This window comes from Oryctolagus cuniculus, chromosome 1, assembly GCF_964237555.1.
Source record: "Oryctolagus cuniculus chromosome 1, mOryCun1.1, whole genome shotgun sequence".
Taxonomy (NCBI): Eukaryota; Metazoa; Chordata; class Mammalia; order Lagomorpha; family Leporidae; genus Oryctolagus; species Oryctolagus cuniculus.
The window spans coordinates 58,580,518-58,652,606 of record NC_091432.1 but is presented as its reverse complement, the minus strand read 5'-3'; the positions used below and the strand labels follow the sequence as shown (position 1 = coordinate 58,652,606).

Genomic DNA, 72,089 nt, shown 5'->3' with positions numbered 1-72,089 from the left:
AATCACCACCATGTAGAACACAGACACTACTTTGTTCTGGTCAGTTGAGTAGCTGGACTTGGGCATCACATAAATGAATGTAGTGGTCCCATAGAACAGAGTGACTGCTGTGAGATGGGAGGTACAAGTGGAGAAGGCCTTGTGGCGCCCCTCAGTGGAGTGCATCTTCATGATGGAGGTGAGGATATAGATGTAGGAGACAGCTATGACAAACACTGTGACCACAATGATGGAGCCAGCAGTAAACGATGGAACAACTGCAGGGACACTGACATCAGAACATGAGAGTTCAAGTAAAGGAGCAAAGTCACAGAAAAAATGGTTGACTCTGTTTGGTCCACAGAAGAGTAAAGAAAAGAAAATAAACGTAAAAGTAGAAGCATTAAGAAAACCACCTACATAAGCCACTATAAGTAACTGGACACAGACTTGTGTGGACATTTTGGTTGAATAAAGCAGTGGGTGACAAATTGCCACAAAACGATCATATGCCATGACAGCCAGAAGGCAGGCTTCAGCTGTCCCAAAGAAAGCAGCTGATCCAAGCTGGAAGTCACATCCAAAGTAGGAAATTGTGTTTTTCTCCCTTAAGAAGTTTACAAGCATGTTGGGTGTAACAGAAGATGACATACCCATGTCAGCAAAAGCCAGTTGGCTCAGAAAAAGGTACATGGGATGATGGAGCTGCGAAGAGATTCTGATAAGAACGATTGTGCTGAGATTGCCAGATATGGTCACCAGGTAGATGCATAGGAAGAGCAGGAAGAGCATGACTTGCAGCGTTGGGTCATCTGTTAAACCCAATAAAATGAACATTGAAACAGCAGTGTGGTTCCCATCCATCAAGGAATCCATGAGACAATATAGCTGCTGACAAAATCAACCTGTGATAATAAGAGTACATCAAAGAATGCACAAATATGAAGGGTCCCTTTTCATTAGTATGTGCATGGAGCTTATTACAAGCTAATCATTTATGTAAAGTTTGGACTAGGATTTTTTTTTTATTCTGGAGTCCCAGAATTTATATACTCATATTAATGTGTATTGAATCTTCCTGTATTTTAAAAATTGTTTTTACAGGAAATCCCAGAAAATTGCATAAAATAATGTATGCATTTCTACTTAACAGAGAGAGAGAGAGACATTTTCCATGAAATTATTCTCTCCCCAGTTGCCCACAACAGCTGGAGCTGGGCCAGGCTGAAACCAGTAGTCAGAATTCAATCCAGATTTCCCACATGGGTGGAAAGAACCCAGGTCTTTGAGCCATCCTCTGCTGTCTCCCAGGGGTGCGCATTAATGGAAAGCTGAAATTGGAATAATAGCCAGGACTCATAGTCACTGTGATGTGGGATGCAGGTACCCCAGGCAGCATCTTAAATACTGGACCAAATGCCTGCCTCTGCATTTCAATTTATAAAATATACCCAAGTATCTTTTAATCTAAAGCTTTAAAACTTTAGACTTGGGAAAACAACAGAAAGGAATCATAAGTCTAACAATGCTTTAAAGTATATAAATGTGGGTTTATGTAATGGAGACTTGAATCATTTATTGAATGATTTCTGAGTTCAAAATTACATATATAGATCTTTTTTAATTTCCATGAAATAATGTTTAATTATTCCTATTTTATAGATGAAGAATTTGCATTTTAAACTGTTAAGTAAAAAAAGTTAAATGACTTACCGAAAGTTGCATAAGAAATAGTAGAACCCGTATGAACTGCAGATATATTGCAGTCAGCCCTTTCCTTTAATAACTGTGCTGTAATGAAATTAAATACTAATTACACTGAAGTTTAGTACAGTTTTAATTTGGGGGATAACAGCTGGGTCTTTGAGTTTTGTGACAGCTAATACATAAAAGAGGTGCCTGGTTAGCCTCATAGTTCAAAATTTCTATCAGTTAAACAAGATTATTTATTTATTTTGCTAGTTATTTGTATTGAGAGGCTGGCAGGGAGGGAGGGTGGGAGGGAGGGAGACAGAGAGGCAGAGAGAGAGAGTGAGTGTGTGCTCCTATCCACTGGCTCACTCCCAAATACATATAATGGCCTGGGCTGAAGCTAGGAGCAGAAACTTAATTTAGGTCATCCACATGGCTGACAGGAACATAAATGCTTGAGCTGTTACCACTGGCTCCTAGAGTCTACATTAGAAGGGAACTGGAGGCAGGGAATTCAACCCAGACACTCTGGTGAGGGATACAGCATTTTAAATGTTAAGCTACATGCCCAACCCAAGACCAATTTTTAAAGGGGAAATACAGTGTTCTTGAAGGGATAAGGATGAAATGGAAAGAATTAGAAATTAAAGTTAGGAATGAGGTTACCTATTGTACAGTTATTAAATATTTTTAATATTTCCTATGAAAATATTTTGAAAGTACTTTCAAATAACATAATAATCATTTGTAAATAATGATTAGTAAGTACAGCATAATTGAATAAGTATTTATTCAAATACACTAAATCATTCAAATCAATCTTTTTCTAATTGGAGTATTATAGAATGAAATAATATCATCAACATAGTTTACTCAGGGATCAGCATTGTGGCATAACAAGTTAAGCCACTGTCTGCCATGGCAGTAAGCCATATGGGTGCTGATTCATGTCCCAGATGTTCCACTTCTAATCCGGTTTTCTACTAAAGTTCCTGGGAAAGCAGTACTTGGGCCCCTGCACCCATGTGCTAAGCCTGGATGAAGCTCCTGGTTCCTGGTTTCAGTCTCCCCCTCTCCCCGGCTGTTGCTGCCATTTTGGGGAATAGACCAGTGGATGGAAGATCTCTCTCTGTCTCTTCCTCTCTCTCTGTAACTCTTCCAAATAAATACATTTTTTAATATAAAAAGGCATAGCTTACTCAGACAGCTGAATATTGTTTGAGCCCAAAATATTAAAAAGTGTACAAGGTTTTACCCAGCTAGTGGCCAGGTTGATATTCATTCCCCAAGTTTTATGGTTTTATATCCTTGTCATTGTCCAAAGGGTTTGGTGAATGTGACATTAAATAATTCAGACCAGTATATAAAGAGGATATTTCCAAAAGATATATACTAACACTGTGTAACAAAAAAATATTTCACATCTCGTGAATATATTATCTTTATAGCTGAGTGCTGAGTTTTGTTAGTGTTAGAGACCATGTGAGGTTCCCTTACAGGAGGATAAATGAGAAATTTTGGTCAAGTGAATTGCATCTGTCCATGACAGTAATTTTAATATGGAAATTTAAGTTAATTCAGGCAAAGTCACTTGCTAGCCAATTGCCTGATTAAATCTTCCCTATTTCTCAACTACAGTTTGTGAATACAGATGCAACTTTAGAAAATGTATTCTCAAATCATAAACAGAAATCAGTAAACTCAGAACTGCCAAAATCTTACCTCTTGAACTAAGAACTTATTCATCTTAATAGTAATTAATTCAAAATCATGTATTATATAGCAGCCATGCTCTTTCATTGTTTTCCCTTGAAGACAAGTCTCTGAAGATTCTACAAGTTCAAATGTGTATTCTATAGCACCAGGGATCATTATCATATTCTCTAGTGCATATTGAGTATTTCAGTTCATAGAAACACAACTAATCTTCAGGGGTCCAGTCAATCCTCAGGTGATCATTTTTTTTCTTTTTATGTTGTTTATAGATTTTAATTTGATTATTGAGACTAAAATATAATAAATTATCTCATAACTAAATATCGGTTATTAGTTTACTTTGGTATTTCAGGCTAAAGAATTCTAAATTGCAAACATAAAGTGGCAACTTTATTCTACCTTGTATTCATTTTTTTGTCATAATGATAAGTGTAGTACATTCTATTAGATATATTAGGGAATTTAGGGTGCAATGCCATTTGAATACTTGAATATTTTAAATAACTTATTTAATATATGTATATAACTTAATATTGAAAGAAACTAAATATTTTAAAAATTGGTTATATAGAAACCTTTGAAGTAAAAACAGATTTGGATGACTTCCAGCTAAGGCTTGATTTCTTTTACTATGTGCCTCAAAGGGATGACTACCATTACTAGCCTATATGACAAGATGGCTGCTGGTAGAAATAGTGAGCTTCTACTTGAAGACTCAGAATTATTCTCTTGTTAATCCTAATTTTACAAAATCCTTTCTCACCCTTCTAATGCTCCCTTGGTGTGTTTTGTCACTGGTAGTACTAACTGACTTTCATTCGGAACTTATGTTTTACAAAGCACTGTGATTTACACACATTTTCTTATTTAATCCTTACAAGTGTTTGGTTACCCAAGATTTCCTGTTATCTTGTTTTATGGATGAATGAGTGTAGGCTTAGTTCAATTTACTTGTACAAATGCACTTAAGCTACTATTGTCACCAAGGCTTAAGTGTGCCAGTGATCACAGATTCCTTGCTTTGTGGATTTCTCTCCCCACCCTCAACTCCATGCCTATTTGGCTAACTCTGGCTAGACCTATAATCTGGTCCTGAGCACCAAACAAATGGTCAGAATCCTCATTTCCTCTCATGTGCCCATCAGAGAGAGTACCACGGATCTTTCATCCTAAATTCCTATAATTTTTCCATTTCCCATCATCCTACACTGCAGTAATTGTCCTAATTGATTTTCCTGCATGTACAGTGCCCTTCATCATACAGCTAAGATAATTTATTAAATAATTCCATTTTATTTTCTATTTTTTTAACTTTATTTAATGAATATAAATTTCCAAAGTACAGCTTATGGATTACAATGGCTTCCCCCCCCTCCATAACTTCCCTCCAACCCGCAACCCTCCCCTTTCCTTCTCCCTCCCCACTTCCATTCTCATCAAGATTCATTTTCAATTCTCTTTATATATAGATCAGTTTAGCATATATTAAGTAAAGATTTCAACAGTTTGCACCCACATAGAAACACAAAGTGAAAAATACTGTTTGAGTACTAGTTATAGCATTAAATCTCAATGTACAGCACACTAAGGACAGAGATCCTACATGAGGAGTAAGTGCACAGTGACTCCTGTTGTTGACTTAACAAATTGACACTCTTGTTTATGGCATCAGTAATCACCCTAGGCTCTTGTCATGAGTTTCCAAGGCTATGGAAGCTTGATCTGATCATATTCCGACAGGGTCATGGTCAAAGTGGAAGTTCTCTCCTCCCTTCGGAGAAAGATACCTCCTTCTTTGATGACCTGTTCTTTTCACTGGGATCTCACTCGCGGAGATCTTTCATTTAGGGTTTTTGTTTTGTTTTGTTTTGTTTTCCACCAGAATGTTTTGGCTTTCCATGCCTGTAATACTCTCATGGGCCTTACGGGCTGATTCTGAGGCCAGAGTACTGTTGAGAACATCTGCCATTCTATGGGTCTGCTGTGTATCTCGCTTAATGCTGTCACATAATTACATGCAGTTTACTTAAAATGGCTCATATTATAAAACAATGGTCCATTGCTCCATCATTACAAGTTCGAAATGTACTTCCCACAGGTGAGCACTTTTGACTCTGATTTCATGATTGAAATCCCTGAGTATCTGAAAATAATATGTTTTTCAAGTAAAAAAATTAGAATGCCTATCTGTGTTCCTTCAGTTTTCTCTTTTTAATTTGGATATAAATGAATCTTTGGGAAATCTGTTGTTTTTCCTTATGTGAAGGAATCTATACTACTAAACTACTACTCAAATAGTACTCTATACTTTGTGTGTCTGTGTGGGTGCAGTCTGTTGAAATCTTTACTTAGTATATACTACGTTGATCATCTGTTGAAATCTTTACTTAGTGTATACTAAGTTGATCGTCTGTTGAAAATGAATCTTGATGAAGGGATGGGATAGGGAGTGGGAGATGGGATGGTTGCAGGTGGGAGGGAGGTTATGGGGGGAAAAGCCACTATAATTCAAAAGTTGTACTTTGGAAATTTATATTTATTAAATAAAAGTTGAAAAAAGATTTATTTATTTGAGAGGCCCAGTTACAGACAGAGAGAGGGAGAGACAGAGAGGTCTTCCATCTACTGGTTCACTTCCCAAATGGCTACAGTGGTTGGAGCTGGGCTGATGCGATGCCAGACGCTTCTCCCGTGTGGTTGCAGGAGCCATTCTCCACTGTTTTCCCAAGCCATTAGCAGAGAGCTGGAGCAGAAAAGGAATAAAATAAAATAAAAGGACACAAAATGGTGCCATATGGGATGCTGGCGTCACAAGTGGAGACTTAACCTACTATGCCGTAATGCCAGCCCCAAAACCAGTGGAATTTTTCTACTTAGGATGCATGGCAATTGTCAGGTTGGAGTGTAAATAGAAACAATGTTTCTGTAAAAGCCGAATGTCCCGAAATTTTCCAAAATTCAGCTTTTGCTGAAGCATTGTTTCTACCTGGACTAGCATGGCCTCTGATATGACCATGATGTTCTTGATGACATTGCTTTTGCTAAATTCAATAAAAACTTCAGAAAAAAACCCCATATTGAACATTAGGATTTCCTCTGAGTGTGGTGTCCTGGAATAGAATTCCTGAAAGTTGGGGATGTGTTTTCAAGTTTCTGTGTTGATATTTGATTACTGTTTGGCTGACGTGACTTTTCTGGAAGAGGTGATGTACCTTCTACTTAACTGTTCTTTTCCTTTCTCTCACCCAAAATGATCTTATAAAATGGGTGTCACCCATAAGCCAGTGTAGCTAATTTGATAGTTGCATCATTTATCACCAGTATATTATATTCTGAGTGAATCTACTGTTTGCCCTGTGGATGCTTGCCTGATTTTTTTGGCTTCTTATTTCTAAATAGATAGAAAGCAATAAAAATACTATAAAATACAAGAACTTGTTAGAGGTTATGTATTACCATGCTCCCATGGGCTTTTCGGCCAGACCAGGAGGCCTTATGATCTGATTCTGAGGTCAGAGTGTTACTTAATGTGATTGTCATTATATGAGTCTACTGTGTAGGCTGCTTCCCATGTTGGAACATTCTCTTCCTTTTAATTCTATTATTATTACCAGATGCTTGATCTTATTTATATGATCACTTTAACACTTAATACTATCTATATGTTCACTTTAACACTTAATATGATCACTTTAAAAATTAAGATGGTATTTTTACCACCGAGCTTAATAGGATTTAGAGTCCCATGACAAGTTTTTAAACTGTACCCTTAGAAGTAAGTCTGTAGGAATGTATGCAGAACTATACAGCTTTACAGTTACAAGCTTCCTCCTTCCTCTCTTATTCCCACCCTTATTTTTTATTGAGATCTATTTTTAATTGACTTTACGCACATATGATTAACTCTGTTAAGTAAGGAGTTCAATGAGTAGTATAAAAACACAAAAACACAAAGAAAAATGAAACTGCTCCTCGACACTCAAGACAAGAGCAGCTCAAGCCATCCCTTCTCAAAGTGTCAGTTTCACCTGTACATATTTTGTTTTAGGTGCTCTATTAATTCTCACAGATCAGGGAGAACATATGGTATATATCCCTCTGGGACTGGCTTATTTCACTAAGTATGGTGTTTTCCAGATTCATCCATTTTGTTGCAAATAACTGGATTTCATTTTTTTAACCACTGTGTAGTATTCCATAGTGTACATATTCCATAATTTCTTTAACTAGTCTTCACTTGATGGGCATTTAGGTTGATTCCATGACTAAGCTATTATGCACTGAGCTGCAAAAAACATGGAAGTACAGGTAACTCTTTTGTTTACTGATTTCATCTTCCTTGGGAAAATTCCCAGGAATCAAATGGCTAGGTCATATGGTAGGTCTATATTCAGATTTTTGAGGGATCTCCATACCGTTATCCATAGTGGTTTTACCAGTTTGCATTCTCACCAGCAGTGGATTAGGGTACATTTTTTCATGTCTGTTGGCCATTTGGATTTATTCTTTTGAGAAATGTCAGTTTAAGTCCTTTGCAAATCTCTTAACTGGATTGTTTGTTTTGTTGTTGTGGAGTTCTTGATATCTTTGTCGATTCTGGTTATTCTTTATTGGTTACATAATTTGCAAATAATTTCTGCCATTCTATCGGTTGCCTCTTCACTTCCCTGAGTGTTTCTTTTGACATACAGAAACTTCTCAGTTTGATGTAATCCCATTTGTTAATTTTGGCTTTGACTGCCTGTGCCTCTGGGGTCTTTTCCAAGAACTCTTTGCCTGTGCCAATGTCTTCAGGGTTTCCCCAATGTTCTCTAATAATGTGATGATGTAGAGTCATAGATTTAGATCTTTAATCCACGTTGACTGGATTCTTCTGTATGGTGTAAGGTAGGGGTGTTGTTTCATACTTCTGTATGTGGAAATCCAGTTTCTCAGCACCATTTGTTGAAGAGACTGTCCTTGCTCTAGGGATTGCTTTTAGCTCCTTGGTCAAATATAAGCTGGTTGTAGATGTTTGTATTGATTTCTGGTGTTTCCATTCTGTTCCATTGGTCTATCCATCTGTTTTTGTATGAGTACCAGGCTGTTTTGATTATCACTGTTCTGTAATATGTCTTGAAATGTGGTATTGTGATGCATCTGGATTTGTATTTGTTGTATAAGATTTCTTTAGCTATTTGAGTTCTCCTGTGTTTCCATATGAATTTCAGAATAATTTTTTTCTAGATCTGAGAAGAATATCTTTGATATTTTGATTGGTATCACACTGAACCTGTAAATTGCTTTCAGAAGAATGGAAATTTTGATGATATTGATCTTCCAATCCATGAACATGGAAGATTTTTCCATTTCTTTGTATCTTCTATTTCTTTATTTTATGTTTTGTAATTCTCACCCTAGAGATCTTTGACATTCTTGGTTAAATTTATTCCAAGGTATTGATATTTTTTGTAGCTACTGTGAATGAGATTGATCTTACGAGTTCTTTCTCAGCTTTGGCATTGTCTGTGTATTTTATAGCTGTGGGTTTTTGTGTATTGATTTTATATCCTGCTACTTCACCAAACTCTTCTATGAATTCCAATAGTCTAAGTGGAGTCTTTTGGATCCCCTATATAAATGTACGTCATGTCATCTACAAATAGGGATAGTTTGACTTCCTCCTTCCCAATTTGTATCCCTTTGATTTCTTTTTTTGCCTAATGGCTCTGGCTAAAACTTCCAGGAATAGATTGAATAGCAATGGTGATAGTGGACAACCCTGTCTTGTACCAGATTTCAGTGGGAATGCTTCCAACTTTTCTCCATTCAATATGATGCTGGCCATGGATTTTTCATAAATTGCCATGATTATGTTGAGGAATGTTCCTTCTATACCCAGTTTGCTTAGAGTTTTCATCATGAAATGGTGATATTTTATGAATGACATGAAATATTTTATCATTAAATGGTTGTTTTTTATCAAATGCTTTCTCTGTATCTATTGAGATAATCATATGGTTTTTGTTTTGCAATTTGTTAATGTGATGTATCACATTGATTGATTTTTGAATGTTGAACCATCCCTGCACACTGGGAATAAATCCCTCTTGGTCTGGGTGGATGATCTTTCTGATGTGTTGTTGGATTCGATTGGCTAGAATTATGAGTTTTGCATCTGTGTTCATCAGGGAAATTGGTCTGTAATTCTCTTTCTCAGTTGGATCTCTTTTGGGTTTAGGAATTAGGATGATGCTGGCTTCATAGAAAGAATTAAGGAGGATTCCTTCCATTTCAATTGTTTTGAATAACTTGAGAAGAATCGGAGTTAGTTTTCTTTAAATGTCTGGTAGAAATCAGCAGTGAAGCCATCTGGTCCTAGGCTTTTCTTTGTAGTGATGGCCTTTATTACTGCTTCAATTTCTTCCTTGGTTATGAGTCTGTTTAGGTTTTCTGTGTCTTCATGGCTCAGTTTAGGTAGGTTGTATGTATCCAGAATCTATACATTTCTTCTAGGTTTCCCAGTTTTTTGGCATACAGCCTTTTGTAGTAATTTCTGATGATTCTTTTTATTTCTGTGGTGTCTGTTATATTTCCTTTTTCATCTCCCATGTGGTGCAGGGCCCCAAGGACTTGGGCCATCTTCTACTGCTTTCCCAGGCCATGGCAGAGAGCTGGATGGGAAGTGGAGCAGCCAGGTCTTGAACCAGCACCCATATGGGATGCCAGCGCTTCAGACCAAGGCTTTAACCCGCTGTGCCACAGAGCCGGCTCCAAAGTTTTGTATTCCTTGAGGGGTGTCATGTGTGTTCCTTATTCTTGTTTCTTGAATTGGTGCATTTGTAGTTTGGCTTTTGTGAAGATACTTATTGATTCAGTCTTTGTTTCTGGTCCCCCCCCCCCCCCCCCCCGCTGTGGTAGCTTTTATCTTTGTACTATGCCTCTGTAGATAAGTGGAGTGTCTGCTTTCATTGAGTATCTAGAGGCTTGTAGTGAGTGTGGCCAAGGAGCTCTGTTCAATTCTCCAGGGTTAAGGGTGTGTCTAAGGTGACACACCCAAGTTTGGTGTGATAAATCTCCTCTCTCTCTCTCTTTTTTTTAATCAGAAGAGAAGTTTATGCTGTTCAGATGAGCTCCTCTCCTCAAAGGAGACTGGTGCCTGAGCGCTAGCCCTAGTGGGTATAATATTCATCCACTCTACCCCAAAAAACACATTAGGATCTGTGCAGTCCTCAGTATAAGTTCAGATTCCTCAGCAATGTTTCTCACCAGGTAACCAGGAAGCCCTGAGTGTATGGAGTCTCCCACATTGACTGCCCAAGTCCCAGCCACACCATAATCTTCCAATACAACTCAGTTTTTTCACAGTCCTGGCATAGAAGCCTCCCACAGTCACCAGCTTACAGTCCACTGTTAGTTCTCCCTACCAGAGTCAGGAGTCTATACTTGGCTGGTTGCTGGGCACAGACATGAGCTGGCGCAGCTGTTATATATGTCCAAAATGGTGTCTGCTCTACTGGCTTGTCACATGATGCCGTTGTAAAGTTATTGGGGAGAGAGAAATGTGTCCCTCCTTTTTTTTCTCTCCTCTAGTTTGGCAGGTACATTATCCCCTATGAGATTCCAAGCTTAGTTCCCTCTAGGCTCTTCCTGCAGCTTTAGCACCAATGGCTTGGGCTGCTGTGGTCTGTTTTCGCCTCGTTTTCCAACGCTGGTGCACAGGCTCTTGGTTGCTGGAGTCCTGAGTTTTGGGCTTCCACCTCCTCCATGTAGGTCCACTGTGTTCCTCTAATTTGTGTAGAGTTTTCTCTGCAATTTTCTCCCTTACTCTTCCCTGAGACTGTACTCTCTACTTTATAAAAACTACTCGTGAACTAGAGCAGTAAACTCCCTCCCCACTCTGCCATCTTGAAATCTACCCAGGAGAATCCAGATACATTTTCTATTTTGCCTTTAATTTTTTTTTGTGATCCAGTTTTAAGTATATTCTCCTTTTTGCCATTGGATTATTGACATGAATGAAATACTTGGTTGCTTTTCTTATCAAAAGACAACACTACAGATTTCACATTGGGGATTTGTTTATCTCCCATATAGATTGACAAACGTTACTATGAAGATAGCTTTCCTCCATGGACTTCATATTGCATCTAAAATTAGTGGAGCTTTTGTATCTTGTGCAGACACTGAGGGTAGTCCATCAAAATAGAAGCTGTGTTACATTTATTTTTATTTTTAAACTTTTTTTTAGGAAAGAATATTTCAGATGAACATGTGGACCTCATCATCACTGAAGGAAAATTTCAGCATAGATCTGTAAGATTTCTAGATGACCATGGCCATTGTTTTCATGCTGTGGTAAGTAGCACATCCATAATTTTGGTAACCGAACTGGTGCTTTAGAAATATTGTTGTTTTTTTTTTTTAAGAGATGTGGCAGAATAATGCTTCTATTGCAACAGAATCAATTTTGGCTAACTGATGCTATGAACAATGGTAGGGCTGTCAACATTCAAAGCAGCAGAGGGAACATATCTCTATTTGGATATGATGTTTAGGTGAGGTGAAAAAAAGAAACCTTTTCATGCCTTTAGATATGAGTTTACAGTAGGTAATGATTGATTATGTGTCCTTTTTTAAAATTTAATTAAAGTTACACAAGTTTCATGTATTTCATATATACAGACTTCAGAACATAGTGACACTTCCCACCCAACCCTCCCTTGGTGTCCTTTTTTGATGGCTATAATAAGAATTTCAGCCACTGTAGCCTAAGACCTGATCTAAAAGATACCTAGACTAGCCATGTAATGTAATGTGGTGATTCTAAATATGTATCTATGTGACAGACATTTTCAAATATGTGAACTGTTGATCTGTGGGAGCTACTTTAAGATTGTAGGTAGAAGTGTTATACTTGGTCGAACTATGCTGAAGAGGGAAAGGGGGTGATTAGTTGAGCCCTTGCTGGGCTTTTAATTCCACTTGTTAATTCTACATGTATTGCTGTGGTTTTATTCACATACATCTGTTTGAAATTTTCTGTTACTGTTTTTTAAATGTGCAATACACATCAGCCTCACTGGGGTACTAAAGAGAAATGAATGTTTCAAACCAAAAAAGAAATACAATGTAATTAAAAATGGAAAGTAGATTTATGGCAGGTGAAATGGCAGTGGAGAAAATATTACATTAGTTATTTGTCTCACGTGGAAGAAGAATTTCCAAGTGGATAAGGCAGAGAGAAAGCATTTAAAAGTATTTAAAAGCAAGATTTATTAGAGTCAGAGACTTCCAGCCAGAGTGGCTTGGAGGGGCACTCCAAAAATGGCAAAAGCCAAAGAAACTGGTGTTATTGGGGTTTTCAAGCACAGTTTTGGAGGAAAAAAACTTGAAAATCAGATTGACATTTAGTTACAAGGCAAGGACAAAAATCCATCAAAAGACCTGATTTGCAATATTTTTACCCTGTCTGGCTTGCTCATGATAAAACAAAAGAACCATCAGAAGGGTGGGACACCTACTTTATTTTACAGTAAACTGTGAGCTCAGAAGCACGGAGTCACCATTCCCTTGCTATTCTCATGATAAGATTAGAGATTCCTGAGGAAGTAGGACAGGCACTTTTGATCTGGCTAAAGATAATGTTTGGGGGGAAAAAAACGCATTTTGACCCTTAATTTCCATTGGGACCATCCTGACTGCCTGTTAACCCATCTGACTCCTCACTCCTCACAGATGGAAGCAGACTTTTCTCAAAGCAATTCATGTAAATGACCAACAGGTATATGACAACATGTCCAGTATCACTAATCATCAAGGAAATGCAAGTTAAAACCACAATGACACATTAGCTCACTCAAGTGAGATTGACTGTTATTAAAAAGACAAAAGCTAACAAGTATTACCTAAGATGTGGAGAAAAGGGACCCCAGCACAATGTTTTTGGGAATATAAATTAGTACAGCTATTGTGGAAAACAGTCTGGAGGTTTCTCAAAAACTTAAAAATAGAATTATCAATTGATTCAGCAGTCTCACTACTGGGATTATAGCCAAAGGAAATGAACTGACTATCAAAAGACGTGGCTCTCTTATGTTTATTGCAACATTGTTCACAAAAGCCAGGAAATGGTAGCAACCTAAGTATCTTTCATTTGATGGATAAAGAAAATATGGTACATATATGCAATAGAATACTATTCAACTGTAAAAAGAGATGAAATTATGTCATTTCTGACAACAGGGATGGAAATGGAGGCCCTTATCTTAATGGAAATTGGCCAAGCCCAGAAAGACAAAAACCACATGTTGTCACATGTGTGGAACCTTAAAAAACTGATCTCATAGAATTTGAGAATATAATAGTGATTATCAAAGACTGGTGAGAGTGGTGCAGGTGAGAGGCATGGGTACAGGTATTTTGAAAGGGTAGTATTTAACAGTTAGATAGGAATAAGAAGTTCTGGGGTTTTATTGCACAGCAGGGTAACTATGGATAATGATAATATATTGTGTATTTCTCTAATGGTGATATAGCCAGAGGGAGAGCCTACTGGTCTACACTGTTTAAGTCTGACCTGGAGCCCTGAGAGGAACAGGGTGCCTGCTCTCCCAGAGGATAAGAAAAGGGGAACATCTCTCTCTCCCCACCTTCCCATCCCCCTCCCTCAATAGCACCCAGCTGAGAGAAGGCAGGCACCATTTTGGACATACATAGATAGCATCCGCTGCAGGTTTTGTGTGCGCACCCAGAAACTGGCAGGGACAGTTGCCATATTGTCAACAGAGGAAACTGCAGCAGCTCAGTTGCCTGTACCTGGCAAAGGGTGGGGAGAAGGAACCATTCAGCTGCAGAGACTCTTGTATGCAACTAGCATGATTGTGAAATGAGTAGAACAGTGACCAGTGGGTATTGTGCATGCATATGATCAAGGGATTTTACCAAAGGGAAAAATCTGTGTCCCCACTTACTCTGAGTCTGGCTGGGAGGATGGACGGGGGAAAGTCACCCACATAAGACTGTGAGTTGCCCCCAGCTTCTCACCATATCACAGGTTTTGGGTCTTAAACCACCTCTGGGAATACCTCAGGCTCATTGAGGATGGGACAGGCTAACAGAGCAGAGTGGATCATCTGCACCATATGAGGTTGGGAGCCATGTGTACTGAGACTCTGGGAACTCTGTGCATGAGAGGGTACAGAGTGTAGGTGGTCTCTGAGCAATCACTGTGTGTGACTCCACATGCTCAGAGCTCCCTGATAGCCTGGGGTAGGTTATTGCAATAGAATCTGTGCTCATACTGAGGACTGCATAGATCTTTGTTCAGTTCATATGGCTGTACAGATGAGCATTGCACTTACTGAGGACTAACACCTGGGCATTGATCACCTTGGAACAGAGGAGGTGAGGGTATGATTATACCAACAGAGGTGGACATATCCCCCCGCCCAGGTCTGTTAACAAGAGATCTACCACACTCAATGTGGGTATCACCCTGGATATTCTCCCCACCCTGGAGCACTGACCTGAGCCCCCGGCCACATCCAGCACATACCTCCAAGTATTCACTGAATGAGCAGACATTCCACTAAGCCACAGAGGCATAGTTCAAATAAAAAGCCATCAGAGGAAAAACAAGTATTTCCTCAAATTCCTAAAAATTAACACAGAATTCAAGAAACAAGAATAAGGAAGACAACATGGGTCCCCTCAAAGGAACATGATAACACTTCAGTATTAGAATATGAAGATGAAAAGGTTGATGAAGTGCCTGAAATGGAGTTCAAATGATTAATCATAGGATTACTCAGAAGCAATGAGAAGCAAATCCACAAATTTAAGAAATTCATACCTAACATGAATGAAAAATTTTCACACAAGGTTAAAATTTTGAAGAGAAATAAAAATGAAATATTAGAAATGAATAATGCAATATGTCAAATAAAAATATGATGGAAAGCCTTAAAAACAGTGAGGCAAAAGAAAGAATATCTGAGCTAGAAGACAAATCTCTGGAGATTTTTCAGTCAGGCCGGAAAAAAGAAGAAATTAGAAAAAAAATAATGTTGGAGATTTATGGTATATGATCAAATGACTCAACATATGAGTCTTAGGAGTTCCAGAAATCACTGAAAGAATGGATGAGAAGGCCTGTTCAGTGAAATAATTACAGAAAACTTCCCCAATTTGAAGAAAGGAACATCCAAGTTCCTTAATATATATGACAGAAAAGATTTTCCCCACAACACACTGTATTCAAACATTCTACAGTAAAACATAAAGAAAAGATTCTAACATATATGTGAGAGAAATGCCAGATTACTTTCAGCGAATCTCCAATTAGGGTCACAGCTTACTTCCCATCAGAAATCCTAGAGGCTAGAAGAGAATGATGAGACATAGACCAAGTCTTAAGAGAAAAAAAAGTGTCAGCCCAGAATACTGTACCCTGCAAAGCTCTCATTTATGAATTATGGTGAAATAAAGATAATCCATAACAAACAGAAATTGAAAGAATTTGTCACAACTCATCCAGCCTTACAGAAGATGCTTAAGGATGTGCTATACACAGCAGTGCAGAAAGATAGTCATCATTATGAAAGAATGTGAAGGCAGAAAATCTCCCAGTAAAAGTACAAAGGGAATCCAAAGCAAACAGTAAGAATATTTATGAAAAAATGGAAGGGCCAAGTCGCTACTTATCAGTAGTAACCTTGAATGTAAGTGGCCTAACTCTCCAAATAAAAAATACAGACTGGCTGAATAAATTAAAAAACATGACCCATCTATTTGCTGCCTGCAAGAAACACACATCACCGCAAAGACAGACTGAAAGTGAAAGTGTGGAAAAAGATATTCCATGCTAATGGAAACTAAAAAAGAGCAAATGTAGCCATCATAATATCAGACAAAATATACTTTAACACAAAAACTGCTAAAAAAAGACAAAGAAGGGCATTATGTAATGACTAAGGGATAAGTTCAACAAGAAGATGTGACTATAGTAATATGGATATGCACCCAATGTCAGGGTGCCTGACTATATAAATGAAATATTAATGGATCTAAATGGAGACATAGACTGGATTGCAATAATAATGGGGGACTTCAACACCCAACTTTCATGAATGGACAGATCAACTAGAAAGAAAATCAACATGAAACAACAAGTTAACCTATACTATGGACCAAATGGACGTACATGATATTTACAGAATCTTTCAACTCACAGATGCAGAATACACATCTTCTCATCAGTGCATGGAACTTTCTCTAGGAAAGACCATATGCTAGGCCATAAACCAAGTCTCAGCAAATTAAAAAAAAAGCTAAATCATACCATGTATCTTTTCTGATCACAGTGGAATGAAGCTGGAAATTAACAAAGCAAGAATCTTGAGAACATATGCAAACTCATAGAAACTGAACAGCATGCTCCTGAATGAACAGTGGATCATAGAGAATGAAAAAATTTCTGGAAACAAATGAAGACTATAGTACAACATATCAAAACTTACGGGAGGGCCAGTGGTGTGGCACAGTGGGTAAAGCCACTGCCTGCAGTTTTGGCAGCCATATGAGCACTGGGTCAAGTCCTGGCTGCTCCACTGCTGACCCAGCTCTCTGCTATGGCCTGGGAAAGCAGTAAAAGATGGCCCAAGTCCTTGAGCCCCTGAACCCATGTAGGAGACCCAGAAGAAGCTCTTGGATCCTGGCTTAGGATCAGTGTAGCACCAGCCATTGCAACCATTTGGGGAGTGAACCAGTGGATGGAAGACCTCTCTATCTCTCTTTCTCTCTCTCTCTATGCATCTGCCTCTCTGTAACTCTGCCTTTCAAATAAATAGATACATCCTTTAAAAAAAAACTTAGGGGATACAGCAAAAGCAATGTTAAGAGGATAGTTTATAGCAGTTGGTGCCTACATAAGGAAATTGGAAAGGTGTCAAATAAATGAGCTAGCAGTGCATTTCAGGATTTAGAAAACAATAAATAACCCAAAATTAGTAGGAGGAAAGAAATAATCAAAATTAGAGAAGACATATACAGAAGTGAAATAAAAAAACAATATAAAAGATCAGTGAAAGGAAGAGCTGTTTTTTTTTTTTTTTTTGACAGGCAGAGTGGATAGTGAGAGAGAGAGACAGAGAGAAAGGTCTTCCTTTGCCGTTGGTTCACCCTCCAATGGCCGCCGCGGCCGGCGCGCTGCGGCCGGCGCACCACGCTGATCCAATGGCAGGAGCCAGGAGCCAGGAGCCAGGTGCTTTTCCTGGTCTCCCATGGGGTGCAGGGCCCAAGCACCTGGGCCATCCTCCACTGCACTCCCTGGCCACAGCAGAGGGCTGGCCTGGAAGAGGGGCAACCGGGACAGAATCCGGCGCCCCAACCGGGACTAGAACCCGGTGTGCTGGCGCCGCTAGGCGGAGGATTAGCCTAGTGAGCCACGGCGCCGGCCGAAGAGCTGTTTTTTAAAAAAAATATGCAAAATTGATACACTACTGGCCCAACTACCAAAGGGGAAAAAAAAACAAAGACCCAAATCAATAAAATCAGAGATGACAAAGGAGATGTGACAACAGACCACAGAAAATAAAAAGAATCATCAGGAATTACTACAAAGAGTCTATGTGCCAGCAATCAGAAAATCTAAAAGAAATGGATAGATTCCTGGATACATACAATCTATTACAATTGAGCCATGAAGGTAGAGAAAACTTAAATAGATCAATAACCGAAACAGAGATTGAATCAGTAATAAAGATCTTCACAACAAAGAAAAGCCCAGAACTGGACAGCTTCAATGCTGAATTCTACCAGACATTTAAAGTAGAACTAACTTCAATTCTTCTTAATCTATTCAAAGCAATTGAAAGAGAGGGAATCTTCTCAAACTCCTTCTATGAAATTAGCATCACCCTAACACCTAAATGAGAAAAACAAGAAACAACAGAGAAAGAGAACTGTAAACCAATATCCCTGAGGAAAACAGATAGTCATTAACAAAATACTAGCTAATTGAATCCAGCAAAACGCACAAAGATCATTCACCTGGACCAAATGGGATTTATCTCTGGTGTGCAGGGATAGTGCAACATTCACAAATCAATAAATATGATATATCACATTAACAAGCTGAAAAATAAAAACCATATGATTATTTCAATAGATACAGAGAAAGCATTTGATAAAATACAACATCCTTTCACGATGAAAACCTTAAGCAATTTGGGTTTAGAAGGAATATTCCTCAACACAATCAAGGCAATCTGACAGACCCACAGCCAGTATTTGATTAAATGGGGGAAAAGTTCTAAGCATTCCTACTAAGATCCAGAACCAGATAAGGATACCTCACACTTTCACCATTGGTATCCTGGAATTTTTAGTCAGAGCCATTAGGCAAGAAAAAGAAATCAAAATGATGTAATTGGAAAGGATGAAGAATTTTCTAAAAAAATTGGAAAGGATGAAGTCAAAATATCCCTGCTTGCAGATGACATGATTCTATATGTTGGGATCCAAAAGGTTCCACTGAGAGACTATTGGAACTCATAAAAGTGTTTGGTAAAGTGGCCAGATATAAAATTAACACGCAAAAATCAATAGCCTTTGTATACACAGACTATGTCATGGCTGATGAAGAACTTCTAAGATCAGTCCCATTCACAATAGCTACAAAAGAATTAAACACCTTGAAATAAATTTAACCAAGGAATTAAAATATCTATGATGAAAATTATCAATGATTAATGAAAGAAATAGTAGAAACCTCCCCCCCAATAGAAAAGTCTTCCATATTTGTGGATTAGAAGAATTAATATCATCAAAATGTCCATACTACCATTAGCAATTTATAGATTCAGTGCAATCCCAATCAAATACTTATGACATTCTTCTTGAATGTAGGAAAAACTATGCTGAAATTCATTTGGAAACACAGGAGACACCAAATAACTAAAGCAATCTTTACAACAGAAACAAAACTGGAGGTATCACAATACCAGATTTCAGGACATACTACTGGGGAATTGTAATCAAAACAGCTTGGTACTGGCACATAAGTAGACTAAATAGACTTGTAGACCACTGGAACAGAGTAGAAAATCCAGAAATCAATCCATGCATCTACATCCTACTAATCTTTCACAAAGTAGCTAAAATCAATCCTTGGAGAAATATACTCTCTTCAACAAGTGGTGCTAGGAAAACAGGATCTTCATGTGTAGAAATATGAAAACAAGACCCCTACCTTACACCTTACACAAAAATCAACTCAAAATGCATCAAGAACCTAAATCTATGATCCAATACCATCAAATTAAAAAAGGAGAGCACTGGGGAAACTGCATGATATTGGCATAGGCAAAGACGTCTTGGAAAAGACCATAGAAGCAGAGACAGTCAAAGCCCAAATTGACAAATGGGATAAAATCAAGTTGAGAAACTCCTGCACTGTCAAAGAAGCAGCAAAGTGAAGAGGCAACCAACAGAATGGGAGTAATTATTTGCAAACTCTGCAACTTATAAAGGATTAATAACAAGAATATATAAAGATATCAAAAAACTCAACAACAACAAAACAAACAATTCAAGCCAGCGCCGCGGCTCACTAGGCTAATCCTCTGCCTGCGGCACCAACACCCTGGGTTCTAGTTCCAGTTGGGGTGCTGGATTCTGTCCCAGTTGCTCCTCTTCCAGTCCAGCTCTCTGCTGTGGCCCAGGAAGGCAGTGGAGGATGGCCCAAACCCTTGGGCCCTGCACCCACATGGGAATCCAGGAAGAAGCACCTGGCTCTTGGCTTCAGATTGGCGCAGTGCACTGGCTGTAGTGGCCATTTTGGGGGGGTGAACCAATAGAGGGAAGACCTTTCTCTCTGTCTCTCTCTCTCTGTCTAACTCTGCCTGTCAAACAACAACAACAACAACAATTCCGTTAAGAAATGGGCAAAGGACTTGAACAAACATTTTCCAAAAGAGGAAATTCAAATTGTCAACAGACACATGAAAAAACACTTAGGAGCATGACCCATCAGGGAAACACAAAAACCACAGTGAGGTTTCATGTCACCCCAGTTAGAATGGCTCTCATACAGATATCAACAACCAAAAATGCTGGCGAGGAAGTGGAGAAAAAAGTACCCTAATCCGCTGTTGGTGGCATTGTAAACTGGTACAGCCACTGTGGAAAACTGTATGTAGATAATTCAGAAATCTGAATGGAGATACTTCAGAAATCTGAATGTAGACCTACCATATGACCCAGGAACCCCACTCCTGGGAATTTACCGAAATGAAATGAAATCAGCAAATGAAAAAGTTATCTGTACTCCCATGTTTATTGTAGCTCAATTCACAATAGCTAAGAGATGGAGTCAATACATGATCATTAACTTAAGACTGTGTAAAGAAATTATTGTGTATGTATACCATGGAACTGCACAATAGCAAGAAAAAAAAGAAACCCTGCTGTTTGCAACAAAATGGATGCAACTGGAAACCATTATACTTAGTGAAATAATCCAGTACCGAAAAGACAAATGCCATATGTTTTTCCTGATCTGTTGTAACTTCTAGAGTAACTAAATGGTAATTTATAGAAGTGAAATTGTCACTTTGAAATGTGATGATTTTGAACAAACCTTGTCTTTACTATTGATGAATAGTTTTTATTTTCATACTATTTTTTTGAACTCTTTTCTTAGCATGGTGTTAATCTTATGAGTATAAAGTAACCTGAACATAGATATTTGTAAAATAAGAGTGAGAATAGGAGAGGGAAAACAAAGAATTGTTGAAGCATTGGCAGGAGGGAGGGTAGAGTAGACTGTATCACTATATTCCTAAATCTGTACATATTAAATACATGAAATGTGTATATCAAATAAACTTCAAGAAAAGATTATTCAATAAAAAGCAGCATTCAACATATCAGTGGTTAGGATTCAAAGACAACAGAATCAGTGGTTTAAGCAACTGAAAAAGTTTCATTAAGTCATTCAATAATATACTATTTTTTCATTCATGTATTTCACATATACATGTATGTTCACTTTGTTACAGGAACTGTGTAAAAATCAGTCTCCTGGAAAAGGGAAATTACTGTAGTAATGTGTGGGAGCAGTTAGCATCGTAGCAAAAATGTAAAGTAATTATATTTACATTTACAAAATTACATTTACAAAATTACAATATTACATTTACAAAAATGTAATTAAAAATGTAAAGTAATTATAACTGTAATGAGTGTTTTAAAAAAATATACAGTAGTCTGCAATAATGGTATTCTTATTTTGTTCTGGAGCTTCTGAAAGGGTTCCTAGAGAATGGTTGACAGTGTTTAGGTTTATACCTGTAGCATAAATAACTGTTACTAAGGTTAAGAAAAATGTGTTTTTCAGGTAGAAACTCTGTGTAAGAGATGTTCTTTTTTTAAGCTTTTATTTAATGAATACAATTTTCATAGATCCAACTTTAGGAATATAGTCATTTTCCCCCATATCTACCCTCCCACCCCTACTCCCATCCCACCTCCTACTCCCTCTCTCATCCCATTCTTCTTTAAGATTCATTTTTAATTAACTTTATATACTAAAGACTAACTCTATACTAAGTAAAGATTTCAGCAGTTTGCACACACACAATATAAAAAGTACTGTTTGAAAATAAGTTTTGCAGTTACTCCTCATAGTACAACTCATTAAGGACAGAGGTCCTACATGGGGAGCAAGTACACAGTGACCCCTGTTGTTGATTTAATAATTGAAACTCTTATGTATGACATCATGACATCAGTGATCACCTGAGGCTCTTGTCATGAGCTGCCAAGTCTATGGAAGCCTTTTTAGTCCACAAACTCTGTCAGTATTTAGACAGGGCCATAAGCAAAGTGGAAGTTCTTTCCTCCCTTCAGAGAAAGGTACCTCCTTCTTTGATGGCCCCTTCTTTCCACTGGGATCTCACTCACAGAGATCCTTCATGTAGGATATTTTTGCCACAGTGTCTTGGCTTTTCATGCCTGAATGCTCTCATGGGCTTTTCAGCCACATCTGAATGCCTTAACATTTGATTCCGAGGTCAGAGTGCACTTAAAGCGATTGTCATTTTCTGAGTCTGCTATGCGGACCACTTCCCATGTTGGACATTAACTCTTTTTTAATTATGTCTACTATTAATACCAGGTACTTGGTGCTATTTGTATGGTTTCTTTAAGACTTAATCCTATCTATATGTTCACTTTAGCACTTAATATGATCACTTTAACAATTAAGATGGCATTTTACAGCTTTACAATTACCAACTTCCTTCTCCCTCTCTTATTCCCCATTTTATTTTTTACTGAGATCTATTTTCAATTGACTTTGTATATATATATTACACTATATATAAATAATATATATTATATAATATATAATATTATAATATATATATGATCAACTCTATTTTAAGTAAAGAGTTCAACATTTAATATGAAAAGCGAAAAGAAAAAAAATATGTTCCTTGACAGTGAAGGCGAGGGGTGTTCAAGTAAGAGTTAGTCTTGAGGCAGGAGATAATATAGCTAGGTTTAAGGATTTGGAAGAAGACCAAATTATTGGTTCTTAGAATTGTGTGCTTACAAACCAAGAAGAAAAAATGTTCAGAGATTGAAAGGAAATATGTGTTATGTTCAGAAATTCATAGCACATGTTAAGTATTGTTGCTTTGATTCTAAGATATTTGGATTATAGACGTGGTTGGTGTATGCAAAATAAACTGGGTTAAGAGACAAAAGAAGAAAGCTGATTAGTTAGAGTTTGTACTTGGCTTCTTCAGAAAAAAATAGAAGCAAAGAAATCTCTAGATCTGTGTATTTGAATGGATTTAAAACAATTTATGGAAAATGTATATTATAAAAAAACTGCATGGATTTCAGATTGTTTTTGCACAAAATAAATTATATTTTAATTTCATTTCCATGAAGCTTCTAAAGTTTCCTTGTTTTTCAACCACAGAAAGCTTTCTTCTACTGAATATTCATGGGATACCGTTAAATCAAATTTCACCAAAATAACAAGTGTTCACTGAGAAAACAGTTTCCTTCTAAGCTCTCTCTTCAGAGCCCCTTTAATCTCATTATTCCTGAGACTGTAGATGAGGGGGTTCAACATGGGGATCACCACCATGTAGAACACAGACACTATCTTGTTCTGGTCAGTTGAGTAGCTGGACTTGGGCATCACATAAATGAATGTAATGGTCCCATAGAACAGAGTGACTGCTGTGAGGTGGGAGGTACAAGTTGAGAAGGCCTTGTGGCGCCCCTCAGTGGAGTGCATCTTCATGATGGTGATGAGGATGTAGATGTAGGAGACAGCTATGACAAACACTGTGACCACAATGATGGAGCCAGCAGTAAACGACGGAACAACTGCAGGGACACTGACATCAGAACATGAGAGTTCAACTAAAGGAGCAAAGTCACAGAAAAAATGGTTGACTCTGTTTGGTCCACAGAAGAGTAAAGAATAGAAGCATATGGTAAAAGAGCACGTGTTGAGGAACCCACCTATGTAAGCAAGTATGAGTAACTGGACACAGACTTGTGTGGACATTTTGTTTGTATAAAGCAGTGGGTTGCAGATTGCCACAAAGCGATCATATGCCATGGCAGCAAGAAGGAAGCACTCACTTGACCCAAAGAAAGCAGCTGATCCAAGCTGGAAGTCACATCCAAAGTAGGAAATTGTGTTTTTCTCCCTTAAGAAGTTTACAAGCATGTTGGGTGTAACAGAAGATGACATACCCATGTCAGCAAAAGCCAGTTGGCTCAGAAAAAGGTACATGGGATGATGGAGCTGCGAAGAGATTCTGATAAGAACGATTGTGCTGAGATTGCCAGATATGGTCACCAGGTAGATGCATAGGATGATCACGAAGAGGACGACTCGTAGCCCTGGATCATCTGTTAATCCCAGGAGAATGAACTCTGACACTGCAGTGTGGTTTCCACCCACCAGGGAATCCATAGGACAATGGAGATGCTGACAAAGTGAACCTATGATGAAAACAGTATATTAAAAATTTATGAACATTATATTGCCATTAATGTACACATGAAGATTATTAATAAATATGTCATTCAAGCAAAATTGGGACTAAGAATTGCTTTTTTATTCTACAATCCCAGAATCCATATTCTCATATTTATGTGTAATATATCTTTCTATATTTAAAAAGTAGCTTACAGCAGAAATAACAGAAATATATTGTTATTTAAGTATTTTAAAGTGTATCTTTAACTATAGATTCATACATTTGAGATTTATGAAAATAAAAACAAAGAATAGTAACTCTAACAAAAAGGATTAAAATGTTTAAGTATAGGTGTGTATAATAGAGACTAGCATTTTTGAATGATTACTAAATTAGGGGCCCAAGATTGAATTGAAAAGTATATAGATACAATTTTTTTGGCTTCATCGTTAAACTGATGATAAGGACTTGTGTCCCTCATTAGAATGCTTGGATTTAAGTCCCAGCTCCACCCCCAACTACAGGTTCCTGCTAGTGCAGACCCTGAGGGGCAGCAGTAGTGGCTCAAGCTATTGGGTTCTTGTCACCATGCGGGAGACCTGGATTCAGTTCCCAGCTCCCAGCTTTGGCCTGACTCCATATCAGTCCTGTTCATTACAGCCATTTGGCAAGTGAACCAGCAGGTTGCAGATGGGAACTCCCTATCTCTGTCTCTGTCTGCCTGTCTGTGTCTTAAATGGGAAAAAATTTATTTAGATAGGATGTTTCATTTTACTTTTCCTAAAATAATGTTATGTGCTTGTATTTTTTTATAGACAAGGAAACAGATTTTGAAAATCTTGAGTAAGCTACCTAAGGTTACATGAGAAGTGATAGTATCAGAACAGGACCACAGGCAGGCTCAACTCAGTCCATTTCTTCAGTAACTGTGCTAAACATGAAATTAAGTAATAGCTACAGTGAAGCTGAATACCCTTGTAAAGAGGGAATAACAGATTTAGCCTTTCATTTTTCTGATAGGTGATACATAATAAGGTTCATATTTGGTTATGTAGTTTACATTGTATCAGTTAAACAAGTCCATTAACTTTAAAAAGAAAAATTCAGTTTTCTTAATACAACAAGGAAGATATAGAAAGGAAGTTAAATTTATAAATGTAGCTACCTGTTGTGAATTTGTTAAATAGTTTTAATATTTCATATGAAAATGTTTAAGTAGAAATATCAGTGTAATCACAAGTAAAATGATCAGTATTTAGATCATAATTGAAGAATGTTTATTCAACTATGTCAAATGTTACAATGTTTTCTGAGTACAGTATTATAGAATGAAATCATATTATTTTAAAATAGTATATTCATAAAACTGAATAAAGCTTTATCCTAAAACATTAAGAAGTTTTCCCATATTCACCCAGCTAGTGGCCAGGTTGATGTTCATACTCAAAGTTTTACTGCATTATTTGTTCGTCTTTGTTCAAAAGATGTATGACGGTGATGCTAGAGCATTCAGGCCTGTACACAAATCAGGTCTTCCACAACCTATTTGCTAATAGTGTATAACAAAATTATTTCACATCTCATGAATATATTAGGATTACAGCTGAATGCTAACATAGATAGTGTTAAAGACCATAGTTCTAGTCTTATGGATAAACAAATTGGAAATCTTGGTTAACTGAATTCTATCTGTCTATTTACAATAATTTTGATGGTAGAAAATTCAGTTAATTCAGGTAAAGTCTTTTACTAGCCAGCTACCTGCTTATAAGTGCTGATTCTCAACTATGGCTTGTGAATACAGATACAACTTTAAAGGAAAAGATATATTCAAAAGGTAAATGAAATTGACTTACAAAAGCCCAAATATTACCTCTTGATAGAAGAGTTTGCTGTCATCTTACAGAAATAAGTTCTAAGTCATTGTTATAAAGCAGCTGTACTATCTTTCGTTATTGTTTTCACTTGGGGACAAATCTCTGAAGATTATACAAACTCAAATGTGAATTCCAAAGCACTAGGGATCATTATCACATTCTCAGGTGTGTATTGAGCAGTTTGTTTCACAAAAACACCATCCTCAAGGGTCACATCAGTTCTCAAATGATGTTTTTATTTTATGTCATTGACATACTTTCATTTCATAATCATTAAGAATGTATTATAATAGATTATCCCATAGCTAAATATTAGTCTTAAGTTTAATTTGATATTTTAGACTAAAGAATGCTAAACTATAAAGTAGAAACCTTAGCTTTAGTCATTCAGTATGTGTTCATTTTATAAGTATGTTGTAATGATAAATCTAAGATATTTCCTTAGATATCTTGGGGAATTTGGGGTGAGATGACATGTTAAATTGAATTTGAAATTAACAGTTATTTAAGATATGTTCATATTTTTACAGCAAAAGGTAAAATGCTTTCAAATTTGCATAGACAGAGACTTGTTGTAGGAATGTGCTTTGCAATATTTATTCCAGGCATTTGTCACTCTGTGATATAAGAATTCAAAGCATAGGTATAAATAAAGTGCAATAATAAGAGCAGGATTTGCTCAAAAAAATGAGTATACATATAGGCATAAGTGTGGGCAACTTCACAATGATAAAAACTCCCCAGGGGAGGGCCAGAGAGCTGCCCACAAGGAAAGAGCATGAGAAAAGGCAAAAAGAGAAGGGCACTCCTTTATGGGGTAGGGATGGTTCCCTAATTGAATATACAAATTGGGTGGGGTTTGGGTGGAGTTCATTGGGCATGATGTTTTCTGGGAGAGTTTCGTGGCATCTCCACATGGAGCTCATTGTACACATGCTTGTTGTATCCTCTCCGTCCTGGCCCTGGAGTAAACTCTGGAGCCTCATGGGAAAATGAGTATGCTGGATTGGCCTGCAAGGGTGCAGGGCTGCAGGAAATCTTCCAGCTTGGTTTTCTCTTCGTAACTCCCTGACTATTCTGGGTTGCATTTCACTGTGAAGTAAAAATAGGTTTGGTGTGATATTAATATCTCGGTTTTCAAGAGAAAATGATACTTAGGTATGTATATAATTTCTGCATATGAAGTGAGTGTCACAAAATGTTAAAACTATTAAATTATTTATTTATTATTTTATTTTCCCCCCAAAGAAAGCTTTTATTTAAGGAATACAGATTTCATGTATTTCATATGTACAACTTTAGGAATATAGTGATTCTTCCCACCATACCCACTCTCCCACTCATTCTCCTCCTCCCTCTCCCATTCCCAGTCCCATTCTTCACTAAGATCCATTTTCAATTAACTTTATACAGAGAAGACCAACTCTGCTAAGTAAAGAGTTCAACAATTTGCATTGTAAAAACAAAACAAAACAAAACAAGAGAGCTACTTGTTCAAGAATAGGTCCTTTTAAAACTTTGCCCAAGGGCGGGCAGGGAAGCAGGAGCAGTGAATCCCATTAGGATGGGTTTGGAGCTTGACAACACAGGTTGGGCCATATGGCCACCTGGCTTCCAGCAGTGGTGGCGGGGGCTGGAGCTTGGGATGTAAATCAGGGTGTAGATTGTGCCTACAATGTTTCCTAACATTCCCCCCTTTTGTTTTTTATAAAGCAGGCATTGTATGGCATTATATTGGCCCAAAAGTCCAGGAGGGGTAGAGGGACGATAATCTGTCTTTAGAGCTACTTCCTGCTGACATGGGGCGATGAGGTATTCTTTGCTGGCATGGGGCGATGTCTCAATCCGCCATCTCCTGGGTGGGGAGCTGAGTATATCTTTTGGGACATTTTTAACTATTAGATCTCAAATACTTTGATCCTACTGTTGATATTATATCCTTGGCTTTTCTGTACCTTCAATTATATATATTTTGAACCATTTGCTATTGGTTTGCAGGATTCCTGCCTTGTCCTTTTTTGAAAATCTGCTATTTTTCCATACATCATACTATATGATTTTTATTTTATGTTATTTTAATTGAAATAAAAGTGTATAACAGACCTTAAAAAAGTTAATGGAAAATTAGTGTTATGAAAAAAACTATTGATTTCAATGTTTTTGCATTAAAATTTTGTACTACTTGTTATAACATATTTAAACAGGAACTATCTGGAGGCACTAAAATGATATTAGTTCAAAAAGTACTATCAGAGTAAAATGAATTCTGTTAATATTGAAGTAAGAGAAAACATCAAATTTATGATAAAGCTTGAATTGAAGAATGGTGAAATCCTCAATACTTTATGAAAAGTTAATAGTAATAATGTGTCAAATAAGAAATTTATCAATGAATAATGTATTATAAAAGGGTAAAGATGATATTGAAGATGAAACCCCCAGCAACAGACAATCCACATTATTTGTGAGGATATATTTAGGCTTATTCATGCTTTAATTGAAGAGGACCAATGTTTATCAACAAACATGATAGTCCATAGCATGCCTATCATTTTATTCAGCTTATTTAATTTTTTTTCTTTTTTAATTTTTTTTATTTAGTAAATATAAATTTTCAAGTACAGTTTATGGATTACAATGGCTTCCCCCCCCATAATTTCCCGCCCATTCACACCCCTCCCATCTCCCGCTTCCTCTCCCGTTCCATTCACATCAAGATTCATTTTCAATTATCTTTATATACAGAAGATCGATCTAGTATATATTAAGTAAAGATTTCATCAGTTTGCACCCACACAGAAACACAAAGTGTAAAAATACTGTTTCAGTACTAGTTATAGCATTACTTCAAATTGGACAACACACTAAAGACAGATCCCACATGAGAAGTAAGTACATAGTGACTCCTGTACTTAACAATTTGACACTCTTGTTTTTGGCGTCAGTAATCTCCCTAGGCTCTAGTCATGAGTTGCCAAGGTTATGGAAGCTTTTTGAGTTCACTGACTTTGATCTTATTCCGACAGGGTCATAGTCAAAGTGGAAGTTCTCTCCTCCCTTCAGAGAAAGGTACCTCTTTCTTTGATGGCCCCATTCTTTCCACTGGGATCTCACTCGCAGAGATCTTCCATTTAGGTCTTCCTTTTTTTTTTTTTTTTTCCAGGGTGTCTTGGCTTTCCATGCCTAAAATACTCTCATGGGCTCTTCAGCCAGATCCGAATGCCTTAAGGACTGATTCTGAGGCTAGAGTGCTGTTTAGGACATCTGACATTCTATAAGTCTGCTGTGTATCCTGCTTCCCATGATGGATTGTTCTCTCCCTTTTTGATTCTATCAGCTAGTATTAGCAGACACTAGACTTGTTTGTGTGATCCCTTTGACTCTTAGACCTATCAGTGTGATCAATTGTGAACTGAAATTGATCACTTGGACTAGTGAGATGGCATTGGTACACGCCACCTTGATGGGATTGTATTGGGATCCCCTGGCATGATTCTAACTCCACAATTTGGGGCAAGTCCGATTGAGCATGTCCCAAATTGTACATCTCTTCCCTCTCTTATTCCCACTCTTATATTTAATAGGGATCATTTTTCAGTTAAATTTAAACACCTAAGAATAATTGTGTGTTAATTACAGAGTTCAACTAATAGTACTAGAACAAAACAAAGAGAAAATATTAAAATGGATAAAGTATTACATTGTACATCAACAGTCAGGACAAGAGCTGATCAGGTCACTGTTTCTCATAGTGTCCATTTCACTTCAACAGGTTTCCCCTTTGGTGCTCAGTTAGTTGTCACCGATCAGGGAGAACATATGATATTTGTCCCTTTGGGACTGGCTTAATTCACTCAGCATGATGTTTTCCAGATTCCTCCATCTTGTTGAAATGACCGGATTTCGTTGTTTTTGACTGCTGTATAGTATTCGATAGAGTACATGTCCCATAATTTCTTTATCCAGTCTACTGTTGATGGGCATTTGGGTTGATTCCAGGTCTTAGCTATTGTGAATTGATCTGCAATAAATATTAATGTGCAGACAGCATTTTGTTTGCCAATTTCATTCCTTTGGGTAAATCCCAAGGAGTGGGATGGCTGGGTCGAACGGTAGGGTTATATTCAGGTTTCTGAGGAATCTCCAGACTGATTTCCATAGTGGCTTGACCAGTTTGCATTCCCACCAACAGTGCGTTAGTGTCCCTTTTCACCACATCCTCACCAGCATCTGTTGTTGGTAGATTTCTGTATGTGAGCCATTCTAACCGGGGTGAGGTGAAACCTCATTGTGGTTTTGATTTGCATTTCCCTGATTGCTAGTGATCTTGAAAATTTTTTCATGTGTCTGTTGGCCATTTGGATTTCCTCTTTTGAAAAATGTCTATTGAGGTCCTTGGCCCATCTCTTAAGTGGGTTGTTTGTTTTGTTTTTGTGGAGTTTCTTGATTTCTTTGTAGATTCTGGTTATTAACCCTTTATCTGTTGCTTAGTTTGTAAATATTTTTTCCCATTCTGTCAGTTGCCTCTTTACTTTCCTGACTGTTTCTTTTGAAGTACAGAAACTTCTCAATTTGATGCAATCCCAAATGTTAATTTTGGCTTTGACTGCCTGTGCTTCTGGGGTGTTTTCCAAGAAGTCTTTGCCAGTACCTGTAACTTGCAGAGTTTCTCCAATGCTCTCTAAGAATTTGATGGTGTCGGGTCATAGATTCAGGTCTTTAATCCATGTTGAGTGAATTTTTGTGTAAGGTGAAAAGTAAGGGTCTTGCTTCATGCTTCTGCACGTGGAAATCCAATTTTCTCAGAACCATTTATTGAATAGACTGTCCTTACTCCAGGGATTGGTTTTGGATCCTTGATCAAATATAAGTTGGTTGTAGATGTTTGGGTTGATTTCTGGTGTTTCTCTTCTGTTCCATTGGTCTATCCATCTGTTTCTGTACCAGTACTATGCTGTTTTGATAACAACTGCCCTGTAGTATGTCCTGAAATCTGGTATTGTGATGCCTCCGGCTTTGTTTTTGTTGTACAAGATTGCTTTAGCTATTCGAGGTCTCCTGTGCCTCCATATGAATTTCAGCATCATTTTTTCCAGGTCTGAGAAGAATGTGTTCGGTATCTTGATTGGTATTGCATTGAATCTGTAAATTGCTTTTGGGAGAATGGACATTTTGATGATATTGATTCTTCCAATCCCTGAGCATGGAAGATTTTTCCATTTTTTGTATCTTCTTCTATTTCTTTCTTTAAGGTTTTGTAATTCTCATCATAGAGATCCTTAATGTCCTTGGTTAAGTTTATTCCAAGGTATTTGATTGTTTTTGTAGCTGTTGTGAATGGGATTGATCTTAGCAGCTCTTCCTCAGCCATGGCATTGCCTGTGTATACAAAGGCTTTGATTGTTGAGCATTGATTTTATATCATGCTACTTTGCCAAACTCTTCTATGAGTTCCAAGAGTCTCTTAGTAGAGTTCTTTGGATCCCCTAAATAAAGAATCATATCTGAAGTGAAATGGACACTATGAGAAATGGTGACTTGATCAGCATAGCCCTGACTGCTAATGGACAACTTAATACATTATCCCTCATAATATTTTTTTTTGTCTGTTCTACTTAATATGACTGGTTTAATTCTGTAATTATCACACAGTTATTCTTAAGTGTTGAAAATTAACTGAAATGTGATCCCTGTTAAACATAAGAGTGGGAATAAGAGAGGGAAGAGATGTACAATTTGGGACATGGTCAAGCTGACTTGCCCCAATTGGTAGAGTTGGAAACATACCAGGGTATTCCAGTTCAATCCCATCAAGGTGGCATGTGCCAATGCCATCTCACTATTCCAAGTGATCAATTTCAGTTCACAATTGATCATAATGAAAGGACTAAGAGTCAAAGGGAGCACATAAACAAGTCTAGTATCTGCTAACACTAACCGATAGAATAAATAAAGGGGAGAGTGATCCAACATGGGAAGTGAGATACTCAGCAGACTCATAGAATGGCGGATGTCCTAAATAGCACTCTGGCCTCAGAATCAGCCCTAAAGGCACTCGGATCTGGCTGAAAAGCCCATGAGAGTATTTCAGGCATGGAAAGCCAAGACACTCTGGCAAAAAGATCTCTGTGAGTGAGATCCCAGTGGAAAGAACAGGTCTTCAAAGAGGGAGGTGCCTTTCTCTGAAGGGAGGAGAGAACCTCCACTTTGACTATGACCGTGTCTAAACAAGATAAGAGTCGGAGAACTCAAGGGGCTTCCATAGCCTTGGAAACTCATGACTGGTGCATAGGGAGATTACTGATGCCATAAACAGGAGTGTCAAATTGTTAAGTCAACAACAGGAGTCACTGTGCACTTACTCCTCATGTAGGATCTCTGTCCTTAATGTGCTGTACACTGAGACTTAATGCTATAACGAGTACTCAAACAGTATATTTCACTTTGTGTTTCTATGGGGGTGCAAACGATTGAAATCTTTACTTAATGTACACTAAACTGATCTTCTGTAAAAAAAAAAGAAATTATCAATTCCCAACTTGACTCTCACTGGGATTAAACATGACAATAGGTCTGATCTGATTTCATCATCATTTAAAAAAAATCATCTATTATTTTTCACTTTATGTTTCTGTGTGGGAGCAAACTGTTGAAATCCTTACTTAAGGTATACTAAGCTGATCTTCTGTATATTAAGATAATCGAAAATGAATCTTGATGTGAATGGAACGGGAGAGGGAGTGGGAAAGGGGAGGGTTGTGGGTGGGAGGGACGGTATGGGGGGGGAAGCCATTGTAACCCATGCGTCGTACTTTGGAAATTTATATTCATTAAATAAAAGATAAAAAAAAAAAAAGAAAATATGCTAGCCAGCGCTGCCGCTCGATGGGCCAATCCTCCGCCTGCAGCGCCAGCACATGGGGTTCTAGTCCCAGTCGGGGTGCCAGATTCTGTCCCAGTTGCTCCTCTTCCTTTCCAGCTCTCTGCTGTGGCCTGGGAGTGCAGTGGAGGATGGCCCAAGTGCTTGGGCCCTGCACCCCATGGGAGGCCAGGATAGGTTCCTGGCTCCTGCCTTTGGATCAACGCGCTGCGCTGGCCGCAGCGCACCAGCGGCAGCGGCCTTTGGGGGGTGAACCAATGGAAAAGGAAGACCTTTCTCTCTCTGTCTCTCTCTCTCACTGTCCACTCTGCCTGTCAAAAAAAAAAAAAAAAAGAAAGAAAGAAAATATGATACACAAAAACCTACTGGACAACCAGCAGCACAGGGGCTGCCTGTGATTTGCAAAACTATTCTGCAATTTAGAAAAAATGATTCCTAAGTTGTCAGGAATTCGAGAGTCTTTCAAATGAGTGGACAACCAAAATTTTTACTGATAAACAACTTTCTCTTTAGGCCAATACTATAGAAATGGCCATACATACAATAAAATCATGGAACATGGCTCCTTTTAAATGGCAGCCATTAAAAACTTCTTGTGAAAGCCCTTTAAACATTTTGTACTGCACATCTATTTATCTTTATATCATTAATTTTGTTCTTTAGGGTACTTGCCCAAGATACCTGTTGCCTGTTCAAGATGTTCTCATGGGTAAGCCTTCCCACACAGTGCAGTGGTTCTGAGTCAAGTGTCTCTACTATTTACATTTTTAGCTACTTTACACAATTCTTAATCTCATTTGCATATACTCTATAACTCGAGGGTTATCACCTCCCAAACATGTTTACTTTCTCTCACCTTCTCAATGATGACTTTGAGTTGGTCACAAGTGTTATGTATAATGAGAATAAAAAGGGTCTGTAATTTATCAAACTCTTTTTTTTGTTTGACAGGTAGAGTTATAGACAGTGAGAGAGAAAGAGAGGGGGGTCTTCCTTCCATTGATTCACCCACCAAATGGCCACCACAGCCGGAGCTGCACCGATCCGAGGCCAGGAGCCAGGTGCTTCCTCCTGGTCTCCCTTGTGGATGCAGGGACCCAAGCGCTTGGGCCGTCCTCCGCTGCCCTCCTGGGCCACAGCGGAGAGCTGCACTGGAAGAGGAGCAACCGGGAATAGAACCAGCACCCATATGGGATTCCGGCGCCACAGGCGGAAAATTGACCAAGTGAGCCACGGCGCCGGCCCTCAAACTCCTTCTAAAGTTTAGGTAGGCAACAAACTCACTAATAGTCAAACTTGCCAGTGTCAGAAATATAGCTTAGAAAGTCAACACAGGGATATTAAAGGAAGTAATAATAGCACTCATTTTACCCCAAAAATGTTTGCTAAACAGTTTCTACCTAGCAATTAATTGGTACACAAGATTTTGAAAAGAGAAATAAAGCTTTAGAAAACCAGTGTCAAAAGAGGAAGGGGCTGGCATTGTGGCACAGCAGATAAAGCCACCACCTTTGACACCAGCTGATTCCAGCTTCCTATAATTGTGCTTCCTTGGAGGTAGCAGATGATGGGTCAGTAATTGGGTTCCTGCCACCCACATGGCAGACTTCAAGGAGTTCCTAGCTCCTGGGTTCAGCCAGGCTCACCTTTGGCCATTGTAAACTTCTAGGGCAGGAACCAGAAGGGAGTTCTATCTGTCTGTCTGTATCTCTTTGTCTCTTAAATAAAATAAAATTATTAAAAATTAAAAAAAAAAGAATCATATCATCTGCAAAGAGGGGTAGTTTGACTTCTTCCTTCCCAGTTTGCATCCCTTTAATTTATTTTTCTTGCCTAATAGCTCTAAAACTTCCAGAACTATATTGAATAGCACTGGTGAGAGTGGGCATCTCTGTCTGGTACCAGATCTCAGTGGAAATGCTTCCAACTTTTCCCCATTCAATAGGATGCTGGCTGTGGGCTTTTCATAAATTGCTTTGATTGTATTGAGGAATGTTCCTTCTATACCCAGTTTGCTTAGAGTTTTCATCATGAAAGGGTGTTGTATTTTATCAAATGCTTTCTCTGCATCTATTGAGATAATCATATGGTTTTTCTTCTGCAGTCTGTTAATGTGGTGTATCACATTGATTGTTTTGTGCACATTGAATCATCCCTGCATACCAGGGATCAATCCCACTTGGTCTGGGTGGATGATCTTTCAGATGTGTTGTTGCATTCTATTGGCGAGAATTTTATTGAGGATTTTTGCATCTATGTTCATCAGGGAAATTGGTCTGTAATTCTTTCTCTATTGCATCTTTTTCTGGCTTAGGAATTAAGGTGATGCTGGCTTCATAGAAAGAATTTGGGAGGATTCCCTCTTCTTCGATTGTTCTGAATAGTTTGAGAAGAATTGGAGTTAGTTCTTCTTTAAACGTCTGGTAGAATTCAGCAGTGAATCCATCTGGTCCTGGGCTTTTCTTTGTTGGGAGGGCCTTTATTACTGTTTCAATTTCTGTCTCAGTTATGGGTCTGTTTAGGTTTTCGATGTCTTCCTGGTTCAATTTAGGTAGGTTGCATGTGTCCAGGAATCTATCCATTTCTGATAGATTTTCCTGTTTGCTGGCATACAAGTCCTTGTAGTAATTTCTGATGATTCTTTTTATTTCTGTGGTGTCTGTTGTTGCATTTCCTTTTTCATCTCTGATTTCATTGATTTGGGTCTTCTCTATTCTGTTTTTAGTTAGTTGGGCTAATGGGGTGTCAATTTTGTTTATTTTTTCAAAAAACCAGCTCCTCGTTTGGCTGATTTTTTGTACTTTTTTTGGATTCAATCCTGTTGATTTCTTCTCTGATTTTAATTATTTCTCTTCTCCTACTAGATTTGGGTCTGGTTTGCTGCAGATTTTCTAGATCCTTCAGATGCATTGAAAGCTCATCTATTTGGTGCCTTTCCAATTTCTTGATGTAGGCACCTATTGCTATAAACTTTCCCCTTAACACTGCTTTTGCTGCGTCCCATAAGTTTTGGTATGTTGTGCTGTTATCCTCATTTACTTCCAGAAAATTTTTGATTTCTCTTTTAATGTCTTCTATGACCCATTGTTCATTCAGGAGCATGTTGTTCAATCTCCATGTGTTTGCGTATGCTCTAGGGATTCCTGAGTTTCTAATTTCCTGCTTCATTCCTTTATGGTCTGAGAAACTGCATGGTATGATTCTAATTCTTTTGAATTTGCTGAGACTTGCTTTATGGCCTAGTATGTGGTCAATCCTAGAGAAGGTTCCATGTACTGCTGAGAAGAATGTAAATTCTTTAAGTGTAGGATGAAAAGTTCTGTAGATATCTGTTAGATCCACTTGGGCTATAGTGTCATTTAAATCTACTGTATCCTTGTTGATCTTCTGTCCTGTTGATCTGTCTATTTCTGAGAGTTGAGCATTGAAGTCCCTCAGTACTACTGTGTAGGAGTCTATGTCTTCCTTTAAGTCCCTTAACAAATCTTTTAAATAAACCAGTGTCCTGTAATTAGGTGCATATACATTGATAATTGTTATATCTTCCTGTTGAATTGATCCCTTAATCATTATATAGTGTCCCTCTTTGTCTCTCTTAACAGTTTTTGTGGTAAAGTTTATGTTGTCCAATATTAAGATGGCTATGCCCACTCTTTTTTCATTTCTGTTGGCATGGTATATCTTTTTCCAGCCTTTCACTTTCAGTCTGTAGGGATCTTTGTTGGAAAGATGTGTTTCTTGTAAGCAGCAAATAGATGGGTTTTGTTCCTTAAGCCAATCAGCCAATCGGTGTCTTTTAACTGGACAGTTCAGGCCATTAACCTTCAATGTGACTATTGATAAGTGGTAACTTTGCCCTGCCATTTGCCAAAGATAAGTTTTAATATATGCTTTGAATTCCCTGTGATCTTTTGCTGTGAGGTTTCCTTCCTTTACCTTCTTTCATATTGATGACCGTGTGTCTGTGTTTCTTGTTTAACCCATCTTTAAGCATTTTTTGCAGGGCTGGATGAGTGGCGACAAATTCTTTCAATTTCTGTTTGCTATGAAAGGTCTTTATTTCACCTTCATTCACAAATGAGAGCTTTGCAAGATATAATATTCTGGGCTGGCAGTTGTTCTCTCTTAGTACCTGGGCTATTTCTCGCCATTCCCTTCTAGCTTGTAGGGTTTCTTATGAGAAGTCTGCTGTGAGTCTATTTGGAGATCCTCTGAAAGTAATCTGACGTTTCTCTCTTGCACATTTTAGAATCTCTCTTTCTGTTTAACTGTGGTGAGTTTAATTACAACGTGTCGTGGTGAGGATCTCTTTTGGTCATGTTTACTAGTGGTTCTATGAGCTTCCTGTACTACGATGTCTCTGTCCTCCAAACCTGGGAAATTTTCTGCGATTATCTCACTAAAAAGGCCTTCTAATCCTTTCTCCCTCTCCATGCCTTCAGGAACTCCTAGAACCCAAATGTTGGTTTTTTTTCTTTGGTCTGACTGTATCCTTTCCTGTTCTATGTCTTCTAAGTCCGATATTCTCTCTTCTGCTTCACCCATTCTGTTTTTAAGGCTCTCTAATGTGTTTGTCATTTGATCTATTGAGCTCTTCATTTCATTATGATTTCTCGTCACTATCACAGTTTCGTGTTCTACTAGTTGTTTCGTTTCATTTTGATTCCTCCTTAATATTTCATTTTCGCAAGAAAGATTTTCTATCTTGTCCATTAAGGATTTCTGTAGTTCAAGAATTTGTTTTTGAGAACTTCTTAATGTTCTTATCAATTTTTTGAGATCTGCTTCTTGCATTTCTTCTATCTCATCATCTTCATAATCTTGAATTGGGGTGTCTTTTTCATTTGGGGGCTTCATAGTGTCTTCCTTGTTCTTATTACCTCAGTTTTTGCGTTTGTTGTTTGGCATATTGGAGTTATTTGGTTTCTTCACTGTGGTGTTTTTTCTTGTTATACTATGACTCTAGATTAAGTGGACTGTCTGTTTTTGATGGAGCCTTAGAGGCATGAGTTGGGTGTGGCCTTAGAGCTCTGTCTGGTTCCTCAGGATTAAGGGTGCGCCAAAGGTGACACTCCCAGGTTAGGTTGGTAAATATCTCTCTCTCTCTTTCTTTCTTTCTTTTCTTTTTTTTTTTTTTTTGATTCAAAACGGAAGTAATTCCACACAGCTGAACATAATTGGAGGCAGTTAGCAGGTGAATGATATACCCACAGGAGCCAGAGATCAGAAGCTCTTTCCCAAGGACCACACAGGGAATCTGTCCTGCCCTCAGTGTGGGCTCAAATTCTCCTGCAGTCTCCCACTGGGTTGCCAAAGTTACAGAATTGTAGCGTCTCTGGAGAGTACTCACATGAATTCTGTGAGTTCTCTCCCCCACCATCTTTTTTTTCACAGTCTCAGTTCATTAGCACCACACATTCACTAGGTCCTAATCTCCTGTTATTTCATCCTCCCCCCCCCCAGAGTTAGGTTTTTCTGCTAGGCTCAGGGACAGTGCAGACCTGAGGTTGCCCTGCTTATGACGTATGTCCAAGATGGCGCCTGCTCTTTGTCTTGCTAGCCTATGAGAGGTGAGCAGAGAGAGAGATAAACTCGTGTCTGTATTGGTCACTTTTCTCTCTCTCTCTCTCTCTCTCTCTCTCTCTCTCTCTCTCTTCTAGTTAGCCTGGTGAACTTTTACCTATGGGGTTGTTTCCTCTAGTCTCCTCTTTCTGCTTGCCTGCCGGTGTCTTGGGCTATTGAGGTTCGGCTCACCTCGCGTTCCAGCGCTGGTGTGTTGAGTCTGCCGCTGGTGTCCCGAACTGTGGGCTCCCATGCTCTCCACGGAGGTCCACCAAAGTCTTAACTCCAGAGATTGATGTTTGCTCAAGTTTTACTGAGGCAGTTTGAGCTTCTTCAATTTTCCTCCTCCCCTTCCAGCGCTGTTACGCAGACTCTGAGACTCCTGCAGCTCCGGTGGCTCCGGCGGCTCCCATGGCTCGGCTTCCACGCGGTGGGCGACCTTGCTCTCCCCGTAGGTCCTCCGAGTCACAGCCACTACATTCGGAAGAGTTTCCTCTGCAATTTTTTCCTGATCTTTTTCCTGAGGCTACCATAACTCCACTTTTATTAAGCTATCTTTTCCCCGACTATCGGTGCGTGCCCTCACTATTCCGCCATCTTGGCTCTGCCCAGTCCGTGAATTCTCAGCTTATTTAATTTTAACTAAAAATTAAAGTAGAGAAAGCTTTCTCTTAACAGTGCAAAAACTGTTGCACACAGGTCAGATGCAGATAAGTGGAATTGAGATCTTGAAGTTTTGCTTTAGAGAATTCTAACACGATGTGAAACATGGCTTTGCCATTATGATGCTGAAGACAGCACAAAGTAATGACTACTAACACATGTAAGTGCTGCAATCAAAGCAAAAGTTAGACTGCTCAAGAATAAAGTTTAGATATTGGTGGTGTGCCATAGTGCATTAAACTGGCACCTGCGATGCCAGCATCTCATATGGGCACCAGTTTGTGTCCATCTGCACCACTTCTGATCCAGCTCCATGCTAGTGGCCTGGGAAAAATAATAAAAGATGTCTCATGTACTTGGGTCTCTGCCACTTATGTGGGAGACTTGGATGAAACTCTGGGGTCCTGGCTGTTGGCTTTGATCTGCCCTCACTCTGGCTGATAACAGCTATCTGGTAAGTGAACCAGCAAATGGAACATCCCTCTGTGTCTCTCTGACTTTCAAGTAAATTAATCTTTTTTTTTTTTTTTAAAAAGACAATCAAGGATACCATGTTTCCTCAGTTAATAATGTAAAAAAGACTGCAATGACATTGTTAATTGCTTAGGACCCTGGTTCTTTGGCAATAGAAAAAATAACTGATATTGCTTATAAATGTCTTGAAATTGATGAAACTTTCATTAAAAAATCATTTATTTTTTATCTTTCATTCCATTTTTCAATGAATGTCTTTGAAATCCCTTCATGTTTTTAAAGATTTATTTTATTTTACTTGGAAAACAGAGTTATAAAGAGATGGATAAAGAGAGATAGAGAGAGAGAGAGAGAGAGAGAGAGAGAGAATCTTTCATATGTTGGTTCACTATCCAAATGGCCATGACAGAGAGACCTGGGCCAGTCTGAAGCCAGGAACAATAACTTTTTTTAAAAGTTTATTTATTTTATTTGAAAGTCATAGTTACACACAGAGAGAAGGAGAGGCAGAGAGAGAGAGAGAGAGAGAGAGAGAGAGATCTTCCATCCACTGATTCATTCCCCAAATGGCCGCAATGGCTGAAGCTGTGCCAATCCAAAGCCAGGAGCCAGGAGCTTCTTCCGGGTCTCCCACGCAGATGCAGGGACCCAAGGAATTTGGCCATCTTCCACTGCTTTCCCTGGCCATGGCAGAAAGCTGGATTGGAAGAAGAGCAGCTAGGACTTGAACCGGCGCCCATATGGGATGCTGGCACTGCAGGCTGGGGCTTCAACCCACTGCACCACAGCACCGGCCCCAGGAGCAGTAACTACATCCAGTCTTCCCACATGAGCAGCGGCCCAAGCATTTGGGCCATCTTCTGCTGCCCTCCAAAGCTTGGTAGCAGGTAGCTGGATTGCAAATGAAGTAGCTGGAACTTGAATCAGAGCTCATATGGGATGCTGGTGTCTCAGGTCATGGTTTAACCCACTACACAACACTGGCCCATCTCTTCATATTTAAATGTACAACTTATATATTCAAGGTTCTATGCACTGTGGAATGGTTAGATTTAGTTAACTAGCTTATACATTACCTCACATAGTTACCAATTTTGTGATAAGAATGTATGACATATATTAATCCTTGTCAGAAACATATATTGCAAATATTCTCTCCCATTCTCTAGATTATTTGTTGATTGCTTTCTTTGCTATGCAGAAGCCATTTGATGTAGTCTCATATATTTTTTGTAACTTGTATAAAGATTTAATTAAATGAAAGGCACAGTTCCAGAGAGAAGGAGAAAGAGAGAAAGATAGATCTACCATGCACTGGTTGACTCCCCCAAATGGCTGTAGTGGCCAGGGCTGGGCCAGGCTGAAGAAGAGATTCATCCAGGTTTCCACATTGGGGGCAGGGACCCAAGCACTTGGGCCATCTTCTGCTACTTTCTCAGGAGCATTAGGATCAGAAATGGAGCAGCTGGGACTCAAACCAGCACCTGTATGGTATTATGGTATTGCCTAACCTCCTGCACTACAACCCCATTCCATCATCTATTTTTATTTCATTTGCCTGTGCTTTTGATGTCCAAAATTTCATTACCTAGTCCAATTTCAGGAAGCTTTTCCATTGAGTTTTCTTCTGGAGCTTTCATGGTTTTGAGTCTTATATAAAGTGCTTAATACATTTTGACTTATTTTTTTAAAAATATTTATTTTGGCCATTGGAGGGTGAACCAACAGCAAAGGAAGACCTTTCTCTCTGTCTCTCTCTCTCACTGTCCACTCTGCCTGTCAAAAAAAAATATTTATTTTATTTATTTGAAAGAGTTACAGAGAGAGGTAGAGATGGAGAGAGAGAGGTCTTCATCCTCTGTTTCACTCCCTAAATGGCCACAACAGCTAGAGCTGAGCCGATCCAAAGCCAAGAGCCAGGAGCTTCCTCTGGGTCTCCCACATGGGTGCAGGAGCCCAAGGATTTGGGTAATCATTCGCTCTTTTCCCAGGCACATTGGCAGGGAGTTGGATCAGAAGTGGAGCAGCTGGGGCTCAAACCTATGCCCATAGATGATGCCTGTGCTGCAGGCCAATGCTTTTACCTGCTGTGCCACAGCACCTATGCCTTGACATAACTGTTGAGTAGCATATGAGTTGAGGATTTGATTTCATTCTATGGACTTGTAGTTTTCCTAACACTGATTATTAAAAGGATTCTTTACAAATTGTGTTTCACTTGACCATTGATGAACATTAATTAACTATCAATGGATTTGTTTATGAACTTTCTATTCTGTTCTGTGAATAATAAATATGTTGTTTTGGATAGTAAGACTTTGAAAAGTATTTTGAACCCTGATATTATCATGTCTTCAAATTTGTTCTGTTTGCTCAACATTGCTTTGGCTCTTCAAAGTCTTTTCTGGTTCCTTAAAAGTTTTCCTGGTCACTTTTCTATTTCTATGCAGGAACTCCATGGCAGCCATCATCTGCTGCCTTCCAGGCACATTGGCAGGAAGCTGGATTGGAGGTGAGGAGAAGCTGGGAGTTGAATCAGGCACTGTGGTATGGGATATGGGCATCTCAGATGGTGGCTTAAGCCATTGTACCACAGTGCCTATTCTTGCCACAGCTTGCTACAGTAGCCATACTATTTCAAATTCCTATCAGAAGTGCACAAGGTTCCAATGTCTCCACATCCTTATCAACACTTGCTATTTTCTGATTCTGAGAAATATCTGCTGGATTCTCAAAAGTGACTTTATGACTGCTGGCACCATGGACCACTAGGTTAATCCCATATGGGTGCCGGGTTCTAGTCCCGGCTGCTCCTCTTCCAGTCCAGCTCTCTGCTGTGGCCTGGGAAAGCAGTAGAAGATGGCCCAAGTGCTTGGGTGCCTGCACCCGCATGGGAGACCAGGAGGAAGCACCTGGCTCTTGGCTTTGGATCTGTGCAGCGCCAGCCGTAGTGGCCATTTGGGGCATCAACCAACAGAAGGAAGACCTTTCTCTCTGTATCTCTCTCTCACTGTCTAACTCTGTCAAATAAAAAAAAAGTGACTTTATGATATACATATGTTTTTTATAGGTTCTACTACTAAGATGGCAACAAGTCAACAATATGGTTTGATATACAATATTCTAAGAATACTAAAAAGCTTTAAATTTCCTGTATCTTATGAGTTAGCTATAAATGGTCTCATAAACAAGGTATTAGTTCAATGATATCTTTAATTTTTAACCACATGATAAATGTTGAAGCAGTATTTTAGACTATTATGCAACTGGAAAAATATCTCAATTGTCTATTGCAGGATGGTAGAATTAATTATAAATTCAAAGTATAACTTCCTAATCTTTTAATCAGGCAGTATGTTTTAATAAAAGCAAACTACTCATTAAATGTGATCATGGAACAACTTGAAATACACAGAACAAAGGATGAGAAACATGACTGTCCAGGGTTCCCTCATTTTGTGACACTCAGATTTAACTTTTAGGAATGATAAAGGGTAATTTCGGTAGAGGGCAACATTCACATTTAGCTTCCATCTCAGGAGTCGACTTTCTAACTGCCTCAGCTGGGACAGGTTCATGACAGGCTGGCTGTGCTTGAGCCTGCTTTGCCAGCAGCTTTAGATCTGCCATGCACTTGGCAGTTGTCTCCTCTTCCTGCTGTGCACCGTGTGCTTCTCCACCCCGTTTATCATGTGCTCTTGTTCCTTTCCCTGCATCATACTCTGCAGAGATCTGATAGTCCAGGCAATTCTTCACCTCCTTGTATACTCTATGATGCTGTTCCCAGTAAGTCAGCTCCAAGGCCATAGCAATGTTATTCCTCTGCACATCAAAAAGGTAGTGGAGCCACTGAAGCAGAGGCTGCTGTGACTTCTCCAGTTTGTTTGGATTTGTTTGATGGAAGCCTGCTTCACCTCCTCTAGTTGAGTGATTTTTTTTGCTAATTGAGTTTATCAACAAATTTGCTAATTGAGGCACCATATTTTTAATTACATATGCAAGTAACCCTACTATTGATATGGTGGAGAAGGTCCCTGGGGTGATCACATGTATTTCTTTGGATAGACAGTTTAAGTTAAACCCAATTTCAAGCTTGTAGGGTCCTATTATACCAGTTTATGGATAAAGGAACTTGAAGAATTCCTCAGGGATCAGCGTAAGATAAACTTTTCCTCCATATTCAGGGAGAGGTGGTAGAGGGACACGACTTGGCTTCCCTGTGAGGCAGATTCTTGTTGCCTGCTGTACCCCTGAACCTAGAAGCCCTGCATTCTTTAGACAAGGGTCCACTGCGGCAGCACCCGGCACAGCATGGTCAGTGAAAGTCTGCCAAATTTTCTTTATCCATTCATCTGAGGTTGATTCCATATCTTGGCTATCGTGAACAGTACTGCTATAAATATGGCAGAACATGTATCTCTTTTTATAAGAATTTTTTTAAATTATTCATTTGAATCTGTTTTGTTTTTGTAACATTTTAGTTTACATTATGGTCAAAGTCTTAGTGCTCTGCTCAATAAAGAGTTCAACAAATTCATAAAAATTTCAGCAGGGATACAGGCAAGGGCTATAAACTATAGTAAAATGAAAGTGTATTCAACTTCACCCACATAAAGTAAATTTTAAAATTCACAGTTCATTAAAACTATAGTATTATGTGATTCTTAACAACTTGACAAATATTTTAAACAAAATTTTACAAAACACTATATTTGCAGCAAAAATTATACATCCAGGCTTTTCTTTATTATTTTGTTTAAAATTTTACTCCCATATATAAGGAGAATGGGCAACATTTGTCTTTCTGTTTCCAACTTGTTTGACTCATATGATGTCCTTCAGTTGCAGCCATTTTGATGCAAATGATAGAATTTCATTATTTTACAGCTGAATAGTATTTTATTGTGTATATATATATACACATATATATATATGCACACATTCATATGTATATGTATCATTTTCTTTATCCATTATCACATTATCTTGACTATTTTTGCTCAGGATCACCTTAGCTATGATGGGTCTTTTGTGATTCCATATGAATTTTAGGATTTTTTTTCTCATTCTATAAAGATGTCATTTGGTATTTTGATAAGGATTGTATTGAATCTGTAGATTGCTTTAGATAGTATAGATTTTTTTAATCATATTAATTCTTCCAGTTCATGATCTAGGAATATCTGTCCATTTTTGTGTCTTTGATGATTTCTTTCATCAATGTTTTATAATTTTCATTGTAGAGATCTTTTTGCTTCTTGGTTTACATTTATCCCTAAATATTTGATTTTTTGGTTGCTATTGTGAATTGCATTTCTTTTTTTTTATTTTTATTTTGGTAAGTTTGTTCCTGGAATATAAAAAAGCTACTCTTTCCTTTTTTTACAGAAAGAAAGTTTTTTTGTGATATTGAAAAAATTAAGAAGTGAGTGATGTAGGAAGTTAAGACTGAGACATTAATACAAAGTTAGACTCACAATCAGATCTTATCTATAGACTAAAGTAGTCAAACAAAATACACAGTGTACATTCTGAAAAATCTTTTGGTCAGATTTTAATTATACAATTTGTGGTGGGGCAAAGACAAGATGAACAGTTGAACCCAATGAATGCTTATTTGATGATCAAGAAAATAGTTAATTTTTAATGAACTATCTTCATTTTCTCTTATGTTTTTCGATTTTTATTAATATAAAGAAGAGCAAATTTCATGTATTTCTCTTCTTTTTTTGGTGTAAAAAAAGAGGTATTTATTGCAAAGCCAGAGCAATTAATGAGACATCTATTCTTAATTCCAGGGGTCTCCAAGGTCAAAGATAAAGGTTCTTTTTTGCATTTTTTAAAATTTTATTTTGTGTTTTTAGTTTTAAGATTTTTATCAAGTGAGAAAAATGAATAGGAGAATGAGGGCCCTATCTAAAAGAGAGATAAATCTGGATTCTTACTGAGCACCAGGAGCCAGCCACGTGAAAAAGCATGCAGGCCAGAAAGCATGGAGTGGATGGCCCAAAGGCCACGCACTCTGGATGCGCAGGGGCAGCCAGGGTCTGCAATGATGAAAAAGGGAAAAAAGGAAAAATTTTATTTAAGTAATATAAATTTCATGTATTTCATATATACAGATTTAGGAACATAGTGATACCTCCCACCACACTCTCCCTCCCACCCATGCTGCAACCCTTCTTCCTCCTTCCTCTTCTATTGCCATTCTAAATTTTTACAAAGATCTACATTGAGTTTACTTAATGATTGTTAAGTTAACCCTACACTAAGTAAAAGATTTCAACAAATACTATGAAGAAAAAATATACTGTTCCTCAACAGTAGTAGAGACAAGGGCAGTAAACAATCATCGAATCTCAAAATGTCCATTTCATACCAATATATTATATTTTAGATACTCTATTAGTTAATGTATTTCATAGATACAGTTCCAGGAAGCTAACCACTCCCTCCCTCCCTCAATCCCCCCTTTTCCTTTCTTTATTCCTTTTATATTTGCAATAATATATTTTCTTTTTTATTTTATTTAAGGTAAACAAATTTCATGTATTTTATATAAACAGATTTAGGAACATAGTGATATTTCCACTCTACCTCTCTCCAGCCCACATTCCCACTTTTCGTCCTCCTTCCTCTCTTATTCCCTGTCTTAATTTTTACAAGGATCTACTTTCAGTTTACTTAACACTCATTAGATTAACCCTATACCAAGTAAAGAGCTCACAAAAAGTAAGAAGAAAAAACACGGTTCCTCAATAGTAGAGACAAAGGCTGTTAAAACTAATCAAATCTCAAATGTCAGTCTTACACATTACATTTTTGTATTCTGTTAATTACCACAGATCAGGGATAACATAGTATTTATCTTTTTGGGACTGGCCTATTTCACTAAGTATAATGGTTTCCAGTTACATCCATTTTGTTGCAAAAGGTAGGATTTTATTCTTTTTTATGGCTTAGTAGTATTCCATACTATATATGTATATCTTAATTTTTTTATCCAGTCATCAGCTGATGGACATCTGGGTGGATTCCATGTCTTAGCTATTGTGAATTGAGTCACAATAAACATGGGGGTACAAATAAATCTTTCATATGTTTATTTCATTTCCTTTAGGTAAATTCCCAGGAGTGGGATTGCTGGGTCACATGGCGTATCTATTTTCGGGTTTCTGAGGTATCTCCATACTGTCTTCCACAATGGGTGTAAAAGCTTGCATTGCCACCAACAGTGGATTAGGGCATCTTTCCCCCACATCCTTACCAGCATTTGTTGTTTGTTGATTTCTGTATGAGAGCCATTCTAACTGGGGTGAGGTAGATCTTCATTGTGATTTTGATTTGTGATGACTTGTGATCCTGAGGATTTTTTTCATGTTTATGTTGACCATTTGAATTTCCTCTCTTGAAAAAATGCCTGTTCAAGTCCTTTGCCCATTTCTTAACTGGATTGTTTGTTTTATTGTTGTTGAATTTTTTGAGATCTTTATAGATTCTGGATATTAATCCTTTATCAGATTCATAGTTTGCAAATATTTTCTTATAATTTGTTGGTTGCCTCTTCACTTTGTTGAGTGTTTCCTTTGTAGTGCAAAACCTTCTCAATTTGATTTTATCCCACTTGTCAATTTTGGCTTTGATTGCCTGTGCTTCTGGAATCTTTTTTTTAAAGATTTATTTGAAAGTTAGAGTTACACAGAGAGAAGAGAGGCAGAGAGTGGGGTTGGAGGAGTCTTCCATATGCTGGTTCATTCCCCAGTTGACTGCAATGGCTGGAGCTGAGCCAATCAAAACCAGGAGCCAGGAGCTTCTTCCAGGTCTCCCACATGGGCGCAGGGGCCCAAGGACTTAAAGCTATCTTCCACTGTTTTCCCAAGCCATAGCAGAGAGCTGGATTGGAAGTGAGTGGCCAGGTCTTGAACCGGCACCCATGTGGGATGCTGGCACTGCAACCGGCGGCTTTACCAGCTATGCCACAGCACCTGCCCCCTGGCATCTTTTCCAAGAAATGTTTGCCTATGCCAATGTCTTGCAGAGTTTCCCCCAGTGTTCTCTTCCAGTAATTTGATGGTATCATTTTGTACATTTAGATCATTGATTCATTTTGAGTTTATTTTTTATAAGGTGTAAGATACGGGCTTCATACTTACTTCTGCACACAGAAATCCAATTTTCCCAACACCATGCAGCACCATTTGTTGAAGAGACTGTTCTTTCTCCAAGGATGATTTTAGCTCCTTTGTCAAGGATTAGTAGGTTGTCAATGCAAGTTTTGATTTCTTGAGTTTCTACTCTCTTCCAGTAGTCTACATGTCCATTTCTGTGCTAGTAACAGGCTGTTTTGATTGTAACTGACCTGTAATATATCCCACAGAGTTTGATATGTTTCATATTCATTTGTTTCAGGAAATTTTTTATTTTATTTTTAATTTCTTCATTGATCCACTGGTCATTCAGTAACATATCATTTAATTTCCATGAGTTTGTAAGGTATTGTTCTTATTGATATCTAGTTTTATTCTTTTGTGATTTAATAGAATATATGGTATAATTTGAATATTTTAAATTTATTGAGACTTGATTTATGGCCCAATATATGGTCTAACCTAGAAAATGTCTTTATGTGCTTATGAAATAATGTGTATTCTAAAGCTGTTGAATACAATTTCAGTAAATATCTGTTAGGTCTGTTTACTCATTAATGTGGTTCAACTCATCTGTCTGTTGATTTTCTGTCTGGATGAATTGTCTATTGATGATAGTGGAGTGTTGAAGGCCCCCCACTGTTATTATATTGGGTCTCTCTCCCTCTTTAGGTTTTATAATAGTTGCTGTATACATCTGGGTGGTTTTGTGTTGGGTGCATATATGTTGAATCAGACCTGTCATTGATATGCAATCCCCTTCTTTGTCTCTTTTTTATAAGTTTTCATTTAAAGCCCACTTTTTCTGATATGAGTGTAGATACCACTGTTCATTTATGGTTTCCATTTGCATGGCATATCTTCTTCCCATTCTTCACTTTCAATCACACCTGCGATGTGTGTTTCTTGCAGGCAACCTTGAGTTGAGTCTTGTTTTTTTTTTTTTTTTTTTTTTTATCCATCTAGTCAACCTGTCTTTTGACTAGGAGATTTAATCCATTTATATTCAAGTTCAATACTGATAGATAAGAGCTAACTACTGTCATTTTGCTGGTTGGTTACTGATTGAATCTGCTCTGTTAGTGATTTGGTACTGCCACCTGTTTTCATATTTATTTCTTATGTAGGACTCCTTTCAGGAGATAGATTTACTTACTTACTTACCTACTTATTTATTTGAAATACATAATCATAGAAAGGTGTTAGTGGTATAAAGAGAGTGTGTGAGACAAAGATAGAGATATAGGCATAGATATCTTCCATATACTAATTCATCCCAAAATGGCCACAACAGCCAGTTATGGGCCAGGCTGAAGCCAGGATCAAGGAGCTCCATCATGGTATTCCATATGAGTGACAAGGACCCAAATACTTGGACCATCTTTTGCTGCTTCCCAGGCACATTAGTAGGAAGATGGATCAGAAGCAGAGTTATTGAGACTTAAATAACTGCACTCTAATATGGGATGTCGGTATTGCAAGCAGAAGCTTTAATCCACTGTGCCAGCATGCTTTAGGATCATTTGTAAGGCTGCTCTGATGGTGAATTCTGTGTTTTTGATGATCTAGAAAATACTTTATTTCTTCTTCTAGAAATACTTTATTTTTCCTTTATTGGATATCCAGCAAAGATACAATTTTCTTGGTTTGAAGTTTTTTCCTTTCAAGGCTTGAATATATATCATCCCTCTCTTCTGACTTGAAGGGTTTCTGTTGAGAAGTCTGCTGGTTTTCCTTTGTATGTAACTTGAAATTTTTTCCCATTGCCTTTAGGATTCTCCCTTTGTCATTAAGTTTTGGCAGTTTGACTAAAATATGCCTTGGAGCGGCTTTATTTTTTTGGTTAACTCTTGTTGGGCCCCTTTAAGTTTCCTGTATCTGGATGTTCATATCACTTTTAATATTTGTGAAGTTTTCAGCTATTATTTCATTCATTGGATTCTCATTGCCTTTGTCCTTCAAGTGTTCCTATGATATGTAAATTTGCTTAATAGTATCCCATATTTATGTGTGCTGTCTTTACATTTTTAATTGTTTTCTCTCTCTTTTTTAAGTGACTCTGTTATTTCAGAAGTCTTATCCTCCAGATCAGAAATTCTTTCTTCTACTTGGTCTATTCTGCTGCTGAAGTTCTCAATTTTTTTTTTTACTTTATTGAATGAAGTTTTCATCTCCTAAATTTCTGTTTTATCCTTTTTAGTTATTTCTGTCTCTAGACTGTATTTCTCATTCTTGTCATCTTTTGTTGTTTTTTTTTTTACTTTTATTTAATAAATATAAATTTCCAAAGTACAGCTTTTGGATTACAGTGGCTTTTTCCTCCCCACAACTTCCTTCCCACCCGCTATTGTTTTTATTTGTTTCTTTAAACTGTCTATCTGGAACCTCTTGCAGATTTTCAAAATTATAATTAAATAGTAATGTGCAGGAAGTAAAAAATGCCTGAGGGAATCATATACATTCTAAGACACATTTTTGACAAGTAGAAAAGAATGACAATAATTTCTACTGTTGAGAATAAGAGTAAGAACAACTATCACTGAAAAATCCCTATCATATGTTAAGGTTTTACAGACATTTTTTTGGCTATCACATTGTATGATATAAAGTTCTGGACTCTGGATAGCTAGAGCAGTTGTCTCAAGATAATTATCCCCAGTGGCTCAAGGCTCTCATTAGAATGCTTATGGTTCTAAGCTCCATCTGGGACAAATGAAGAAGATGACACTTCCTTTTATCTAACAGGAGACTATAAATTCATAGGGGGCTCACCACAGGCATTCAAAGGAAAAAGTTGCCTTAAAATTGGCCTGCAATTTAGATATATTTGAAATCAGAGGAAGAACTTCTGAAAGCAACACCTAAGATGTGAGACTGTAAATTCTCCCTGCAGCTTAATTACCTCATGATTTTAAAAGGCTGAGAGATGATGATTCTTTAGAAGATAGGAATTTTACAGAACTTTTATTCTTTACAATGAATGTCATTTTATATTTTTTAATCAAGCACCTGTGGGTGTTAAAATATTAAACTATTAGCACAGCTATAAACTAATAATGTTCCCAAGAAAATTGTATAGGGGAAACCTTGAAGATCTGAAAACAGAATAAGATAGCAAACTTAAGACAAAATACAGGAGTAGAAATTGGGTAAGTACTTGGAAAAATAAGAAGGCCAACATAGTCTTATAGCCATCATGGTTGCTAATGGCTACCAGGATCTTTGGGAGGAATGGAAATAATATTATACTGACATTTCTTTTATCATTACTACAATTGAATGGTATGAGGAAAGCAGAATTTGCCATTGACATACATGAAAACTATCACAGAAATCAAAGGTTCTCAACAAAATTAACTGAGACGGAGTAGGCAAACTACACATACCTAATAAGCCTGAAGATTTCTTTCACAGGAGAGATTTAATGTGAGTTTGTATTGGGCATGAATGTGTGGAGATGTATTATTTTGAAAGAGCTCTGCTATAATTCTTTTATGCTCCTTTGCAGAGGACCATTTACAACCAAATGTGAATTGATACTACAGAATCAGGTAGTCTTTAGAATGTAGAAATAGAGTTTTTTTCTCCTAGGCTCTGAGCAACCTCATTTGGAATTTTGAAAAGTTTTGTTTGATTTGTTGTTGTTCAGTACTCATAATTAAGTGAGACTTTAAAAGGCAGCTATTATTATATTCACATTTCTTGGTGACATGATTCTTAAAATGTATTTAAAGAGCAGTAAACTATCTTCAGTATGTGTCCAAATTAAATATATTTGAATATATGTGTCTATCTTCAATATGAGTCCAAATAAAATATATGTAGAAGAAACCAATGCATTATGGAGGAATTAGTGAATGGACTGATTTAGTAATCATGGAAAGCTTTCTGGAAAAGGGGATTCCATTCTTTCCTATGGTCATTGAACTATTCTTGGTCAAAAACCTCATTCACTCTGCTTATGCTGGAAGTTGGAGGATACACAGTTTTATAGCCATTTCTGTCCTAATATAATAGTCATGCATATCTTAAATTTTCAGGGCAGGTGTTTGGCTTGGTGGATAATTTACTGCTTAGAACACCCATGTCCAACATCAGAGTGTCTTGGTTTGAGTCTCTGCTCTGCTCCCAATTCCAGCTTCCTGCTAATGCACACCTTGGAAATCAGCAGGTAATGGCTCAAGCCTTTAGCTCTCTGCCACCCATGTGGGAAACCGATAGAGTTCCTAGCTACTCCTTTGCCCCAGCCAAAGGCATTTGGAGAGTGAACTAGCCATGGTATGAGAACAATCTTCTCAGTCTCTCTCAGCCTCTCAAAACATATAAACAACCTTTCCAATTATAGAAAATAGCAAGGCTAAACTAGAAGAGCCATGAAATGACATGGTATACTTAGTAAATAGTGGCTGCTCCTTATATAGAGGTTGGCTTCAAGGAATGAGCTTAACTGATCAAGACCTTTAACCCATGTTAGGCGCTTGCACTTCAGGAGATTTTGATTGTGCAAGCATGTGGTTTTCCCCATTCACAGTATCTTGCTATAAATATGCTGTGCAGGTGCACTCACCAGCTGTGTCATCCATGGTAAGTGAAGTACCTCTGTGAATCATAGATTCCTCATTATAAACAGGGCCATTAAAATGTGTTTGTTTTATTTACTTAACAAAGGCAGACAGAGGGGAGTTCCAATCCACTGTTTCACTTCCCAAAGGCCTGCAATGGCTGATGCTGGACCAGTGCAAAATCAGGAGCCCAAAACTCAACCCAGGTCTCCCATGTGGGCAGCAGGTTTCCAAATACTTGAGCTATCATCTGCTGCTTCCCAGTAAACAGAACAGCAGGAAGCTGGAATTGGGAACAAAACCTTGGCTCAAGTCCAGGCATTCTGATATGGGAGATAGGCATTCCAAGTGACATCTTAACTGCTACATCAAATACACACCCCTAAATAGGGTTATTTTAATTGCATTTATCTCTTAAGGAAGCTATGACAGCACATGAGACTGTATAACTGAAACAAGCAGTAAAGATTCAAGGTTGCCTATATTATTTTGTTTATAAGCAAAGGGTATCCAAAATCAATATATAATGAAGAAACATAGAATGATCATAAATTTGCCATTCAAAAGCAGATAATATGTAAAGGACAGGACTAGGAGAGGGAAGTTCATACATTAGCCCTAGGGAGTAAATACAGAGAAAGAGCAGAGATGATAATTTTAAAAAGATCAAGATGTTGACAGATGGAATTCTGTATTTATGGAGTGACTTATTAGGTAAAAGATGTGAAAGAAGAAAATGGAGTCAGAGGCTAACTCTCTAAATAAATAAGTAAATCTGTAAATAAATAAAAAAGGGAACATTGTAGCAAATTCTGATATAGGGGAATATGGCCAGTTCTGCTCAGACAACCTAGTATTCAATACTTGGAGGACATTCTGGCTTTGGAGTTTTCCAAATGAAAATGGACAGTTCTGTTTTTTTCTTTTTCTTTTTTGGTTTATAGAGGCTGGAATTTGAGAGTCATAAAATCAGTGGTAGCTGAAGCAATAGAGGTAAATGTGTATGTAATGGATTCAAAGATTTATCCAATTGATCTTCATTGAAGATTGCTTAGTAGAGTTGTTACCCACCCTTGGGTCTTTGTACTAAGTGTGATCTGTGCCTGTGATGTCCTCTCCTCTAATTATATGTTGACGTAATATTTTCCTCTTTTCTCTGTTTAAGTATGCTACCTCCTCAGAGAGGGTTTCTCTGACTACACAAATAATAGACATACACTTTCATGTCAGAGTTTCTGCGTGTCTGATTCTGTGTCATGTTTCCCATGCATAGAATTGTCTGACATATCACAGGCATTTAGTCAATTTAGTTGAATCAGTTTGTGTTCTGATAGTCACATAACTGCTCTGTCCCTTGCTTTCATGTTTTTTTTTTAACTTTTTAAACAAACATATCTCTCCATTATGTTTTTCCCTGAACATATTTTTGGAAGATTTATTGATTGATTTGAAAGGCAGAGTTAGAGAAAGAGAGAGAGAGAGGTGTCTTTTCTCTATGTGAGTTCATTCCCCAGATGCCAAAAATGGCTGGGACTGGGCCAGCCTAGAGCCAAGTGCTATAAACTCCATCTGGGTCTTCCGCATGGTGGCAGGGACCCAAGCACTTGGGTCATTTTGTGCTGTTTTCCCAAGTGCAATAGCAGAGCTGGTTTGGAAGTGGAGCAGCCTGGACTCAATCTGCACTCACCTGGGATGCTGGCAACATAATCAGTGGATTAACTCTATGCCATAATGCCAGCCCCCCTGCCTTTGTGTTTTATAAAATCCGAAAGAAAATTCTTCACATAGATTTGTTGAGATCATAGAACATAGTGCTGCCAAACACTGGCATATTGTCTGGTATGTTAAAGATATTGAGTAGGTCTGACACTTGTATTCTTTGTAAACAAATGCAATGCAAAAAGAAGACAACAACACCTCATCTAACAGTATAATTGCTTTGTGTTTTATCTTCTTTTGTCTTTAAATTCTGTACAAACTTCAGAAGAAATTCCATCCAATGTTTCTTTCTTTCTCTCTCCCAGCCTTTGATTTCCTATACCTGTTCCTGTTTTTGTTTTGTTTTGTTCTTCACCTTTAACAGTGAATGAATGAAATATGGAGTTTATGGAATCTATGGAGACTATGTATATGACTATTCTGCCCTCATTTCCTACATGGATTTTATGTTTAATGAACAATTAAAATACAAATATGACTTATAGAATTGTTCAAGGAACTTAAGTTGATTCTCTTCAGATGTGCACTACAAAGTAAACCACTTAAGTTTACCAGCTAAAAAATATTTTGGAGGTTCTGCTAAAAGCTCTTGGAAGTTTACTATAATATCATGAAAAGAATTTAATGTTCTAGAATGAGGAACCAACTTAAAATCATATATATTAATTTCATGTGAGTCCATTATTAGAAAACACTTCAGTGAGAAATTCTCAAGAACTTCAAAATTAGTGCTGTTTTAAAAACTATTATTTTATGAACAATTGACTATATATATATATGTATGTATATCAAGCTTCAATAATTGTCAAGAATAGAAACAAGTTACAGCATGCTCAATTAATTTGTTTGGCTTAGTCATTGTCACAAACTACCACCCTTGGAGACACTGCATTTTGGAGTACATTGATGAAGATAGGCTTATATTGAAAGAAATGTGAAAATTCATTTGGAAATTTTTACTAGTATCTCCAGGATTTTAAAAATATTACAAATGATTTAAATAATTGAATCGTTTCTTTCATAAAATCGACAGTTCATTAAGCACTTCTATATGCCAGCATACCATTAGATCACAGAAGACATTTGAAAAATATGAGATCTCAAAATCCAGTATATATGATTTTTATTAATATTTTGTGTTTTTCTTACAGACACAGAATGGAGAAAAGACATAAGTATCAGTTTTGTGAGTAGAATTCAAGAAGATATTTGGGTTCACGCTATGGAATCATACACCCTTTCATATTGGAATCATCCTTCTCGTCACTTGGACCCTGACCTTGAGTTCTATCAGGTACACCTAACTCCCTTTTGTGATGTTCTCTAAAAGTACATTTTACTTGCCCAAGTTCCCTGAATTGAAGCCCAGATGAAAGAAATGCATAAGAAGCTTTTGACTATTATCTCAGGATCCTGACCAAGAGCATCTTTATGTCACTGGTGGAAAGTGGCTCTACCTACTAGAATGGGCAACCACACTCGAGTGAGCACATTCCTTTTGTGGGGGTTTTCCAGTTTTCCAGACCTGCAGAATCTACTCTTTGTGGTGATTTTCTTCTCGCATGTGACCATCCTGGCTGCAAATGTGTCCATCATGGTGGCCATCAAGCTCAGTCACAGCCTTCACACCCCCATGTACTTTTTCCTCTTTGGCCTCTCTCTCTCAGAAACTTGCACCACTATGGTGATCATCCCCCGCATGTTACTGGACTTGCTATCAGAGAGCAAGACCATATCTCTTCCTGAGTGTGCCACACAGATGCTTTTCTTCTTTGGCTTGTCATCTAACAATTGTTTCATCATGGCTGCCATGTCCTATGACCGTTACACAGCCATCCACAACCCTCTGCACTATCAGACACTTATAACAAGAAAGATATGCATTCAGCTTATGATGGCCTCTTGTATCATTGGGTTCCTGGTTTCTCTGTGTGTCACCATCACTGTATTCAACTTGTCTTTCTGTAACGCCGACACTATTGACCATTTCTTCTGTGACATTGCACCTGTGGTCCACCTTGCTTGTGATTACACACCCCATCATGAAATGACTATTTTTGTGCTCTCTGCTTTTGTATTGGTTGGCAGCTTTATTTTAATTATGATTTCCTATGTCTTCATTGTGTCCATAATTGTGAGGATGTCTTCTACAAAGGGGAGGTATAAAGCCTTCTCAACTTGTTCCTCTCACCTCACGGTTGTGTTTCTACACTATGGCTTTGCTTGCTTTGTCTACTTGAAGCCCAAGAACAGTGACACGTTCTATGAAAACATGCTGATGGCTGTGATATATACAGTGCTAACACCACTGCTTAACCCCATGGTTTACAGTCTAAGAAATAAAGAAATGCAGATAGCCCTGAGGAAAGTTCTAGACAATGTCAATAGGTTTATCCCTCAGATGGTAAATAAAAGATCCAAGGATATTAAAAAAAACTTGCCAAGTGTTGATAAATAAAAGAGATGTAGAATTCTCTAAAATATTTATTATATTATTTATATTACATAAATTCATTATACTTATTACTTAGTGCACAAAGCAATAAAAGCATTGTCTTATTGCTGGTGTATCCTAGTCTTAGTCTTTTTCTACAACAAAATTCCATGTGGTTTCAAAATGTTTTAAATTGGTGGCCTGTGTTATGGCATAGTAGGCCAAACCTCTACCTGCAGTGCCGGCATCCTAGTGAGTGCTGGTTCATGTCTCAGCTGCTCTTCTTCTCTTCCAGCTCTCTGCTTATGTCCTGGGAAGGCAGTGAAGGATGGCCTAGGTGCTTGGACACACATGGGAGACCTGGAAGAGGTTCCTGGCTTCAGATGGGTCCAGCTCTGGCTGTTGTGGCCATTTGGGGAATGAACCAGCAGATGGAGGACATTTGTTTTCACCTCTCCATCTCTGTGTCTGTAACTCTGCCTCTCAGAAAATATTGAAATTTATTACAGCATATGAAAATATTTCAAAATGTTCATGGAAAATGGAATTAAAAGATAAGGTTATTTTGGGTGTAAAATATTTCTGAAAGCTATGCTTATGGATGGTCTTCAGAAAGTTCATAAAATATGTATTAGGAGAAAACTGCACAGATTTCAAAAACTATTTTGCACCAAAACGAACTTACCTTTTAACTAACTCTCTTTTTCTATAAAGCTTTTGATGTACCCTTGTATCTATATGTATACACAAACATGCACATATCTGTATGTAGTAAACATCAAAACATGCTTTGGAACACCATATTTTTATAACATTGCTTGCCTTTGTGGAAAGAAGTTTATACTAAGAAGGAAAAGAATGAGGAAGAGAGTGAGGGAATTGGGAGAGAACACACATAGTGGAAAAAAAAATCACTATTCAAAAAAGGGGAAATCACAAACACACAAATTTAGAGTTTAAATGATGGAATGCAATAAATAAAAGTTTCAGAGAATCATCAGAAAATACTTTGTTCAACTCATACAAATATGGAAATAGATACAATATGTTAAAGGAAAAACTTAAGCATAAAATAAACAATGCATAATGATTTGGAAAAATTTTTGTCCCATCTAGATTTCTTTTGCTAAATATACGAGACATATGACTCATGAATCCCTCAACATCTCAGCAGAATTTAGGAACAGAGATGGGATTATCTAGAGATAACACGTGAAACACCTTATTTAATGGTGTGCATACCCTTAGCATACATGGCAGACCCAAAAGGTTCTCAGGAATTGTGCATCTTCAAAATTACCACAAGCTTAGACTTAAAGAAACAGAACAAAATGAAGGATGTCTGTCAGATTCTCAAAATTCTACAGGCAGGAAACAGACTGGTGAAACTACTCATATGTGCTGCCTTAAAGGAAAAGAAAATAGGACTCCAAGTTTGAACCTTTCATCTAAAAATGATACCTTGCATCTTGAGTCCATGGCTGTGGGCAGATAGGCTGGAGTTTACATACACAGATCTCAGGAAACGCCCCAAAGAAGGAGCCACAGGACCTGAGAGAGGAGCATCAAGCCAAAGTAGTATTTCCAGAACATTTAGAAGTTATCAAAAACAAATACATGGACTACAGAAATCCAAGCAGGACATGACAGAAAATCTCTCTCGTGAAAATGGAATCTTAAGGAGGAATCAAAATGAAATCAGGAATTTAGTATAACATGAAATTGAGATATTGAAGAGAAATCAAAATGAAATGAAGAATGCAATAGAACAAATAAACACATTTGAGAGCCTTAAAAACAGAATCAGTGAGGCAGGAGAGAGAATATCAGACTTAGGAGTCAGAGCACAGGAAAGTATACAGTCAAACCAAAGAAAAGAAGAGGAAATTAGAAATCTAAAAAATATTGTTGGGAATCTACAGGAAACTATTAAAAACCCAACATTCGGGTTCTAGGAGTTCCTGAAGGCATTGAGAGAGAGAAAGGATAAGAAGGCTTTTTAAGTGAGATACTAGCAGAAAGCATCCCTGGTTCAGAGAAAGAGACATCCAAGTACAGGAAGCACACAGAACTCCCAACAAACATGACCAGAAGAGATCCTCGCCACGACACATTGTAATCAAACTCACCACAGTGAAACATAAAGAAAAGATTCTAAAATGTGCAAGAGAGAAACATCAGATTACTCTCAGAGGATCTCCAATTAGACTCACAGCAGATTCTCATCAGAAAAACTACAGGCAAGGAGGGAATGGTGAGATATAGCCCAAGTACTAAGAGAAAAAAATGCCATCCCAGAATATTATATCCTGAAAAGCTCTCATTTGTGAATGAAGGTGAAATAAAGACCTTTCACAGCAAACAGAAATTGAAAGAATTTGTTATCACTCATCCAGCCCTGCAAAAGATGCTTAAAGAAGTGTTACACACAGAAACACAGAAACAAGGCCATCAATATGAAAGAAGGTAAACGAAGAAAACCTCCCAGTAATAGATCACAGGGAGTTCAAAGCATATATTAGAAATATCTTTGGAAAAATGGCAGGGCAAAGTCACTACCTATCAATAGTCACATTGAATGTAAGTGGCCTCAACTCTCCAATTAAAAGACACAGACTGGCTGAATGGATTAAAACACAAACCCATCTATTTGCTGCTTACAAGAAACACATCTTTCCAGTAAAGATCCATGCAGACTGAAAGTGAAAGGTTGGAAAAAGATATTCCATGCCAACAGAAACCAAAAAAGAGCTGGCGTAGCCATCTTAACATCAGACAAAATAAACTTTAACAAAAAACTGTTAAGAGAGACAAAGAGGGGCACTATATAATGATTAAGAGATCAATACAACACATGTAAGTATTAAAATATATATGCACCTAATTACAGGACACCGGTTTATTTAAAAGATATGTTAAGGGACTTAAAGGGAGACTTACATTCCAATACAATAGTATTTGGGGGACTTCAATACTCCACTTTCAACAATTAAGAGATCAAACAGACAGAAGATCAATAAGAAAACAGCAGATTTAATCAACTATAGACCAAATGGACATAACAGATATCTACAGAACTTTTCATCCAACACTTGAAGAATACACATTCTTCTCAGCAGTACATGGAACCTACTCTACGATTGACCATATACTAGGCCATAAAGCAAGTCTCAGCAAATTCAAAAGAATCAAATCATACCATGCATCCAGACCAAAATGGAAAGAAGCTGGAAATTAGCAATGAAGGAATCCCTAGAGGATATGCAAACACATGGAGACTGAACAACATGCTCCTGAATGAACACTGAGTCATAGAAGAAATCAAAAAAGAAATCAAAAACGTTCTGGAAGTAAATGAGGATAACAACACAACATATCAAAACTTAGGGGATACAGCAAAAGTAGTGTTAAGAGGAAAGTTTATAGCAATAGGTGCCTACATCAAGAAATTAGAAGGCCGGCGCCGCGGCTCACTAGGCTAATCCTCTGCCTAGTGGCGCCGGCACACCAGGTTCTAGTCCCGGTTGGGGCGCCAGATTCTGTCCCGGTTGCCCCTCTTCCAGGCCAGCTCTCTGCTGTGGCCAGGGAGTGCAGTGGAGGATGACCCAGGTGCTTGGGCCCTGCACCCCATGGGAGACCTGGAAAAGCACCTGGCTCCTGGCTCCTGCCATCGGATCAGCGCGGTGCGCCGGCTGCAGCGCGCCAGCCGCAGCACCCATTGGAGGGTAAACCAACGGCAAAGGAAGACCTTTCTCTCTGTCTCTCTCTCTCACTGTCCACTCTGCCTGTTAAAAAAAAGTAATAATAATAAAAAAGAAATTGGAAAGGCACCAAACAAATGAGCTATCAGTGCTTCTCAGGATCTAGAAAAACAGCAGCAAGCCAGACCCAAAAATAGTAGGATAAGAGAAATAATTAAAATCAGAGAAGAAATCAATAGGATTGAATAAAAAAAATTACAAAAAATCAGCCAAACAAGGAGCTGTTTTTTTTTGAAAAAATAAACAAAATTGACACCCCATTGGCCCAACTAACTAAAAAAAGAAAAGACCCAAATCAATAAAATCAGAGATGAAAAAGGAAACATGACAACAGACACCACAGAAATAAAAAGAATCATCAGAAATTACTAAAAAGAGTTGTATGCCAGCAAACTGGGAAATCTATCAGAAGTGGATAGATTCCTGGACACATGCAACCTACCTAAATTGAACCAGGAAGACATAGAAAACCTGAACAGACCCATAACCCAGTCAGCAATTGAGTCAGTAATAAAGGCCCTCCCAACAAAGAAAAGCCCAGGACCTGATAGATTCACTGCTGAATTCTTCCAGATATTTAAAGAACTAACTCCAATTCTTCTCAAACTATTCAGAACAATCAAAAAAGAGGGAATCCTCCCAAATTCTTTCTATGAAGCCAGCATCACCTTAATCCCTAAACCTGAAAAAGATACAGCAGAGAAAGAGAATTACAGACCAATATCACTGATGAACATAGACACAAAAATCCTCAATAAAATTTTTGGCCAATAGAATGCAACAACACATCAGAAAGATCATCCACCCAGACCAAGTGGGATTTATCCCTGGTATGCAGGAATGGTTCAATGTGCACAAAACAATCAATGTGATACACCACATTAACAAACTGCAGAAGAAAAACCATATGATTATCTCAATAGATGCAGAGAAAGCATTTGATAAAATACAACACCCTTTCATGATGAAAACTCTAAGCAAACTGAGTATGGAAGGAACATTCCTCAATACAATCAAAGCAATTTATGAAAAACCCACAGCCAACATGCTATTGAATGGGGAAAAGTTGGAAGCCTTTCCCCTGAGATCTGGTACAGGACAGGGATGCCCACTCTCACCACTGGTATTCAATATAGAACTGGAAGTTTAGCCAGAGCCATCAGGCAAGAAAAAGAAATTAAAGGGATACGAACTGGGAATGAAGAAGTCAAACCATCCCTCTTTTCAGATGATATGATTCTTTCTTTAGGGGACCCAAAGAACTCTACTAAGAGACTATTGGAACTCATAGAAGAGTTTGGCAAAGTAGTAGGATATAAAATCAATACACAAAAATCAATAGCCTGCCTTTGTATACACAGGCAATGCCACAGCTGAGAAAGAACTGCTAAGATTAATTTCATATACAATAGCTACAAAAGCAATCAAATACCTTGGAATAAACTTAACCAAGGATGTCAAAGATCTCTATGATGAGAATTACAAAATCTTAAAGAAAGAAATAGAAGAGGATACAAAAAATGGAAAAATCTTCCATGCTCAGGGATTAGAAGAATCAATATCAAAATGTCCATTCTCCCAAAAGCAATTTGTAGATTCAATGCAATACTAATCAAAATACCAAAGACCTTCTTCACAGATCTGGAAAAAATGATGCTGAAATTCACGTGGAGGCACAGGAGACCTCGAGTAGCTAAAGCAATCTTGTACAACGAAGTTTCTACTTAGTTGATCTAAGGGATGGCCTGGGAATTGGAATATATAAAAGCTTCTCTGTTGATTTTAGTATACAGGTACCTTTGTAAACCCATGCTTTTGTGAGTTTAGTTTCCATGGACAGAAAAATCACTGGGAAAGTCCTCTCTCTTCTGCTTCAAATGTGTGATAAGTGGAAATTCTTCCTGGAGTCATGGATTATTGACCAGTGTTATTACTCCCCCGAGTTTATAAGAGTCATGTACCTCTTTTCAATCTTCCATCAATATTGGAGATAAAAGTGAAGGAGAATCCAGATATATGTATTGCTCATCTATAACTGAAATGGTACTTGACCTAGTCCCTGAAGAAATTTGGGAGGTGGAAATGGCCATTTTATCTGTTCATTCATTCACTTAGAAAATGTTTTTTGAACATTAGCAGAATTTCAGTCTCTCTTTTAGAAATTATAAAATAATGATTTTCATAGTCAAGGACGCTTCCCTCATGGGGCTCATATTCTAGTAAGCAAGCCAGGTAGTAAACTATAAACTAATATATATTGAGACAATGATCAGCTGCAGGTGCTGTAGAAGAAGTGAACAGTGAAATTTCCTGTAGCAACTACGTGCCATTGCTGCATTCCCTGGGAAACCTGAGCCTCTCATGCTAGGCTTCAGTTATCTGTTGGGTCAGCTGCGAAGAGTGCTATGGTTTGAATGTTTACAACCCATAATTCAGATGTTGTCAACATAATACTATTAAGATATGAGCCTTTAGGAAGTGATTAGGCTATGAGGAATCCTTCCTGCATGACTGGAATTAGGTTCTCTCTCTCTCTCTCTTTTTTTTAGAAGACCGATGTTGCGAGTTTTTTTGTTTCTTTCTTTTCTTTTCTTTTTTTTTTTTTTTTACTTATTTGACAGGTAGAGTTATAGACAGTGAGAGAGAGAGACAGAGAGAAAGGTCTTCCTTCCTTTGGTCCATTCCTCAAATCTTCAAATGGCCGCCGATCTGAAGCCAGAAGCCAGGCGCTTCCTCCTGGTCTCCTGTGCGCGTATAGGAGCCCAAGCACTTGGGCCATCCTCCACTGCCTTACCGGGCCACAGCAGGGAGCTGGACTGGAGGAGAAGCAACTGGGACTAGAACCTGGTTCCCACATGGGATGCCAGTGCCACAGGTGGAGAATTAACCTAGTAAGCCACGACGCCTGCCCTAGGTTCTCTTTTAAAAGGGCTTGAGGGTGGAGTTCATCCTTTTTGCTTTTCTGCCTTCTGCCATGTGAGGACATAGCATTCTTTGCCACTGGAGAATGCAGTATTAAGGTGCCATCTTAGAAGTGGAGAGCAGGATTCACTTGATCTTGGCCTACGTAGTCTGCAAAATTATGAGAGAATAATTTTCTATTCTTAATAAATTAAACATTTTGTTATAGTAGTACAGAGTGAACTAAAAAAGGTAGGCTTGCTTTTCTGAATGAATTGATGTTAGCAGAAGATAAGTATATAAATTCTGTATGTGTGAATATGTGTTTGTGTGTATGTTATTAATCTACCTGAGACCACAGAGATAATGTTGAGACCAAGATTTAAATACTGTCTTGCAATCTGCTTATGAAGACTGTATTCTTTTTTTTTTACAAGCAGAGTGGACAGTGAGAGAGAGAGAGAGAGAGCAATAGAGAGAAAGGTCTTCCTTTACCATTGGTTCACCCTCCAATGGCCACTGTGGCCAGCATGCTGCGGCTGGTGCACCATGCTGATCCTAAGCCAGGAGCCACGTGCTTCTTCCTGGTCTCTCTTGCAAATTCAGGGGCCCAAGCACTTGGGCCATCCTCCACTGCCTTCCCAGGCCACAGCAGAGAGCTGGACTGGAAGAGAGGCAACCAAGACAGAATCCGGTGCCCCAACCGGCAGAGGATTAGCCTATTGAGCCATGGTTCTGGCTTGAAGACTGTATTAAAACTTTTACCACTTCTTGATTAAATGTAATGTTCATCAATATAAAATATGCTTTCTTAAAACCTTTAATAGTTTTTTTTTCTATATATTACTATGCTTTCTTCTGTTTTCATTTTCCTGGTTATAATGTTTTATAGCCATTTGTTTTTTTTTTTTATTTGACAGGTAGAGTTATAGACAGTGAGAGAGAGACAGAGAGAAAGGTCTTCCTTCCATTGGTTCACTCCCCAAATGGCCTCTACTGCCAGCACTGTGCCGATCCGAAGCCAGGAGCCAGGTGCCTCTTCCTGGTCTCCCATGTGGGTGCAGGGGCCCAAGAACTTGGGCCATCCTCCACTGGCCTTCTGGGCCACAGCAGAGAGCTGGACTGGAAGAGGAGCAACCAGGACTAGAACCCAGCGCCCATATGGGATGCCGGCGCCTCATGCGGAGGATTAACCAACTGAGCCATGGCGCCAGCCACACAGCCATTTGTTTTCAATCTTCTTCCAAATTCAACCCAACTTGCCATTTTTCTTTTGTTTCATTTTTTCTTTCCTCATAAGTGGTTGAGAAGATATAAAGTGTTCTTCAAAAAGTTCAATAAATTTATTTTCTTGTGAAAATTTTGAAATTCACATATATGGTTCATGGAATGCATATTATGAAAAACTAATCATGAATTTCCAATTTTGTGTTGAAGATTTATTTATTTATTTGAAAGGCAGAATTACAGAGAGAGAGAGAGAGAGATCTTCCATCTGCTAGTTCACTCCCCAAATGGCCACAAGGCCTGGAGTTGGGCCAGGTTGAAGCCAAGAGCCAGGATCTTCTGCATCTCCCATCTGTATGGGAGCACTTGGGCCATCTTGCTGCACATTAATAGGGAGCTGTATCGGAAGTAGAGCAGCTAGGACTCAACCCATGGTCCAAATGAGATATAGGCTCTGCAGATGATCAAACTATTTAAAAGTATTTTTCAATTTTTATTTACATTTTATTTGAAAGAGATCTTCTATCCACTGATTCACTACCCAAATGTCCACATCAACAAGGGCTGGGCCATACTGAAACCAATACACCAGAACACCATCTGGATCTCTCACATGGGTGGTAAGCACCCAACCACTTGAGGGGTTCCTGATGCCTCCTAGGAATGCATTAGCAAGACACTGAATCAGAAGTGAAGGATGCTAGTATTCAAACCTACAGGCACTTTAATATAGGCTGAAGGTATCCCAGGCAGTAACTTAATGCCTGGTTCTTTGTGAACATTTTGAAGAACATTGTATATCCTCTTTCTAGAATTCTAAAGTTGCATTATGCCAAAGGAGTCAGTGAAGTTAATATAATCCTGGGCAAAATTATAAATGTACCTATTATCTGTTCCACATGACTCTTTTCTGGTAAGAATGGAGGAGTAATGTCAACAAAATTGCACAGAAAAAAGTCCCAGTCCTTGGATTCCCACAGAAACATCTATGTAACAATAATATATGAATCAAAATACCTTTATGAGAAATCCAGTATCCAGTTAAGAAGTTACAGTACCCTAGACATGCAAAAGGCAAGAACACCTGATTGAAACACAAGGAGAGAAATTTCACTTTACCCTGTTGGCCCTTCTCCTAGTCCAGCACATCTTAGTACTGACAAAGATCATCACATCCTGTAACTGCTTGCTCAGGGGTACAGAGATTGCAGCATGCATGCAACCTCCTGTTCTTTAAGTGAGCTGCTTGAGGGGCCAGTTTCTGTCCTACATTATCCAGAACACTAATGGACATAGCATACGCTTGCAGGAAAAGCTAAGAATGGAGGAAATGTACAGAGTTTTTGTATGTAGTTAAAGTTAAGTTGTTACCAGCTTTAACTAGATTTATAACTTTAAGATGTTGTATGTAAAACTTGTGGTAAACACAAAGAAAACATCTCTGAAGATACACAAAAAGAGACAGGAATCAAAGAATACCACTTCAAAAACATAACAAATCACAAAGGAATACAACACAGGAGAAAAAGATGGTCAAAAAAAAGCATAAAAGAGAAAATAATTAACAAAATGACAAAAGTGATTTCTTATCATATTACCTTAAGCATAAAAGGATACAAATCTTTATTCAAAAATCACAGAGTAGCTGAAATACTTTTTTGAGAAAATCAAGACTCAACTATATGCCATCCCAAATAGACTTGCTTTATATTTAAAGGCATAAAGAGGCTGAAAATGAAGGGACAAGAAACAGTATTTCATACAAATTATAACCAAAAGAGAGCAGGGATATCAATATTTATACAAAACTGTTAATCAAAAACTTAAAAGAAGCAAAGGAGGTCATTATATAATGATAAAAGTTTAATTCATCTTGGGAAAAATATTTGCAAATTATGCAAGCGATAAAGGTTTAATAACCAGAATCTATAAAGAAATCAAGAAAATAACACACTTAAGAGATGGGCCAAGGACCTACATAGATATTTTTCAAAAGAGGAAATCTGAACGGCCAACAGACACATGAAAAAATGTTCAGGATCACTAGCCATCAGAGAAATGAAAATCAAAACCACAATGAGGTTTCACTTCACCCCAGTTAGAATGCCTTACATTCAGAAATAAACTAACAACAGATACTGGCGAGGATGTGGGGAAAAAGGGACACTAACCCACTGTTGGTGGGAATGCAAACTGGTTAAGCCACTATGGAAGTCAGTCTGGAGATTCCTCAGAAACCTGAATATAACCCTACCACATGACCTAGCCATCCCACTCCTTGGAATTTACCCAAAGGAATTTAAATTGGCAAGTCAAAGAGCTGTCTGCACCTCAATGTTTACTGCAACTCAATTCACAATAGCTAAGACTTGGAATCAACTTAAATGCCCATCAAGAAAGACTGGATAAAAAAATTATGGGATATGTACTCTATAGAATACTATACAGCAGTAAAAAAAAAAGAAATCCAGTCATTTGCAACAAAGTGGAGCAATCTGAAACATCATGCTGAGTGAATTAAGCCAGTCCCAAAGAGACAAATATCATATGTTCTCCCTGATCGGTGACAACTAACTGAGCATCTAAAAGGAAACCTGTTGAAGTGAAATGGACATTATGAGAAACAATGACTTGATCAGCCCTTGTCCTGACTGTTAAGGAACAATTTACTGTTTTATTCCCTTTATTATTTTTTGTTCTACTTAATGCCATTGGTTGAACTCGGTAATCAACACACAATTATTCTTAGGCATTTAATTTTAACTGAAAAGTAATCCCTGTTAAATATAAGAGTGAGAATAAGAGAGGGAGGAGATGTACAGTTCAGCACATGCTCACTCGGACTTACCCCTAATGGTAGAGCTAGAAACCCGCCAGGGGATTCCAATTCAGCCCCATCAGGTGGTACGTTCCAATGCCATCCTACTAGTCAATGTGATCAGTTTAAGTTCACAATTGATTATATGATAGGATTAATGTCAAAGGGATCACATAAATGAGACTAGTGTCTGATAATAATGACTGATAGAATTAAAAAGGGAGAGAATGATCCAACATGGGAAGCGGGATGCACAGCAGACTCATAGAATGGTAGATGTCCTAAATAGCACTCTGAACTCAGAATCAGCCCTTAAGGCATTCTGATCTGGCTAAAAATCACATGAGAGTATTTCAGGCATGGAAAGCCAAGACAGTGTGGCTAAAAAAGACCTAAGTGAAAGATCTTTGTGGGTGAGATCCCAACAGAAAGAATGGGCCATCAAAGAAGACAGTACCTTTCTCTGAAGGGAGGAGAGAACTTCCACTTTGATGATGGCCTTTTCTAAATAGGGTCGGAGTTTGTGAACTCAAGAGGCTTCCATAACCTTGGCAGCTCATGAGAAGAGCCTCGGGTGATTACTGACGTCATAAATAATAGTGTCAATTGTTAAATCAACAACGGGAGTCACTGTGCTCTTACTCCCCATGTAGGATCTCTGTCCTTAATGTGTTGTACTATGCGAATTAATGGTAAAACTACTACTTAAACAGTACTCTATTCTTTGTGTGTCTGTGTGGGTGCAGTCTGTTGAAATCTTTATTTAGTATATACTAAGTTGATCTTCTGTGTATAAAGATAGTTGAAAATGTATCTTGATGAAGAATGGGATCAGAGAGGGAGTGGGAGATGGTATGGTTGCAGGTGGGAGGGAGGTTATGGGGGGAAAAGATGCTATAATTCAAAAGTTGTACTTTGGAAATTTATATTTATTAAATAAAAGTTGAAAAAGTTTCATTCCTCAGGAATATATTATAATTTTAAATATATATACTCACAATATCACAAGATTGAACAACATTACAGACCAAGTATTCTTAACAGACTATACAGAGCATTCCACACAACAATAGTAAAGTATGTATTATCAAGTGCACATGGAACTTTTTACCAAATAAATCTTCACATGTTGAATATCAAAAAGTAACAGAAGGAAAACCGGGATTTACAGAAATATATGGTAGAGTTAACTAGTACATTGTTAAATAAACAATGATTAGAGATCAGAAAGGAATTCAGAAAATATACCAATAAAAATGAAAACAGAAAAGCAACATACCAAAACTTACGGGATGCAGCAAAAGCAGTACTAAGAGGAGGATTTATGGCAAAAAATACCTACATTAAGAAAGAAGAAAGAATTGAATTTAAAAATCCACTTTATCCCTCAAGGAACTTGGAAAGACAAACTAAAGGAGCCCTCCTAGACGTGTGCTGCTGCTCATTCATTCTGATCGTGTATGTGGAGTGCCTGCAATTTGGAAAGCCGTGACAGATAATTATGGAAATGTAATGCCAGTATACTGGAAATTGTCCCACACGAGGACCTTACATTTGCTTTCTCTGAACCTCTCCGAAAAGGGATAAGTAACAGTCTATTCTTCCATACATCAGATGATGAGGAGCAGAGAAAACACCTGGATATGGAATCCCTCTTCACTGCCAATCAGGTTATTGAAGAAACTGAAGAAATTATGCAGGAATCATCAGACCTGAAGATGATGAAACCCCTCGCAGTCAGATCAGCTGTCATTGCTTTCCCAGGAAATCCAAACTCTTAAGAGGTACAAGCAGTTATGAAGAGAGAGTGAAAGGCTCTCTGTATCTGAATTAAATGAACTACTGGAAGAAATCAAGATGCCATTAAGGAGTACTCCTAGGAGCTGGTACAGCAGTTGGCCCAATGAAATGAACTGGAGTTTGAAAAGGAAATGAAAAAGAGCTTTATTTCTGTTCTGATTGAAGTGCAAAGCAAACAGAAGGAGCACAAAGAAACAGCCAAAATGAAAAGGAAACCCAAAAGTGGCAGCTCCCAGAATGGGAAGGAGTGAAGTCATGTGCCTGGCACATATTTGACCACAATCAGTCCTTATGATAATAAAAAATGGACCACCATCTGTTGAAGATCTTCAAATATTAACAAAAATTCTTTGGGCCATGGAGAAGGACAGTGAGAAAGTCCTGAGCTTGTTAACCTATTATACACTGAAGGATTTGTGTCCCACGTAGAGCAGCGTTACTTCCAGAGCAATGCTGTCTTCTGTGGACTCTGGCTGGATTTCCCATAGCATTCTCATTATTCTGAAAGCTGCCTACCACAACCTTCCTGCTGTTGGAAACCCAGCTCACTTGAACTTGGGTTTGTGATTCAATATTAATAGATAATGATCACTAATTATTTATATTATAGAACCAAGAGAAGGATGGCACTATTTTGAATTCTGGAGATGGTTTTTGATAAATCTGCTAAGAATTATCAACTGTTCTCTAAGTAGGGAGAAAGGGACAGTAATATTAGCCGTGTGTATGTGGTCACGTTTCTCATTAACTGATCATGTGCTTGTTTGGGTTTGTATGCCTTTCTGTGAGGCAGATGCACTGAAGAGCTGGACATCAGCACTGGGAGATTCACACTATAGCGATTCTTTAGCAAGAGCAAGAACCAGCATTGATTTTTGTAAGAGAATCACAAGGAAAAGCATTACTTATCAGTATTGTCTACAAAGATTGAAATTCAACACACTTAGGCTGTTCCTCAAGCAACACCAGAATATGCATTACTTCAGTTCAGTAGTGACCATTGATGCTGATTCTATAGCTTGCTGCTGCTCCTCTGACCCTTGTTTCACAGTTAACCATTAACTTGCCATTCATCTTCAGACTCTTGTATTGTTTTTTCTCCTGTGTCTGTGAAGTAGTGTCCCTTCTAAGGGGTTGGTATCCTTTAAGGTGCTTGAGAAACCGTATGCCACAGCATTGCCTTTCTCTCAGCCGTGTGTTCTGTTTCATTCACACCTGTGTACGTTCTTCAAGGACTAGCTCTAGAGACAGCTACTCATAAATAATAACAATAAAGACAAACTAAGCCCACAATTAGCAGAAGAAAGGAAATGACAAGGATTAGAATAGAAATAAATGAAATAGAAAATGGAAAAGCTGAAATAGCTGTTGCAAAAAAAAAAAAAAAACTGAAAAACCTTTATCTACAGTGACTACAAAAAATAAGAGAAGATTCAAATAAATAAATGAGAAGACTTTATAGCAGATTCACAGAAATTGAAAGACTCATAGGAGACTACTGTGAACAATCACAAACAAAAAAATAGGTAACATCAAAGAAATGATGAATTAGAAACATAAAATCTGCCGAAACTGAGTATAAGCAAACAGAAAACCTTAACAGACCAACAAAGAGTAAGGAGATTCAATTGACAACTGGAAACCTCCGAAGTAAAAAAATGGACCAGATGGTTTCACTGGTACATTCTCCAAATATTTAAAAATTTAACAACAGTATTTCTCAAACTCTTCTTAAAAGACTGAAGGAGAGGGAATGCTTCCAAACTTGTTTTATGCAGTCAGCATTAACAAGCTACCAAATCCAGATAGGCACATTACATGAAAAAAAAAAAAAACTACAGAACAACATTCATGATGAGCATAAGCACAAATTCTCAGCAGTCTAGTAAAAAACTGAATTAAGCAGCATGTTTTAAAAGGCATTCACAAAAAAGATCATATACTGTTACCAGTTGCAGAGGGGAGGGCGGTTGCCAGAGCAAGTCTCGTGGGTTCTTTTCCTATAGAAAGAAAAAGCTGGGAAACAATTTGCAGAGGCAGAAACTTTTATTAGAAAAGAAACTTTTATTTGATTAGCAAGTGACAGCAAAAGTGTCTGGACCAAGAGGAGACCAGGCAGAGTGCCTGAGCAGGACACTGGCTTTGAGGAAGTATCCTGGGTTTTTAAGGCATTATTTCTGTTCACTGGGTCATCTTATAGGGGCTGCCCATTAGACATACATATATAGGGGATTTGACATACATATGTTGAATGGCTTGGGCTCATGGAGAGTGGGGGTCTCCTGGAGACTGTCTCCTTGGGGGCTCAGGCCCCTCCTCCTCTGGTAGCTCTGGGAGGAAGATTGCAGCCAGCCCTGGAAGTGTGATTTAAAGCTGCAAGGTCACACATGCAGCACAAGAAGCTATTAGTGGGGGAGATGCCAGCTGGTCTGGAGACAGGCTTTCCAGCCACAGTTGACAGCTTGCTTCTGAAGGACATTCTACCTATGTCTGAAGGGGCTCACTGACCCACATCCCCACTGTATGGCCTCATATACCATATCCAAATGGGATTTATTCATGTGATGCCAGGATGATTCAACATATGTAAGTCAATCAGTGTGGTACAGAATGAAGATTTAAAAAATCACGGAATCATCTCAATAGATGCAGAGAAATTATTTGACAAAATTCCATGCACTTTCATAATAAAAACTCAAGAAACTAGGTATGGAAGGAATTTACCTTAATATAATAAAGATGACATATTTTAAACCCACAACTAGTGTCATACTCAATGTTAAAGAAGTGAAAGATTTTCCTAAGATCAGGAACAAGGAAATGGTATCTACTTTTGTCACTTCTACTTAACATAGTATCAGAAGTCATAATAATTACACTAGAA

General features: G+C 38.0%; 3 protein-coding genes and 2 pseudogenes across 3 annotated transcripts in view; 2 read left to right on the top strand and 3 right to left on the bottom strand.

Annotated features, from left to right (window-relative positions):
- LOC100339449 (olfactory receptor 5P76-like) overlaps positions 1-855 on the bottom strand; it is a 945-nt gene extending 90 nt beyond the window's left edge. The window contains exon 1 of the mRNA XM_002708782.2: positions 1-855. This exon is cut by the window's left edge and continues 90 nt beyond it. Within this exon, the coding sequence (XP_002708828.2) occupies positions 1-855 (855 nt within the window).
- A 22,570-nt stretch (positions 856-23,425) lies between these two features.
- Positions 23,426-24,373, bottom strand: LOC100339699 (olfactory receptor 5P6). The gene has a single exon (XM_002708783.3). It carries the CDS (start codon positions 24,371-24,373, stop codon positions 23,426-23,428), a length of 948 nt encoding a protein of 315 aa, XP_002708829.1.
- An 18,934-nt stretch (positions 24,374-43,307) lies between these two features.
- On the bottom strand, positions 43,308-44,249 carry LOC100345395 (ATP synthase F(0) complex subunit B1, mitochondrial pseudogene; annotated as a pseudogene).
- An 11,321-nt stretch (positions 44,250-55,570) lies between these two features.
- LOC103344993 (olfactory receptor 10T2-like) lies at positions 55,571-56,722 on the top strand. Its single transcript, XM_051827095.2, has one exon. It carries the CDS (start codon positions 55,730-55,732, stop codon positions 56,720-56,722), a length of 993 nt encoding a protein of 330 aa, XP_051683055.2. The 5' UTR covers positions 55,571-55,729.
- An 8,764-nt stretch (positions 56,723-65,486) lies between these two features.
- On the top strand, positions 65,487-71,159 carry LOC127484860 (fasciculation and elongation protein zeta-2 pseudogene; annotated as a pseudogene).
- The last annotated feature ends 930 nt before the right edge of the window (positions 71,160-72,089 follow it).

Bases quoted from the DNA above. Each gene is read 5' to 3' on its own strand.
- LOC100339699 (XM_002708783.3), bottom strand. From the start codon at position 24,373: ATGGATTCCCTGGTGGGTGGAAACCACACTGCAGTGTCAGAGTTCATT.
- LOC103344993 (XM_051827095.2), top strand. From the start codon at position 55,730: ATGGGCAACCACACTCGAGTGAGCACATTCCTTTTGTGGGGGTTTTCC.